The 53,129-nt window shown below is 25.2% G+C and overlaps 22 protein-coding genes across 22 annotated transcripts; 10 read left to right on the forward strand and 12 right to left on the reverse strand.

Annotated features, from left to right (window-relative positions):
* Positions 1-9: 9 nt before the first annotated feature.
* Positions 10-1,434, reverse strand: DICPUDRAFT_81060 (uncharacterized protein; the record flags this gene model as incomplete). The annotated part of the gene is made up of 3 exons (XM_003290286.1): positions 10-174; positions 252-1,265; positions 1,330-1,434. Coding segments are annotated over 3 exons (1,284 nt in total), but the record flags the coding sequence as incomplete, so codon positions are not given.
* A 915-nt stretch (positions 1,435-2,349) lies between these two features.
* Positions 2,350-3,652, reverse strand: DICPUDRAFT_49129 (proteasome subunit alpha type 5; the record flags this gene model as incomplete). The annotated part of the gene is made up of 3 exons (XM_003290287.1): positions 2,350-3,036; positions 3,159-3,339; positions 3,552-3,652. 3 exons carry the CDS (start codon positions 3,650-3,652, stop codon positions 2,590-2,592), a joined length of 729 nt encoding a protein of 242 aa, XP_003290335.1. The 3' UTR covers positions 2,350-2,589.
* Positions 3,653-3,956: 304 nt separating this feature from the next.
* DICPUDRAFT_37207 (uncharacterized protein) lies at positions 3,957-6,002 on the reverse strand (the record flags this gene model as incomplete). The annotated part of the gene is made up of 3 exons (XM_003290288.1): positions 3,957-4,964; positions 5,205-5,521; positions 5,576-6,002. 3 exons carry the CDS (start codon positions 6,000-6,002, stop codon positions 3,957-3,959), a joined length of 1,752 nt encoding a protein of 583 aa, XP_003290336.1.
* Positions 6,003-7,469: 1,467 nt separating this feature from the next.
* On the reverse strand, positions 7,470-8,828 carry DICPUDRAFT_81063 (uncharacterized protein; the record flags this gene model as incomplete). The annotated part of the gene is made up of 4 exons (XM_003290289.1): positions 7,470-7,744; positions 7,814-7,939; positions 8,017-8,426; positions 8,506-8,828. The coding sequence occupies 4 exons, from the start codon at positions 8,826-8,828 to the stop codon at positions 7,470-7,472; spliced, it is 1,134 nt and encodes a 377-aa protein (XP_003290337.1).
* Positions 8,829-9,854: 1,026 nt separating this feature from the next.
* On the forward strand, positions 9,855-11,079 carry DICPUDRAFT_49131 (uncharacterized protein). The gene is made up of 2 exons (XM_003290276.1): positions 9,855-10,594; positions 10,686-11,079. The coding sequence occupies exons 1-2, from the start codon at positions 9,907-9,909 to the stop codon at positions 11,072-11,074; spliced, it is 1,077 nt and encodes a 358-aa protein (XP_003290324.1). The 5' UTR covers positions 9,855-9,906; the 3' UTR covers positions 11,075-11,079.
* Positions 11,080-11,316: 237 nt separating this feature from the next.
* On the forward strand, positions 11,317-11,880 carry DICPUDRAFT_81065 (uncharacterized protein; the record flags this gene model as incomplete). Its single annotated transcript, XM_003290277.1, has 1 exon — positions 11,317-11,880. The coding sequence occupies one exon, from the start codon at positions 11,317-11,319 to the stop codon at positions 11,878-11,880; it is 564 nt and encodes a 187-aa protein (XP_003290325.1).
* A 318-nt stretch (positions 11,881-12,198) lies between these two features.
* Positions 12,199-13,827, forward strand: DICPUDRAFT_6820 (uncharacterized protein; the record flags this gene model as incomplete). Its single annotated transcript, XM_003290278.1, has 2 exons — positions 12,199-13,191; positions 13,492-13,827. Coding segments are annotated over 2 exons (1,329 nt in total), but the record flags the coding sequence as incomplete, so codon positions are not given.
* An 887-nt stretch (positions 13,828-14,714) lies between these two features.
* On the forward strand, positions 14,715-18,792 carry DICPUDRAFT_154831 (NAPRTase; the record flags this gene model as incomplete). Its single annotated transcript, XM_003290279.1, has 2 exons — positions 14,715-14,825; positions 17,080-18,792. The coding sequence occupies 2 exons, from the start codon at positions 14,715-14,717 to the stop codon at positions 18,790-18,792; spliced, it is 1,824 nt and encodes a 607-aa protein (XP_003290327.1).
* Positions 18,793-19,353: 561 nt separating this feature from the next.
* On the forward strand, positions 19,354-20,021 carry DICPUDRAFT_20813 (uncharacterized protein; the record flags this gene model as incomplete). The annotated part of the gene is made up of 2 exons (XM_003290280.1): positions 19,354-19,716; positions 19,800-20,021. Coding segments are annotated over 2 exons (585 nt in total), but the record flags the coding sequence as incomplete, so codon positions are not given.
* Positions 20,022-20,243: 222 nt separating this feature from the next.
* On the reverse strand, positions 20,244-21,010 carry DICPUDRAFT_154833 (uncharacterized protein; the record flags this gene model as incomplete). Its single annotated transcript, XM_003290290.1, has 2 exons — positions 20,244-20,654; positions 20,714-21,010. 2 exons carry the CDS (start codon positions 21,008-21,010, stop codon positions 20,244-20,246), a joined length of 708 nt encoding a protein of 235 aa, XP_003290338.1.
* A 1,015-nt stretch (positions 21,011-22,025) lies between these two features.
* DICPUDRAFT_98658 (uncharacterized protein) lies at positions 22,026-25,642 on the forward strand (the record flags this gene model as incomplete). The annotated part of the gene is made up of 4 exons (XM_003290281.1): positions 22,026-22,327; positions 22,396-22,645; positions 22,722-22,807; positions 22,841-25,642. The coding sequence occupies 4 exons, from the start codon at positions 22,026-22,028 to the stop codon at positions 25,521-25,523; spliced, it is 3,321 nt and encodes a 1,106-aa protein (XP_003290329.1). The 3' UTR covers positions 25,524-25,642.
* Positions 25,643-25,872: 230 nt separating this feature from the next.
* Positions 25,873-26,599, forward strand: DICPUDRAFT_88906 (uncharacterized protein; the record flags this gene model as incomplete). The annotated part of the gene is made up of 2 exons (XM_003290282.1): positions 25,873-26,019; positions 26,090-26,599. The coding sequence occupies 2 exons, from the start codon at positions 25,873-25,875 to the stop codon at positions 26,597-26,599; spliced, it is 657 nt and encodes a 218-aa protein (XP_003290330.1).
* A 416-nt stretch (positions 26,600-27,015) lies between these two features.
* Positions 27,016-27,654, reverse strand: DICPUDRAFT_37235 (uncharacterized protein; the record flags this gene model as incomplete). Its single annotated transcript, XM_003290291.1, has 1 exon — positions 27,016-27,654. The coding sequence occupies one exon, from the start codon at positions 27,652-27,654 to the stop codon at positions 27,016-27,018; it is 639 nt and encodes a 212-aa protein (XP_003290339.1).
* Positions 27,655-28,565: 911 nt separating this feature from the next.
* Positions 28,566-29,243, forward strand: DICPUDRAFT_49138 (uncharacterized protein; the record flags this gene model as incomplete). The annotated part of the gene is made up of 2 exons (XM_003290283.1): positions 28,566-28,968; positions 29,063-29,243. 2 exons carry the CDS (start codon positions 28,566-28,568, stop codon positions 29,104-29,106), a joined length of 447 nt encoding a protein of 148 aa, XP_003290331.1. The 3' UTR covers positions 29,107-29,243.
* Positions 29,244-29,507: 264 nt separating this feature from the next.
* Positions 29,508-31,285, forward strand: DICPUDRAFT_154838 (uncharacterized protein; the record flags this gene model as incomplete). The annotated part of the gene is made up of 4 exons (XM_003290284.1): positions 29,508-30,055; positions 30,426-30,588; positions 30,656-30,836; positions 30,903-31,285. The coding sequence occupies 4 exons, from the start codon at positions 29,508-29,510 to the stop codon at positions 31,283-31,285; spliced, it is 1,275 nt and encodes a 424-aa protein (XP_003290332.1).
* Positions 31,286-31,377: 92 nt separating this feature from the next.
* On the reverse strand, positions 31,378-31,743 carry DICPUDRAFT_154839 (uncharacterized protein; the record flags this gene model as incomplete). Its single annotated transcript, XM_003290292.1, has 1 exon — positions 31,378-31,743. One exon carries the CDS (start codon positions 31,741-31,743, stop codon positions 31,378-31,380), a length of 366 nt encoding a protein of 121 aa, XP_003290340.1.
* An 86-nt stretch (positions 31,744-31,829) lies between these two features.
* Positions 31,830-34,300, reverse strand: DICPUDRAFT_154840 (uncharacterized protein; the record flags this gene model as incomplete). The annotated part of the gene is made up of 5 exons (XM_003290293.1): positions 31,830-31,835; positions 31,891-32,340; positions 32,404-33,729; positions 33,802-33,945; positions 34,013-34,300. 5 exons carry the CDS (start codon positions 34,298-34,300, stop codon positions 31,830-31,832), a joined length of 2,214 nt encoding a protein of 737 aa, XP_003290341.1.
* A 1,007-nt stretch (positions 34,301-35,307) lies between these two features.
* DICPUDRAFT_95120 (uncharacterized protein) lies at positions 35,308-36,615 on the reverse strand. The gene is made up of 3 exons (XM_003290294.1): positions 36,317-36,615; positions 35,736-36,233; positions 35,308-35,645 (listed from the first exon to the last, which is right to left on the reverse strand). The coding sequence occupies exons 1-3, from the start codon at positions 36,454-36,456 to the stop codon at positions 35,465-35,467; spliced, it is 819 nt and encodes a 272-aa protein (XP_003290342.1). The 5' UTR covers positions 36,457-36,615; the 3' UTR covers positions 35,308-35,464.
* Positions 36,616-37,068: 453 nt separating this feature from the next.
* Positions 37,069-38,146, reverse strand: DICPUDRAFT_154842 (uncharacterized protein; the record flags this gene model as incomplete). Its single annotated transcript, XM_003290295.1, has 3 exons — positions 37,069-37,664; positions 37,737-37,899; positions 37,985-38,146. The coding sequence occupies 3 exons, from the start codon at positions 38,144-38,146 to the stop codon at positions 37,069-37,071; spliced, it is 921 nt and encodes a 306-aa protein (XP_003290343.1).
* A 902-nt stretch (positions 38,147-39,048) lies between these two features.
* DICPUDRAFT_92467 (uncharacterized protein) lies at positions 39,049-41,084 on the forward strand. Its single transcript, XM_003290285.1, has 3 exons — positions 39,049-39,294; positions 39,378-40,505; positions 40,769-41,084. Exons 1-3 carry the CDS (start codon positions 39,201-39,203, stop codon positions 40,963-40,965), a joined length of 1,419 nt encoding a protein of 472 aa, XP_003290333.1. The 5' UTR covers positions 39,049-39,200; the 3' UTR covers positions 40,966-41,084.
* A 36-nt stretch (positions 41,085-41,120) lies between these two features.
* On the reverse strand, positions 41,121-47,365 carry DICPUDRAFT_81080 (uncharacterized protein; the record flags this gene model as incomplete). Its single annotated transcript, XM_003290296.1, has 4 exons — positions 41,121-43,508; positions 43,583-43,660; positions 43,901-45,165; positions 47,248-47,365. The coding sequence occupies 4 exons, from the start codon at positions 47,363-47,365 to the stop codon at positions 41,121-41,123; spliced, it is 3,849 nt and encodes a 1,282-aa protein (XP_003290344.1).
* A 1,146-nt stretch (positions 47,366-48,511) lies between these two features.
* On the reverse strand, positions 48,512-50,992 carry DICPUDRAFT_81081 (uncharacterized protein; the record flags this gene model as incomplete). Its single annotated transcript, XM_003290297.1, has 1 exon — positions 48,512-50,992. The coding sequence occupies one exon, from the start codon at positions 50,990-50,992 to the stop codon at positions 48,512-48,514; it is 2,481 nt and encodes an 826-aa protein (XP_003290345.1).
* Positions 50,993-53,129: the final 2,137 nt, after the last annotated feature.

The following is a 53,129-nucleotide window of genomic DNA, read 5'->3' on the forward strand; positions in this document are numbered from 1 at the left end:
TTTCCCAACAAAAATTGAATTATAGTAATTTAAAGTATTGGCATAGGCTTTTTTTTTGAATGTTGGTCCTTTAGAGTATAATCCTGGATCATGGTGAATTTGCATTTTAAAAACTTGACACCATTCCTGATATTTGTTTGTGTCCAATAAATGTAGTTTCCAAAAACTTTCAATCTGTATATTATAAATATAAATATCTGTTAGTATATAATTGTATATAAATTTATTATAAAAAAGAAATGAATACTTACCATCGGAGGTGGTAATATTACCGAATTTGAATTTTTATCATATATAAATTTTAAAATTATAAACCTAATGTATTCTATTATAATATCGTTTTCAAGTCTTGATCTGTTGATGGTTGGATGGTTCCTAAAGAATCTTTTTAAAATTGCATTAAAATCATGTTTCATTAATTTCTGTTCGAAATCTGAAATGCTGTTTATGGTATTATCTATGATTTTAACTTTGGATAAAATAATCTGCAGTTCCCTATTAATTTGGTTGTTTTGAGTGCTATTTACATTGTCGTGCGGATTCATATCAATATTGTCAATATCGATAGTATCGATGTCAATAATATCGTCAATATTATTATTATTATTATTATTATTATTAAAATTATTATTGTTGTTATTGATGTTCAGTTTTTTATTATTACTATTTGAAGCTAAATTATCAATGTCATCAAGAGATCTTTTTTTCGAATCTAAAAAATTGTCAAAGTTTTCTTTTTCCTCTTCTTCTGTTTCATCTTTAAGATCTAAATTAAGTGTAGAAAAAAAGTTATCAATCGGGCCTGATTCGCAATGAAAGTTTTGTAAATGCTCAAATGCTTGATCCTTTGAAGATGTTGAAAAAGAACAGTCTAGGTCACCAAATTCACATAGAAAAATCATTGTAGGAACGTTATCTTTAAAATGGGAAGCTAGATGTTGTTTTAGTTTAGGAATGTTTGATATAGAAATGGAGCAATCTGGGAATCTACAGGGGTATAAATTTCTTTTTGTTTTTGGAGATGATATTGCTAAAATTTGAATTATATTATTTATAAATTCCTCACTTCTTAATGACCGAGGGTTAGGTTGTGTATTGTTTGGTGGTGATTGTGCTTTTGGTATTTTTATATTTGAATTTGTTGTTGTAGTTGTAGTTGTAGTTGTGGTGGTTGTTGTTGTAGCAGGAGGAGGAGATGGAGGAGGAGATGAAGTAATTGGTGTTGGTAATGATGGAAAATATGTATTTGATGTTAAAGAGACTCTCTTTACGACCGGCAGATTTGCGGGTAATAATGTAGATGAGGGTCTTTCTGGTATACAGATACACTAAATTAGGTGGTGGGGATTTTATAGTGATGATGTGATACTGGTTTAGATTTGATGCATTTTTAATACCATGGTTATTTATGGAATTTGTATCCCCGTTGTTCATTTTATACTATAAATGTTTAAAAACTAATAAAAAATAAAAAAATGATAAAAAAATTAAAAATTAAAAAATTAAAAAAAAAATTATAATTTTATAATGATTTTTTTTTTTATTGAAAATAAATTCAAAAAATTTATATTCCCACACAAAAATTTCAATGTCATTTTTTTAATTAAATAAATAATAAAAATATATTTTTTTTTGGAGCAATTTGGTTTTTTTTAACAAATAAATAAATTTTATTATTTGTAAGGTGTGGTGCATTTGGAAAGTTCGGAAATGTATTTATATTGGTAATTGAGTTTATGAAGGATAAATATTGATTATGTTGGTGAATGGTGTTGATTTTGATGCGATGAGCTGTGGTGATTATTATTGTTCATGTTGTTATTGGTGTGTAAATTGCAGTGTATGATTAGGATTACCATTATAGTGGTGAATATGATCATTGGCCCCATTTATAGATTGAAGTAGTGGTTGGAATAAAATAGAATTGATTGGTAAAGGGAATATTATTATTATTTTTGTTTTAAGTAGTTGTAGTTGAGGTTGTAGTGGTTGTTATTGCGGAATTAACCTAGCCTGAATATGGGTTAATAAATCATTGGAACCAAATAGTTGGCTGGGAGATAACCCAATTCCAGGTATAATTTGACAGTTTGAAAATATTTTTGCAAACACTCCAAAAAATAGGTATAATATAATAATCGAAAATACAAATAATTCTCAAAAAATACTTCCAAATTCACTCAAAGCGACAACCACAACAACCACAAGCGATTTAAAATGAAATGTTTGAGTGGGGGAGTATAGTAAATATAGAAAAAGAAAAAAAATAATTTTAAAAAAAATACAGGTATTTTTGGTTTAGTTTTAAAAAAAAAATAAATAAAAAAATAAAAGATAAAATAAAAGATAAAATAAATAATGAAAACAAATTTTTCGTTGTTATATTTTTATTTTTAAATGTAAACATAATTTTTGGTTGGATTTGGTTTGATTGATGTGTGTGGTTTTTTAAAAAATTTATTTTTGAAAAAAAAAAAAAGGGTGTGTGAATATAAATAATAAAAATAAAAAAAAAGGGGTTGATGTTATTGTTACTGTTATTGTTATTGTTGTGTCTTTTGTTTTTGTTTTAAAAATGATTAATATTATTTATTCAGTTAAAGTTGCAATAACAGCAGCAAGTTCTTCTTTATCATAAATTTTAAATTTGCCTTCTGCTTTAGTAATAACTGCAATTTCAACATTTGTGGTGGTGATGGCTTCCTCCATGACTTGTTTTAAAGTTGTTAATGCAAGTTTTTGGCATTCTTGTAAAGTAAGAGTTTTTGAATATTTTTCTTGGAGTGTTGTTTGAGCACCTTCTGAACCGGCGCCAATTGCTTTAGCATTAAATTGTGTAAATGTACCTGATGGATCTGAATAATATAATGATGGTCCTTTTTCGTCAACACCTGCTATTAATAATGCAACACCAAATGGTCTACTCATTCTTTCTTCACCTGATGATCTATTTTCACCAAATCTTAAAGCTAAATCACAAATTGATTGTACACATGATTCTACACCCATTGGTTCATCATAATTAAATCTATGGTTCTATAATTATAATTAAAAAAATAAAAATAAAAATAAAAATAAAAATTAGTATAAATGAATTATGGTTTACATGTAAACCATTTCTAATTTTGCTATATAATATAATATATATATATATTTACTTGAGTTTCAATTCTAGCATGATCTATAATAGTTCTTGAATCAGCTGTTAAACCTGAAAGAGCACAAATTAAATGATAATCAATTTCTACAACTTTTTGAATTGATGATGGTTCTAAAAGTGGTGATGTAAGACGCTTTTCTACTGCTAAAACAACACCTTCTTCACATTGAACACCAATACTATAATTATATTTATTGATTAATAAAAAAAATATTATTTGATTTAGATAAAATAAATTAAAAAAAAATATTTATATTGTGATTATGATTAAACATACGCGGTTGAGCTATATAGGAATAAAACAAAAAAAAAAAAAAGATAAATAATTAGTAATCAATCTTTATATTATTGTTGCAACCACCATCATTTTGAAAATATTATAATAACATACCCAAGCTTAATAGCTTCAAGTGCATACTCTACTTGAAATAATCTACCTTCTGGTGAAAAAGTGTTAACACCTCTATCGTATTCTGATCTTGTTAAAAACATTATATTATATTATATGTATAAAAATGATGAAAAAAATTATATGTACAGAAAAATTATTTAATTTATAAAAAAAAAATTAAAAAAAAATTAAAAAAAAAAATAATTTATGTTCAAAAAAAAAATTAAAAAAAAACAAATTGCAAAAAAAAAAAAAATTAAAAAAAAAATAAATAAAAAAAAAATAAAAAAGAAAAAAAAGTTAATATTTAATTATGATCATCACAAAATAGATAAAAAGAATTTTTTTTTTTTTTTTTTTTATAATGAAAAATTAATAAATTAATTGTTTTATTTAAAAATAATATTAATCATCTTCATTATTATTTGATTTATCTTTTTCATAAGATTTTGTTAAAGATTGTAAAATTGATAAAAGTGAAGTTGAAATATTTCTACATGAAGAAAAATTGACAATCATATTTGATAATCTTTCAGTTCCTAAATTGAGTGTTGATTTAATTGAGGTATCGGTTAAATTTGAGCAGTGAACGGAATAAAGAATTTCTAAATGATTTAAATTGTCAATGATCGATACGATACAATCATCATCGACCATGGTTTTACTTATGAATAAGATACGGAGAAGTTTACAGTTTTGAGATACCCTTTTCAATGAAGCAGAGGTGATTTTCGAATTTCTAGATATATTTAATTGGAAAAGTTGATGACATCGGATCGATATAGAGTCCAATACGGAATCATCGGCATTTATGCAACCACTTAAATCGATTGAACCCAACATTGCACAGTTTAAAAATATTTTTGAAAGAGTGTCGGATGTGAGTTGTGTCAAATTGCAAACACTAAAAATATTTAAATTTTTAGAGTTCATACCCAACTCTAATATAGAGTCGTCACTGAGATGAGATAGATGGTTGAGTCCAATTACCCTAAGACGATTAGTGAATGATTCACTACGAGCCATCAATAAAATGGATTGATCGGTAATTTGTTGACAACGACCTATTCCCAATGCTTCTAATTGTGTGCAGTTTTTAACAACGTTTTCGATAGTGTGGTCTCCTATAGATGTCATTTCACCCAATGATAATGTCGTTAATTTTCTACAATAAACAAATATCTCTGAGAAGCTTTCATCTGTAATAGTTGGTGATTTGCATCTACGAGTAACCAATTTCTTTAAAGTTTGTGAAAAAGTTTTGACTAGCAACATCAATGAGTCCATCTTTAATTCTGTGCATCCTGATAAATCCAAAACTTCAATTCTTTGGAATCTTATGCATAATCCCTTGAAAAACAATTCCATTCTTTTTTCAATTCTAATTTCAATTTCTTTTTCTAATTTTAATGCCTTATTGATTTTAATTGGTTCATTTTGCTGTTGTTGCTGCTGTTGCTGTTTTTGTTGTTTTTTTAATTGCTTTAATTGTTGCTTTGTTAAATGTTGAGTTGGTTGTAATGAATTTTCTTCTAATACAACATTTTCATTATTATTATTTATACTATTTATATTATTAATATTGCCTGTATTGTTATCAATAAAACTAATTTCTAAATTATTTATATTATTATAATTATTATTTTCATATACTTGGTTATTTTGTGTTTTATCTGCGCTGTTATTATTATTACTATCAAAGTGTTCATCTAAAAATGTTGTTTCCTTATATATACAATTACTATTGTTATTGTTATTGTTGTTATTATTATTATTATTATTATTATTATTATTATTATTATTATTATTATTATTATTATTATTATTATTATTATTATTATTATTATTAATATTATTATTATTATTACTAATGTTATTATTATTGTTAATATTAGTACTACTATTATTTAAACTATTACTATTGTTACTTTGGCTACTGATACTATTATTATTTACGTTTGAGATTAATTCTAAACTACCTCTTCTACTATTATTATTAGAATTACATCCACTACCACTACCACTGCTACTACTATTACTATTATAATTCTTTTTGAATATTATATTTTTATTTGATAAAGGTGGTACTAAAAAACCATTATTTAAAATTAAATTATTACATATACTTTCTAAAATTCTTATTTTATTTTTTTTTACATTGCTTAGTTTTTTAATTTTTTGTGGCAAGTGTGTAAAGTGATGAGAGGATTTTGATAAGTCGATGGTGTGCCATACTATATTTACTTTTTTATAAAATTTTTTATTTACAAGTGATGCTGAACATAAAGTCTTTTGATCTAAAAATTTAAATATCTTTTCTAATAACTCCAATGGTAATAACAATATGTTCATATAACGTTTATTATTACTATTGTTATAATTATGTATTGAAGATGATGATATTGAAGATGATAAAGAAGTGGATATAATTGAAGATGATGGAGATGACATATCTATATCTTTTTCTTTTTTTCTTTTTTTTTTTTTAAATTAAAATTTTTCCTATATTTATAAAATATATAAATAGTAAATAATAGTTTTGGGAAGGAAAAGAAACTATTAATAATTACAATAAAAAAATTATGAATAATTATGGATTAGAATTTTATTTAATAATTTTTAATTTTAAAGTTTTATTTAATTTTGATTTAAATTTTAATTTAAATAAAATAAAAAATTAAAAAAGTTTGAAACTATTATTTATTTTATTATTATTATAAAATTTAAAATAGATATTTACAATTTTTTTATTTTTTTGTATGCAAGAAATAAGTTTTTTGTTTTATTTGTTTTTTGGGTGTATATTGTTTGATTTAAAAATATTGTAAAAAAAAAAATAATAAAATAAAAATAAAATTATTTAAAATCAAAGTATATAGGTTGGTGTGTGTGTGAATAAAATGATATAAATATATAAATTTATATATGTGTATAACTTTTGGTGGATAATGTTACGTGGTGTGAAAAATGAGTGTGTGTGTGGATGTGTGTGAGAGTTTTTATATAAATAATAAAATAAATAAAAATAATGAATTTAATGAATAAATAAATTATAATGTGATAATTTTGATATTTTATTATATTTTATATTTATGCAACATACAAAAAATAAAATGATAAAAAAATAAAATAATAAAAAATGAAAAAAAAATAAAACAAAATAAATTTTTAAAAAAAAATAATTTTTTTTTTTTTTTTCTTTATTTTATTTTATTTTTTTTGGGATAATCCATCCAAAATTCCCTTTTTTTCTTATAATGATTTTTAATTAATTAATTAAATATAATAAAATATAGTTAATGAATTATTAATTTTAGTTTGTTGATTTATGTTAAACCACTAAAAATGATATATGGTTGGTGGTTTATTTTGAATCTTAAAAAAAAAAGAAAACAAAAAGACAAAAAAAAAATTTTATGTGCTATTTTATCTTGATTAATGTATGATCATCGAGGTTTGATTTGATTTTTAGGAAATAAACAAAAAATAATAAAAGGAGATAACAATGAATTTTAAAAAAAAAAATCGGTGGGGTTAAATTACAAACTGTTTAATTAATTTATAAATTAATTAATTAATTAAATTATTATCCGAGATATAACCCCCACCCAAGTATTTTTTTTTTTTGTTTTTTTTTTAACTTATTTTTATTATAACAATATGAATTAGGAACGTTTTTTCCTAATCAAATTAAATGAATAAATAATTAAAAATACAATTTTATGGTTTTATTTTTATTTTTTTTAAATTTACCCACTACCACGAAATATATACTGTATATAGGTATTGTATTTCCTAATTTTTATTGTAATAACCCATTACAATTAATAGGAGGTAAAAGAAATCTGAATAAATAAATTTGGTTTGATTTTATAAATAAAATGAGATATATGAATGTAAATATATAGTTATTGGTGATTATTGTTCTGTAGTAACATTAATTGTAACCTCACTGCTGCTACTATTTACTGAACTTGTGGGTGTATCATTTTCATCGTTACTAACTACAACACTTGTAAATGTCCTATTGCTACTATTATTGTTATTGAGGTTACTACCACTATTATTATTTTTCATTGTAAGAGATGAGGGTTGGAATGTGTCCATATCTAAAGAATACTCTACAGACATCGATGCTCTACCACTGACATCGTATGATGGTTGTGTTTTTTTGGTACCTCTTGACCCAGATTCTTAATTTAATTGATAAAAAAATTAGTTAAACTATTCAAAAAAAAGTTATGAACTAATTTAATACATACCATGACTTGTTTTATCAGCTGAGCTGTAAGATGTAGTTTTGACTCTTTTAAATAATATATAATGTGAAAAGTGGCCATTTGCTAAAACTGCCATTACTATAATCATCTGTGTTGTATCTACCACACCTATTTTTTTTATCAAAAAAAAAATTAAAATTTTAATAAAATTATAATAATTTTAAAATACTACTGAAAATAATTACCTGTTACAAATAAATATGCGACATGATTGCCGAATGTGTCTGGAACTACAAGTTGAAATACGACTTCTTCGATGATGGTAAAAGAGAAAACACAAATTAAAGTTCCCAATAAAACTTTAGTTTTAAAAATCATTTGATTATAGTGTTCGAATGGACTGTTTTTTTTATGTTTTTTTAAGCTCTTTAATAAAATCGAACCATTTACAATAATTAAAGTACAATAAATCAATAATAAAACTACAAAACAAACAGCTTCGGCAAATTGAAGATCCACCAATAATGAAAGTGTTGCAATGGTGATTTGATATATAACCAAAACTGTAACAAATATAAATGTTGAGTAATTGATAGGCTTCAATTTGTCCAATTTTACTTCGTCTGATACAAAAAATGAATACATTATTAATAACCTAAAATATAAATTTAAATTTAAAAAAGTTAATATGAATTATTTTAAAATAATTATTTTTTTAAATTTGAAAAATTTACCAAAAATGTAAAATGAAAACCCAGGTAATAAAAATACATGTGGTTCCAAATGTAAAAAAGAAAAAGCTTAATGTTCCTGATTTATATTCGTCTTTTTCTGGATAAAAAAATGCAGTTGATAAAATTCTAAACATTGTAAAACCCGCCATACTTAAAAATATATAAAATCTTGTGGTGGTTTTTTGTTTTTTTCTCCATAATGTTCGACCTTCTAGAAACGTTTGAAACGAATTCAATATAAAAAATACAATATACACCAATATCCTTATTCCCATGTAGGAATACAGCAATTTGTCTGTAGCTTCACCAGTTGTTATAACCATTTTTTAATCTATTTTTATTTCTATTTTTAATTTAAATTAATAGTTTTGTTGTTGCTGTTGTTTATAATAAAAAATTAATTTTATTATTATACGTGTTTTATTTATAATGTTTCAAATAATAAAAACTAAAACCACAACCAACAAATGTATGGTAAGTATTGGAAAAAATTAATTGAAAAAAAAAAAAATAAAAAATAAAAATAAAAATAAAAATAAAAAATAATGGTAAAAATTTCACCTTATGTTTATCTTAACAGAAATGAGAGTTTTCCCACCCCACATAATGTTAACCTCTTAGTAAACCAAAAATAAAAAAAATAAAAATAAAAAAAAAAAAAAAATAACAATCATAAAAAATATCTAATTTAGATTGGTTGGTTTTAAAAAAAAACTTTTATTTTTTTTCATCAATTTTTTTTGTATGTCATATGGATTTAGCCGAAAAAAATAAAAAAAAAATTAAAAAAAAGAGGTTGAGCGAACAATTTATTATATTTTAAATGATAAATAATATTTTCTCAACGACGTTGAAAAAAAAAAAAGTTTTTTTTTATTTTTAATTATTTTTTTTTAATTTTTTTGTTTCACATTTTCAACCAAATCTTTCAACCAGATCTACTTTTTTTTTTTTTTTTTTTTTTTTTTTGAATAAATGAAAACTTTGAATTTTATGAAATGCACAGACTCGACCAATATCTAATTTTAGATTGTGTGGTATTGGCCAGTTAAATTTTCACATTTAGTATCATTTTATATTACTTTATTATTATGAATAGTTTTCAAAGGTTTGGTTGGAACCCACAAAATTAATTTTGGTGAAATTGGATACCAATTTATGCAATTCCAAAATAGAAATTTTTTTTTCATTATTTTTAAAAAAAAAATTAATTTTTTTAAAATTTTTTTAAATTTTTTAGTTTATTTAAATATAAATTACGCGCAATCCAAAAATAATATTATAATTATGTTATTTGAAACCAATAATAATAATAGCAAAAAACAAAAAACTGAAAATAATGTAAATCTATTTCAACAACAACAACAACATGATAAATACTATTTTAAAGGATATTCATCAATGGGTATTCATGAACAAATGATATCAGATAAAATTAGAACCGATACATATAGAAAGGCAATTTTTCAAAATAAAGAAGAGCATTTTAAAGATAAGGTTGTTTTAGATGTGGGTGCTGGTACAGGTATATTGTCATTTTTTTGTGTTCAAGCAGGTGCCAAAAGAGTGTATAGTGTAGAAGCAAGCGATACTGCGTTAATAGCAAAACAATTAATTAGGGACAATGGATTTGAAGAAAAGATAACATTATTTCACTCAAGGGTTGAAGATATAGAATTGCCTGAAAAAGTAGATGTTATTATTTCAGAGTGGATGGGATACAGTTTATTATATGAAAATATGCTTCCTTCAGTATTATATGCAAGAGATAAATGGTTAAAAGAATCAGGTCAAATGTATCCAAGTAATTCTAAAATATACCTATGCCCATTTACAGATAGCGAAATCATTGATCAAAAAATTGAATTATGGCAAAACAATTCCTACAGTCTGGACCTATCATCATTAATTCACAAATCTATAGAAAATGAATTTTCATTACCAATCATTGATATCATACCCCCACAACTACTATTATCATCAACTCCATTAATTACAAATCAATTTAATTCAAAGCTAGTCCAAAACAACCCGTTGGAAATATTTAACAATAAGAACCTTGAATATATTTTCAAATCGAATCAATATGGTAACTATTTAATTTTAATTTTAAAATTTTTTTTTTGATTTTAAATGATATTAATTTTCTTTATAATTTTTTTTAAAAAAAAAACAAATAGCGACATTAAATGGGTTTGTTGTGTGGTTTGATGTAACTTTTCCAAAAGCAAATGAAAACGATAAAGAGATTGTATTATCCACATCCCCATTCTCAGATGAAACTCATTGGAAACAAAGTTTATATTATTTTGATACATCAATACCAATAGAACCAAACCAAATAATCAAAACCAATTTTAAAATGGACCAACTTTCTCAAGACAACCCAAGATTTTTAAAAGTTGAATTTAGTGCCACCATAGAGAACAAAAATGATAATAGCGAATTTTTCAAAAAATATTTAAAAGTAGTTAAAGAAGAAACAAGTTATATAAAACATTTAAAATATCCTCCAAACATTATAGATAATAATACAATAAATATTTCAAAGGAATTTGACTTTGTTTAAATATTAATTTTTTTTTTATTTTTCGTTTTTCACCTTTATTTTTTTTTTATTTTTTTTTTTCATTTTTTTTTTTAAAAAATTTTTATTTTTTTTAAATTTTATTTTTTTTATTTTTTTTCTTTTGTGTGTTGTAAATAAAATAATAATAATCAAAATTCATATTCATAAAATTATAATTTAAATTAACCTATTAAGCAATTTAAATAATAATAATATATTATTAAATATTTTATATACAAAAAATGTTAACATCAATAAATAAGATTAATAAATCAATCATTATAAATAGCATTAGCAAAAATGTTAACAATATAGCATCTTACTCAACAGCACCAAAACAACAAAAAAAATCAAGAAGAAACAAGGGCGAAGAAGAAGAAGGTGGTAATGACAATATTTCAAAATACGATATTAAAGTATCAAAAGGTTCATATCAAAAAATTATTTCAGGTTTTACACAAAAATTTAGACGTCCAGATCAAATCAACACTAAAAGATCAGAAGAAGAAGTTAAATTAAGAAAAATCATTTACGAATATGAAAAATACTCTAAAGATATTTCAAAAAGAAGAGATCAAGAAGAAGTTGAAAAATTAAGATACCAATTTGATGCTGTTATGGAATTACCAGAAGATCTTAGAAAAATCGCTTTATTAGTCGATACCCGTGACGAACAACCTGAATTAATCCAATTTTTAACTGATACTCCACCAACCAAAACAAATCCAAAAGAAAACATACAATTAAAGAAAAAAGACCCAACCATCAAATCTTCAAAGAAATTATTTTTAAATAATTCAAATTAAAATAAATAATAGTAATAATAATAAAACTTTTTTAATAAAATATATAAATATAAAAAAAAAACAAAACTATAATCATAGTTTTTTTTTTTTTTTTTTTAAAAAAACTAAATTTATCAATAATTTAATTTTAGTAATTATATAAAATATTATTACCAAAAAAATCATATTATTACTTTTAAAAAATTTTAAATTTTAAAAAAAAAATTAAAAAAAAAAAAACGAAAAAAAAAAAGATTATAATTTTTAATTATTATTTATTTTTCATTTTTATTTTTCATTTTTATTTTTATATTATATATTAGAAGGATGTGTGATTTTTATCAACAGGCATCGGAGGTTATAGAAAAGTTAATTTTAAAAAAGGGTTCAATTAAAGGGTTGACTTATAATAGGAACATTAATGTTAAAACTTCAAAAACATGTTATGCATTAGTGTGCGAGACATTAAAGTATAAAAGTGTTGTGGATCAGGTAATAGAGATGACACCCAATTTAGATAAAGAGTATAAAAAGAATAAAACTATGAAGTATAGCTTAATGATTGTAATGATATACGAATTACTATTTAGTGCACATCAATCGATCAAGGGTGGCGGTCATGCAAAGAAGACTTTATTACAATATCAAACCCAAATAAATTCAGCATTGGCCCGTTTAAAGATTCAAAAGAGGTGCAAGGAGAATATAGATCTATTACCAGACCATATCAGATATCCAATTACATTGCCACGTTATGTCAGAGTCAATACATTGCAAGGAGTAAATGCTGTTCAAGAGGCAATTGATCAATTTAAAAGTGAAGGCTATGAAATGTTGGCTCAGCAACCACCATTAACAAAAAAATTAATTAAAAAAGAAGATGGCACAGTCGAAGAGCAATCAAATATTATATTGGGTGAAAAGGAGTTTTATCAAGATCCAGATTTCAAAGAGATACTTGTGTTCCACCACTCTATAGATTTACATGACCACAAAATGCTCGAAAATGGTCATATTATCCTTCAAGATAAAGCAAGTTGTTTACCATCCTTTATTTTATCACCACCAAAAGGCTCAGTTTGTATCGATAGTTGCTCTGCTCCAGGTAATAAAACAAGTTTACTTTCTGCTCAAATGGGTAATACTGGTAAAGTTTATGCTATTGAAAAAGATCAAAAACGTTGTGGTACCTTAATAAAGCTTACAAAAAGATCTCTCTGTAAAAATATTGAAGCAATCAACGATAGTTTTTTAAATTTAAAACATGACGATCCAAAATTCAAAGACGTAGAATATATCCTTTGTGACCCTTCGTGCTCAGGTTCTGGTATTGTTAATCGTTTAGACTATTTATTACCAACAAAATATTCAGGTGGCGACCATATCGAATCAATTGATGAAAATGATGAGGATTTAAATGATATTTTTAATCAAATGGAGACTCGTAATAGTAGTAATACTAGCAAAGGTAGTGATAAGTCAGCACAATCAAATCCATTGGGATTAAGCAAAAGGGATTTAAAAAAAGAAAAAAAGAAATTATTAAAACAGCAAGGTGGTGGGCCAAATAAAAAACTAAAAACCAATGCAGCAAACACAAATTCTAAAGTACCCATCAAATCAAAAGAAGAGTTGGATTCAGAGGAAAAATTAGAGGAAGAAAAACGTGTAAAGTTATTAGCAGATTTCCAATTATCTATTATTCAGCATGCCTTTGCATTCCCAAACGTTAAAAAGGTAATATATTCAACATGTTCAGTTCATCAAGTAGAAAATGAGGATGTAGTAGAACGTGCTATTAAAGAGTTAAATAAAGATGGTGAAAAATGGAGAGTAGTAAATATTTTACCTCATTGGAATCATAGTAGAGGTTTACCAATTTATAAAAATTCAGAATACTCAATCAGAATGACCCCATCAAAAGATTTTACAATTGGTTTTTTCGTTGCTTTATTTGAAAAAATTGATTATACAAATGGTGATAAAATTAATAATAGTAATAATAAAATCAATATTGAAAATGTAAATAATAAAAATAATAACCACAACAGCAATAATAATAATAAAAATAATAAGGAAATACAAGCCAAAAAAGATAAAAAAAGAAAAATTGATGAAATAAATTAATTTAAATTTAAAAAAAGAACCATTTATTTAACTTAGTTTTAACACATAAAAATATATTTATTTTCATTTCATTTTTTTTTTTTTTAAATTATCATTGAAAGTTTGAAATAAGAAATTCTTTGTTTTCCTTGAAATAAAATACTCGGTTAGAAATATTTATATAAATTATTTTTTTAATTTAACTTTTTGACTTGTAATTTATTTATTCTAAATTCAAATAATTTTATCATAAACTTTACAACTGTAACCATTTTTAAAAAGTCAATATTTATTTTAAAAAAGGATGAGTATTTTGTATTAATTTCTAACCACTTACCCTTTCAATAAGAATGGTGCAAAGGTTAACACGACTTTTATTAATTTATTTTTAAAAGAATTTTTAGCAATTTAATTTTGATTTTTTAAATTTTATTTTGACCAGGAGGGCTGGATTTATATTTTTATTCAAAAAAGCCTGGATGGCTCAGTAGGCAGAGCGAGCGGCTGTTAACCGCTAGGTCCATGGTTCGATCCCATGTCTAGGCGATTTTTATTATGCAGGTATCTTCCCGAAGATTTCATAATCTTACTATTACCAAAATTGTAATGTATTCATATTCATTTTGGAATTAAATGAATATAACAGTTATAATTATACCTAAACTAAATAATATATTTATATTTTTTCCTTTATTTTAAATAATTAGTTATTTTGATACTAAAAATTATGATTAGTTTTACCAATTATCATGGAAATATTTATTATAGATGAAGAACTAACCTACTTTTTCAAACAATCTAAACTTAGGTCAAAAGTTAATGAGAAATTAGGTTTATTTTGTTTAGAATTATTGATAATGGTAAATAATTTCCCTTTTTAAATATATAATATATTTTTTTTATAAATTTCACCCATTTTCCACTGCATATAATAATGTATTTCACTCATTTAAAGAAAAAATATATATTTTAATAAAAAAATTTAAATAACACATTTTTCACCTTTTAATAATAAACATCAATCTATATATTTTATTCTAAAAAAAATAATTTAATTTTTTTTTTAATATTTTTTATTTTATTTTTTTTTATAAATTTTATTTTTTTTTATTTATTTATTCATTAAAAATCAAAGCTTTCAGTAGTAGTCTTTTGCATACAATACAACCCAAAGGTCCACACCAGTTCAATTATATATATAATTATTTTATACTCAATTTAATTAATTTTTTTTTTATATAGTTCTATTTTATTTTTTTCTTCCCTTTTTTATTTAAAATATTTTTATAAATAAAATTACATTGCATGTTTTTATACATCCTTATATTTCATCCCATATAACTATCTATATTCATTTTATTATAATTTTACCATACGACGACAACAAATTATTAAAATATTGGTACAAGTTAGTCCTGACTTTTTATTCAAGAGGTGAAAATAAATCTTTATTTAATGAAGCAATCTGAAAGGCAAAAAATGATAAAGGAATTACCAATCCAAATAAATAATAAATTATTATGTAACTATAATGATAATATTTACATAGTTATATTTAAATATAAACTAATATTCTAATATTTATTTAGTTTAAGAATTACTTTAATTTTCAGAACAAGATTTTTGTTTCAAGCCAAATTTATATATAATTTCATGTTTTTTCAACTTTTGTTTTTACTTTTCGATTTTGATTTTAAATTTGTCTATACAAAGAGAAGTTCTGTTAATCTTTAGACCCATATATTTAGTAAATTTTTATAGTTATAATAATTATTTTTTTGAATATAATCACCAATTACAACAAACAATATTAATAATTAAAACAAATATTCAATTTAATTAGTCAAACTAATAAATTCAACACAATGAGGCTATTCTTTACAAGCTATCTTAATCAAAAAGTCATTTGTATACAGTCAAGCTTAAATTTTATTGAACTCATTTCCTGTCTGGCCCTATCAACTAAATTTTTTCAAGTTTTTCATTTTTATTTGTTTTTTTATAAACTTTCACACACTCATTTCATTGCAATGTTTTGTAGATATTTTTATATATTATACCTGCACATACATTTCACCATGATAGAGCTCATTTTCAGTTATATACAAACTAGTTTTAGAGAAACATCCTGAATAGTTTTTTCAAATATATTTAATATGGCTTCCCAAAGAAAATAGTATCTGATGGGTTCAAGTTTAAGAAGTTGCTATTGAAAAACTAAGTACTTAAAGCTCCAACTTCAGAATTGTCATACTCAAACATATAATTTAAAAAAAAAATTTAATTCAACACCCTGTCCGGGTTCTTCCATCGTTGTTTAAAATAATGCAGATTGCTACTTTTGTTGGGAGCTCACTTTTATTTTACCAAAATATACAATATTTTTAATTTAGACGGCTCCATAAATAGTATACTGTCAAATTTTAAACCCAGGGGTAGAGTATGTAATGTTCTACCCATGAATACAGAATGCATAGTCACAATCGAATCTATAATAATAATATTAATAATTTTACTATTCAAATAATCATAACGATCAATTATACTTAAAATAACAATCACCCAAAAAACAAAAAGAATCATCAAAATACTTAAAAAGTATAAGTGCCAAGTTCTTTTAAAACTTTCGAATAAATGACAAAAAAAAAATAATTAATAATTTATTTGGAAAAAAATTAATTTTTTTTTAATTTAATAAAATTTTTTTTTTTTTTTTTTTTTTTTTTAATTTTTTGAAAATTAAATTGTTTTTTAATTTTTTTTTAATATTTTTACCATTGCAATATTAATAATCATAGTTATACAAATAAAAGATAATATTATTATTTAATTTTATCATCAAAATTTTTTTTTTTTTTCCACTTTTATAATTTATATATATTTTTTAAATTAAAATTTTAATTGAAAAGATAAAAATAACTTTTCTTTTTTATAAAAATATTGTGCACCAAAAAACAGTTTTAATTTAAAAATAATAAATTCAAAATGTCAAATCAATCTAGCACCCCACTTAAAAGAAAGGTATTAATTTTTTTCATTTTAATAAAATTATAATTACATAATTAATAAATTTATAAACTAATAAATATTTTATTTTTTTATTTTATTTTTTAGAAAATCGACGAATCAAATGGAACTACAAACAGTAATATTGTTAGAGAATTAAAAAGAGCAACTACAGTAAATTATGTTTATGAAGATGAAGAGTCAAAGGGTAAAATGAAACCATTAAATGGATTTGTTGGTCCAATGTTAACAGATTTATATCAAATTACGATGGCATATTCACTTTGGAAGAATAATAGACACGAAATCCCATCAGTATTTGATTTGTATTTTAGAAAATCACCATTTGGTGGCGAATTTACAGTTTTTGCAGGTTTAGAAGAGGTAATCAGATTTGTAAATGATTTTCACTATACCAAAGAAAATTTAAATCATATTCGTGAAATGATCCCAGAATGTGACGAAGAGTTTTTAGAATATCTTGGCAAGTTAGATTCATCAAAAGTTACCTTATATGCCATTAAGGAGGGTAGTGTTGTGTTCCCAAGAATTCCCTTGCTTCGTGTCGAAGGTCCAATGATTTTATGTCAACTGTTTGAAACTACACTTTTATGTTTAATTAATTTTGCTAGTTTGGTAGCCACTAATGCCGCACGTCATCGTATTGCTGTTGGTAAAGATAAAGTAATGCTAGAGTTTGGTTTAAGAAGAGCCCAAGGACCTGATGGGGCAATGTCTGCTTCACGTTACTCTTATTTAGGGGGTGCTGATGGTACTTCAAATGTGTTAGCCTATTGTTTCTTTGGTATTCCAATCCGTGGTACTCATGCTCATTCATTTGTAACTAGCTACAGTAAATCAGAAGAATTACACGATCCTACAATAAAAGATAAAAATGGTAAAGTTCATAATCTCTTGGAATTAGCAATGCAATTTCGTGATGAGTTGGGCTACACCACAACTATTGTAAGCGAATTAGTTGCTTTTGTTGCCTATGCTCGTACATTCCCAAATGGTTTAGTTGCTTTGGTAGATACATACGATACTCTTGCTTCTGGTGTTCCAAATTTCCTTTGTGTAGCTTTGGCATTAAATAAAATTGGTTATAAAGCAGTTGGTATTCGTTTGGATAGTGGTGATTTATCATATCTTTCAAAAGCCACAAGAAAAATGTTTAAAGAAGTCGGTGAAAAGTACCATTTAGATTATTTTGCTAAATTCCAAATTGTTGCCTCAAATGATCTCAACGAACCAACTATCATAGCACTAAATAGACAAGGCCATGAAATCGATGTCTTTGCCATTGGTACTAACCTCGTTACCTGCCAAGCCCAACCAGCTTTAGGATGTGTTTATAAATTGGTCGAAATCAATGGCTCACCTCGTATTAAGCTTTCACATGAAGCAAATAAAATCACTTTACCAGGTAGAAAAGAAGCTTATCGTTTATATGGCGGTGAAGGACATCCACTTGTTGATATTTTAATTAGCCAAAATGCCGCTGATCATGAAAAACAAATCCCAGAGGTTGGTAAACGTGTTTTATGCCTTCATCCATTCGAGGAACAAAAAAGAGTTATTGTTACCCCTCAAAAAGTTGAAAAGCTTCACCATATAGTGTTCCAAAATGGTAAACCAACCATCGACCTCCCATCTTTAGAAGAAATCAGAAACTATTGCTTTGATCAAATTTCAAAAATTAGAGAAGATCACCTTCGTAATAGTAATCCAACTCCTTATAAAGTTAGTATAACAAAAGAACTTTATGATACACTTCATAATTTATGGTTACAATCAGTGCCAATCAAAGAAATGAAATAATAAAATAATAAAATGCGATTTATTTTAAATAATTAATAATACTGTTTATTATTGTTTTTTTGGGGCGGAGTTTATTATTATTAAAAATAATAAAATGATTATTACAGGGATATTATTGTTTTAGCTCCTATTTTACAATTTTACAAATATTATTAAAATTCTTTTTTTTTTTTTTTAGAAACCAAAGGAAAAAAAAAAAGTTTCTGCACGATCACAGAATAAAACAAAGGATTAAAGAAATTTTTTTTTTTTCTTTACAACCTAAACTAAATCTGTCATCAAGATGGCTTTGAAAATATTTTTAAAAAAATGGTTTAATTTTTCCTAAAAAATAAGAAAAAGTTTTTTTATTCCTCAAATTTTAATGTGTTACTGTTTGCTTTTCTTGAGATTGCCAGAATGGAAATAAAAAAAAAATAAAAAAAAAATAAAAAATTTCGTAAATGAAAAAATGCGAAAAATATAAATTTAAAAACTGATTGCTTTATTTTTTAAATTTTTTATCAATACACAATTAATTAAATAAATAAATAAATAAATAAATAAATAAATAAATAAAGAATGAATTCTGCTAAAGTTAAAGCAAAAAGAGATGAAGGTTGTTGTAGTGGTTTCGGTACTTTCCAAGAAATATACCCACAAAATTTATATGGTGTTATGGAACCAAACGAATTTGAAACTACTATTAGAACTTTAAATTCAAAAACTGAAACTAAAATGCCAAAGAAATTGTTTTTTTGCTTTATTCCTGTCCTTATTGGTGTTATTTTATGCATTGCTGGTTTTGCCAAGTTTGCATCAGCAGACCCAAGTAATCAAGATACTTATGATTCAAATGGCCCAGTTTTTATTGGTATCGGTATAGCCTTTACTTTCGTTGGTTGCATTGCTTTTGGTATTGGCATGTGTATTTTCCAAAAAGGAGTATGTATATTATTTTAAAAAAAAATTAATATTTTAATTTTCATATTTTAACCCCGTTATTTCATTTTTTATTAATACTTTAGGTTACAAATAAAATTAAAAAAGAATTAACAGTCATTAATAAGCATTATGCTTCAAGAAGAATTAAATGGACTTTAGAAACTGAAATTGTTGAAGAATATGTTGATCCACATGAATACGAAGTACATAAAAATAACAAAGCTTACCGAAATGGTATTGTCTATGATAAAAACGGTCGTCCAATGAAACGTACTACTGTTTACTTTATTTTAATTGTATTCCCAGCATCTAACCAAAATTTCCAAGTCAATAACTTCAATAATCCAAATGTTTCAATTTCAATGGATTTCTAAAAGAAACAATTTGAAAAATTCCTGTACAAAATAAAAACTTTATAAACAAATAACTTTTTTTTTTTTTCGTTATTATAATCGATATATTCAATAGTTATTTTTTATTTACAAGATTTTTTTTAAACTAAAAACAAGTATATATTAAACATGAGTTTAATGGTAATTATTATTAAAATTATTATTATTATTATTTGTAAAGTTCATATTATTAAAATTATTATTATTAAAATTATTATTATAATCCATATTATTTATATTGCTATCATATATATTATTCATATTACCGCTATCTGGTATAAAAGTAAATTGTGGTAAATCCTGTTGGGTTTGTTGGGTTTGTGCTGGAAAAGTAATCAATAGGTATTTTCTTGTTTTTTTTTTCATTGGTTTTCCTTTGTGGTCAAATGAAAGTGAGTTTCTGTATGCTTTATTGCTTTTATGGAATTCATATTCATCAATATCCACCTCCTCATAAATTGTTTCTGATTTTACTGACCATGAAATTCTTCTTTCTGAAAAATGTTCGTTTATAGTTTTTATTTCGCCATTTAATCTGGAATTTACCTATTGAATAAATGATTAGTAAATTGATATTTAGTTATTTTCAAACTATCGTCACTTACGGCGACTGCATGTTGAATTGAAAAAAAAGCACCACCCACTAAACCAATTGACATGATGATACCACCTATCACAGTTTTTGTTTGGTTTTCATTCATGTACATAAATAGCATAATGATTCCAACCAAAAGTGGTATAACAAAAATATATGATATTTTGGGAATTTTAATTTCTCCTACTTTTGAATTTAAAGTACGAATAGTAGTTTCAAATTCAGTTGGTTCTATTGCCCCTTTAAATGATGATGGATATGTTAATTCGAATCCATCCAAACCATAATTAACTCTAACTGTGTCCATCTATTTAATATTTATTTATTTATTTATTTTATTAATTTATCTATTTTTTGTTATATTTGTTATTATTTAAAGAAACAAAAAATGTTTAATTTTGTTTTAAAACGCAAAAATAAAAACTGGGTAAATTTTTTTTTTAAAATTAAATTTTCATTATTTTATTTAATTTTTTTTTTAAAAGAAAAAAAAAAAAAATTATTTATTAAAACACACAATATAAATATATATTTATATAAATTTAAAAATATTAATCAATAACTTTAATGCAATCATTTTTATTTTTATATTAATTTTCTTAAGAAAATTCAAATAAATTATAAAATTATTTTTTTTAATATTCATTTATCAATGGTCTGAAAATTTCGAATTGAAAAAAAAAACCATTTGATTCTCTAAATAATCGAAACTAATATTTCAGATTTACATGGTTGGTTGCCCCCATTAAGGGTAAAAAAATAACAATTTATTAAAATACTAAAATTCGAATAATAAAAAAAAAAAATTCAATTTTTCTATTTTTCTATTTTTATTTTTAAATTTTATGAAACGGCTTTACATCGATTGATTCTAAAAGAATATTCTTTTTATTAATTATACAATTAATATATTTTTTTAATATAATTATTTCTATATTTATCTCAAAAACACTAAACACCCAACACATAAACACACACTTTTTTAAAAAAAAAAAAATAGATATGTTTTTTTTTAAAAAATTAATTTTTTTTTTATATTTTTTATAAATTTTTTTTAACTTTTTTTTATTCTTTATTTCGAAACAATAATTAACTTTTTTTTTTTTTTTTCCATTAAAATAATAAAAAACAAATGATAAACAAATAGTTTTTTTAAATTGTATAGTTCCCAGCTAAAAAACAAAATAATAAAATAAAATAAAATAAAAGTTTTTAAAATAATTCAATTTTACACACTTTTTTTTATTTTATTTTATACACCACCAATTGCTTTTTTTTCTTTACTATTTTTTTAAAATATTCTAACAAAATAGCTATAAAAAATGGAAGAGAATATAGAAATAAACCAATATGATATAAATTTAGATTTAAATAAAACAATATCATTTTTTTTATCAAATACAATACCGGTGGGTGGAGGTAACAGCGATAATAACAATAGTAACAGCAACAGTAACAGTAATAGTAACAATAATGATCAAATTATAGAAAAACAGAGATATATGTATTTAAAATATAAACAATTTATAGAATATTTATTTGAAAATGCCTATGCAAATAATTTTAATTTTAAACTATACAAAACAATACCACCCACTAATCAACAATTTGTAAATATAAAAAAGTATGTATTAGTTTTTATAAAAAATCAATTACTTTTTATTAAAACTAATAATAACATCTCTTTTAAAGAATTATTGAAAATTTTAAAGATCAAAACAAAGAAATGTATATAGCGTGTAGATATGATAATTATGTAGCATCAAATTATAAGAACAAAGAAGAGCAAGAGGAATTTATATATAGTTTGGTTGTAAATCAATTAGAATGTTCAATATCTTTAGGCAATGAAAAAGATAACCCTGAAGAAAGACCTCCATCATTTGATAATTATTTAATAGTGTATGGTCTAATTAAACATAACTCGCATTTATTGTGTAAAGTAAATATAACCACCTAACTACTACTCATTGAACCCAATCATAATATTAATAATTTCTTCATTTTATAATAATTAGGAACCTATGGTTAAAATTTTAAATAAAATAAAAGAATTTTGTAAAAATGAAGAGTTCAAAAAACTACCTTTTGATTTGGGTCATATGTATATTTTTTTTTCTATTTTACATTTATATAGCCAACTAAATAGAATCAATAATAGTATAAACCACCCCATTAGCAGTTGTGAAAAACAAGAGAATTTAAATTTGTTTAATCAGTTATTAGGTTTTAGTCAAGGATCATCAGATAGTTTCTTTTCATTTCAAAAAATAATGTGCGACTATAAAAGCAGTGATATGGCATTCACTTTTAGATATAAAGTACCAGATTATAAAATCATAATATCAGATCACTTTTTAAAATCATACATAGACACATTGCTAATAATAATACCAATATATAATAGTATTGATAATAGTTTAGCAACATCGGTAGTAGATAATAGTTTTATACTGTTGGATATTGTGAATGTAATAAAGCAGCTACAGAATCACTATAAAAAATATCTAATAGAACCTTTACGTGACTATATGTTTAGGGTAGAAATCCTAAAGCCATGGGACAGAGACGATGATATCAATGATGATGAAGAGGTCCAAACAAATTTACCAGAAAAAAAACAAGATAGTACAAACTATTTAGAAGAATCAGACTCTGATGATGAGGAACAAGAACATGAAGAGGGAGAATCTGAATATATAGAGGATTACACATTTACTATAAAAGACAATACTAAAGAGACTAGTAAAGAATTCACCATAGTACAGAAAACAATAAACCCAAAAACCAGTCCAAATAAAAAGGAACCAACAATAGATTTAATCAAATTAAAATATAATTTTTTAATCTGCTCATTTTTAGAAAATGGAATAATGGATTTAAAATTAGTTGAAAAACTTATTAGAGACATTCAGCTAAAACGAGTAACAAAATCACTCTCAACACTAGGTAGAATTTGTGTTCCGTTGGGGCTAAAAGAATTTATAAATATTTGTATCAAACTTTGTTCAAGCCTAAAATTACAATTTTCATTCTTTAGGTTCCTAGATATGTTTGTTGAGGGTTGTCAAATACTAGATCCATACTGTAGATTGGGAATATTGCAAGAAATCTACAGAGCTGAAGAGTATATTGAAAATGAATGGGATCCTGACGTACTAAACATTGAAGACTCGGAACTACTATTGGACTATTTCGAGACCGCTTTCACCTGCCTATACAAAGATAAAATGGTTGATAGAGAACCAATATTAGAAGTAATGCTTTCAAGTATTGATAAAGGCATTGCACCAGTTAAAAAAATGTTTATAGAAAGAAAACTCCATCATTTTTTATCACTTTTACCAATGGATTACATAAACAAATATCTAATGCACCAATTTTATTCAAAAATTCAACAATCAAAAGTTTATCACATAAAATATCAACAATATAATGATATAAATTTTAATAATTTACAGCTAAATATAAATCACACACATTATAGCCAACAAAATCAAGATAAAGGTACCATTATACTATCAAGTTATTTACATCAATATATTTTAATTTTATTATTAAATGATAAACACACCAAAACCAAAGAAAAGTTATCAATAGCGTTAGTATCAAAGAGATTTTATCAAAATACAATTGACATTATGAATAACTCAACATGTGTACCAATCAAAATACTATTACATATCTACAATGTAAAGAATATAATAGGGAACTATTCACTACTAAAGCCATCACAAGTAAAATATATTAAAATTCACCAAATTACTACACCAGGCGGTGTCTATAGCAAATGTTTAGATTTTTCAAAACTAAAATACCTATTTACTTCAGTCGAAATATTAAAGATCAAAGGTAGAGGTAGTCTGGGCTTTTCACCAAAGGATATTCAGCATTTAATCGAAATGAAATCACTAAAAAAGATTAATATGAGGCCATTGTTTTGCCAAATCATTTCAAATTGGTCAGATTTCATAAAACTATCAAATGAAAAACAATTAAAATTTAGAATTCACGCCTATGCCGGTCAGTCTGATAGCTTCAAGCATGGAATTTTAAAAGATCTAAACCAACAAAACACACTAGTTAAAAAGGTGGCCACAGATTCATTAAACTTTTTAAAATATTACCATTCAAGCTATATGCAAAATATCAATTCATTCGCTCTTCATACTATGGCAGATCATTTAGTAGAGAAACAAATGAAAGCATTCAAAGAGAACCCACATAGTAAAGAAAGATTAAAGTCAATTAAATATATTCAGTTTATGTTGGATTATAAAACAAATGCAGTATTATATTTCTTAAATATTTTCGAGGGTTTAGCAGTAAATCTAGAAACCATTAAAATGGAAATACGTACTTTCGATTCACATGAAGAATATGTTTTCTCTGAAATTTTCAAGACCATATCTTTCAAGCATCCATCAGTTAAAAGGTTAATCATTAGAGGTTTCAAAATCAATGATCAATATATAACAAAATATCCGATAATAATAAACTGGAACCTTGTCAAGCTATACAATTTTAAGCCATCAAATAATTTAAATTATATAGAATTCGAAAGAAAATCAATTAACAATGACAAATCATTATATTATAATAGCATAAATTTAAATAATAATAACAAAAGAAATTTTGACCAATATATTAAAAATAATAACGGCGATAATAACGATAGCGAGGAATCTGAAGAGGTATTCGAACTTGATGAAATTGATAGTTCGATAGCCCATGATATAGATTTCTTCCACACCTACTCACCAAATGAACTTCAAAACCCATTCAAATATGGTGATATAGAATATTCAATAAAACTTTAGCATTCTAGCGCTCGAATAAAATAAATAACATAACTCAGTTTTTTTGCAAAACGATTTGCTTGTAATTCAAAATAAAAATAAAAATAAAAATAATATGTATTATTTTATTGAATGTTAATAAAAAAAGGTGAGAAAAAAATATTATTTGATATTTCGTATTAAAAAAAAATTTTGGTGGAAACTATATAAAAAAGATATTAAAGCGGGATTTTGGAAAATATTAAAATTCTAAACGAATATAATAATAACTACACTTTTTATATATTAATTGTGCTTTTTTTTTAATTTTTAAAAATAAAAAAAAAAATTAAAATTTTTTATTTTTTTTATTTTTTTATTCTCTATAAAAATGAAAATATCGATTATTGTAGCAGTTTCTAAAAATTTTGTTATAGGCTCCAACCCAAAAGGATCAAAGCTTGGTGAGTTACCATGGCATTTACCAAAAGACCTTAAACATTTTAAAGAAACAACTCATGGCTTTCCTTGTATTATTGTATATATCTATTAATCTAATTAAAAAAAAAAAAAATTTGTAATAATTAATATACATTTTATATTTATAGGGTAGATTAACACTTGAAGCATTTGGTGATTTATTACCTAATAGATTTAACATTATAGTATCAAAGAAAGAGGAGTTTATGAACCTTAGAGAGAACAAAAAGATTGATTTACCAGAATATGAAAAAGGTGTAACAGAAAAAGGTGCAAGTTATGTAGTAGTACCAACAGTTGAAGACGGTATTCATTATGCTGACAATACATTAAAAACCGATTTAGTATACATTGTTGGTGGTAAAGGTATCTATGAAACCTCACAACCATATACCCATGAATTAATTATTACAGATATAGATACACATATCGATGATACAGATGTTGTAGTTTATAACCCATTCCCAAGCGAAGAAGAGAAATCTAAATGGATTCAAGTTTCACAACATCACCACCCAAAAGACGATCAAAATAACTTTGATTTTTCAATTACATATTATAAGAAAAAAGAAGAAATTTTAATTAATCTACCACCACCATCACCATCATTTTTAAAAAAACACCCAATTTTAAAATAAAAATACAAGAAATAAAAACTAAAGTTTAAAGTAATAATTTTTTTTTAAAATGTATATATAAATATTTAAATGTTAAACTGTATTATATAACACATATAATTAATTTTTAATAATATTAAATTTTATTTTAATAAAAAAAAAAAACTATAATTAAATATTTTTTCTTTTTTTGGTTTTTTGATTTTTTTTTTTTTTTTTTATATTATCTATATTAACACATAATAATAATAACTATATTTATTTAATAAAAGTTGGGAGAATTCTTGAAAGTTCTGTAAATTATTTTTAAAAAAAAATATTGTGAATGTAAAAAAAACGATTTTTTTAAAAAAAAATTTTGTGCAAAAAAAATAATATAAAAAATAAAAAAAGATTAGTAAATATTTTTAGAATGTAATATATTTGATATAATTTGGTTACTTACGATCAAAAGTAAAAGTGTCAGCTTTTTTCTGTTTAGAAGTATCAGATTGTAATGATACAGTTGAATCGTTTATTTTCCAGGTTGTTTGTTTTGTTTTAATATATTCGACTAATTGTTCTTGTGATGGTAAATTTAAAAGTTCACCCAACATGCTTAATGAGATATTTTGATAAGTGATTGATAAGACACCAGAAATAAAGTTTCTAATATTATTTGTGAATGCTGGGATTTCAGAGAAGAAGGAGTGGGCGTTGATGTGGGTCCAAGCTTCTTTGAATCTGCATGTTTCTAAATAGTTATTTAAAACGAAAAGTTTTAATAATGGTTCTTCCTTTTGAATGGTTGATGGAATCATATAAGAGAGGAATAAAAAGTCATTGCATGGGAAATTCATAAGGGCCTTGGCTAACATCTTAGCAATTGCGTCTTTATTTAAATGAGTTGGGTTAAATTGATATAATTTAAGGAGGGTGCTGTTTGCTTGGAATAAATATACATCTTCATTAATTTGAATATCTAAAAATTCTTCGAGTTTTTTTGCGATGGCAATATTATAACTGTCTGCAATTAATGTGCTAATATATTCGATTCTGTCTGATGATGATAATGATTGTAAATCAACATCAATCATATTGACTTGTTGTTCTTCTTCTTGTGGTTGAGATTGTTCGTTATATTGTTGTTCGTTTTCCATTTTTATATATACGCTCTTTTTTTTTAATAAAGATTAACTAAATTATAAAATTCTTGATAATCGATTGAAAAGAGATAATGGATATAATCTATATGTATAAAAATTATATGACAAAAAGGCACACACAAAAATTTCAAAAAAAAAAAATTTTAAAAAAAATTTTTAATTTTTTTAATTTTTTTTTTTTTTAATTTTTTTTTTTTTTTTAAATTCAAACAAATAAATTAATTATCTTCACACATATCTATATTTATATATTACTTTTAATATAAATTTTTAATATATTAAAAATTTATATAAAAAATTTAATTATAGAATTTTATATAAAAAATAATATAAGTTTATATATATTTATATTTCAAATAAATTTTTTTTATTTGTTTGAATTTAAACTATGTTCCGATTATAAATTTGGGATAATAAAAAAATACATTATTCAAGTTCTATAAATAATTTATGAATAAATAATTAATAATTAATAATTAATAATTTTTTTTTTTTTTTTTTTTTTTTTTTTTTCCTAAAAAAAATTATTTAAACAAATAAAGTAATTTTATTATGAGTTGATGTAAGTTATTACATTAATTAATGTCTTTTTTATTTTTTTTTATCTATTTATTATCCTCAAAAAATACTCATAATTAGATTATTTGAAAAAAAAATCCCATTTAAATTATTTTTTTTGATATAAACCCATTTTTTTTTTTTTCATTTTTTTTTTTTCATTTTATTTATTTTTTTTAATTTTTAAGAGATACACCACCTTTATTTTTTTATTTTTTTCTTTTCTTTTTTATACATACATTTATATATTTTTATATTATAATTTTAAAATCAACAAGCAGAAAATGGATGATGATCAATATTTTATCAATCAAAGATTAGTTAACGCAGCTAAAAGAGGTGAAGATGAATCTGTAGAAGAATTCATTTTAGATGCAGAAAATAAAGTAGATATCAATTGTGTTGATTCAATTGGTGAAACTTCAGCTCATTGGGCCGCAAAGAATAACCATGCCGATGTTTTAAAGGTTTTAATCAAATACAAAGCTAATGTCAATGCTGTTACTGCTTCATCAAATGAAACTCCACTCCACAAAGCTGCTTATAAAAATAATTTAGATGCCATTCGTGTTTTAGTAATTGATGGTAAAGCAGATGTTTCAATTAAAGATAAAGATGGCAATACTCCATTACAAATTGCCAAAGATGTCGAATGCCGTAAATTATTAGTACCAAGAGTTGACACAAGTAGGTTTTTAATATATAATCAACTATTATAATATTAATCATCATCAAATGTTTAATAATTATCATTTACTAATTATTTATTTTTTTAATCCAGGTGTTGATGATCCAGTTGATGCAGATGACAGCGATAATGAATAAACAATTTAAAAAATTATTTATATTATTTAATTTATTTTGTAACAATAAGAAAAATAAAAAAATAAAAAATAAAAAATAAAAGAAGATAAAAATAAAATAAAAATCATCATCCAAGATTTAAAATTATTTTTTCCCACACCTTTTTAAAATTTTATTTATTTATTTATTTGTATTATTTATTTTATGACCAAATATATATTTGTTTTTCACACACATAATCAAAAACACCACAACAGGTTCATTTTTGGGAAATATGTGGATCATATAATTAAAAAAAATAAAAAAAATAAAAAAATAAAATTTTAATTTTTTTTTTAATTTTTTTTTTTTCTTTAATTTTTTTTTTATAATCTTTTTTTTTTTTTTATTACACAAATATTATAATATTAATGTAAAAAAAAATGGAAAAAAATAATAATACAACTGATCCAGTTGAAATTAATGAAGACTTGGATAATACAGAAAAAAAAGAAAATAATAAAATAGATGATGAAGAAAATAGTTTAGATACAGAAAATAAAAATACAGGCAGTAATGAGCCATCCGAAATAAATACAGGCGACAATAACAACCATAATGATGATAGTAGTAATAACACTGGGGAAACAAAAGAAAACGTTTTCAATACAGATGTTAATATTGTTGCAGAAAATAATAATCCTTGCGATATAGATAAAAATACCAGCGAAAATATTAATAGTGAGAATAATAGTAATAATATTAATAATGGTACTAGTAATACTAATAATATAGAAAATAAAAATAATAATATTGTAAATAATAATTCAAATAATAGTAGTCCAAATAATAGTAGTCCAAATAATAGCCCAAATAACATTAAAATTCAACAACAAATACAACAAAATGAAATATTAAAAATTCAACAACAACAAAGACAACAAAGAAGTATTAAAAAGAATTTAAAAAAGAGACAAGAGCACGAGACAACGTTTGATTTTATATTACAGTGGGGTTCATTGGCATGCAGCAAACTATTATTTTTCCCGCTTGAATTCCCAGTTCATGCCTTAACAACATTTATACAATCACACCCAACTCGTCAACCATTATCAGTCATACAATAGCACAACCGGCAGCAGTTTCGACAGGGTTGTTTAGAACAATTACCAACACCAATTTCACGTTGCTTAGTTAAACTTTAAATATAAGGGGTGCCATATCTATGATGGGGGTTTGGTTATATAGCCAAAAATATGCTTACTGTACTTATAAATTTTTCGCAAAGATCGTTTAATAGTATCCCAAAATTCACCAAAACACCCAAGCAACTTTGGCCCAAATACAATTAAAGGTATCAGTGGTGGCTTATCATTATTAAAATATGGTCTCACTCTTCCATTGGATGTAATTATGACTCGTCTAATTGTACATAGATTTTATAGAAGGGATAGTCAACACTATATTAACGAGTGTACTTTTACTGGTGTTTGTAGGAACGAGGGTATTAGGGGTTTATATTCTGTAGGTTATATTAATGCTAAAATTTTTTTATTATCTGTACAATTTATTAACCCTTTTTTTTTTTTAGGGTTGGGAAACAATTGTATTAAAATCATTATTAGATCTTATTTATTCAAAATTGGATGATCAATTAAAAAGTAAAAGAAAACAGAATGTATTTAATCAATCACAGCAACAGCAATCAGAAAAATCTCCAAGTCAAATTATTTTAATGGGTGTCAAAATTTTATTGGACTATATTTTAACAGGTAAATAACAATAGTATCTTTCAATTTGGAGTAACTTAAAACTAATTAATATTTTTTTTTTTAAAGTTATTAAGGTTAGAATGAATATTAGAAATGTTGGATTATTTAAAACCCTAAGAAATATTGTAAGCAGAGAGGGATTAAAGGGATTATTTTCAGGATTAAACATATACTTTTTATTATTCCCACTATGGATGATATCAATTTTAGTATCAAATATTATTTTTAGAAAAGTTAAAAATACATTAAATAGATCAGAAATTCCAAACCCATCAAGTACATCATCACCAAAATCCTCCAGTGATTCAGTTACATACTATGATAAAGATGTAGCTGATTCAGGTTTAGGGGTTGCCATGGTATCCGATATTTCTACCCAAGTTTTGGAGGAAGATGATGATAACGAAGAGGATGGTCACGAATTACAAAATCATAAAATATATAAATAAAATAAAATAAATGTTTACACTTTTTTATTTATTTCTTTTAAAAACAAATAATATTTATTAAATTATTGTTTTTTTTAAATCTTTGTTTATTTTTAATATATTGTTGTTGGTTTGGTTAAAAATTTAAATAGTTTTTGATTTGTTTGTGGTAAAATATTTGGTGGTATTTTCAAATCTATGATACTTTTGCTTGGTTCGGGTGATTCTGTCAATTCTAAAACTTGATCAACATTGGTTGTAATGTTTTGAATATCGTGTTTTCTGATACCCTCATCTTGTAAATATTTAATAATACTTGGATCGACTTCTTCATCATCACTCTCTGGATTAAATCTACATAATGCTATAGCTAATTGAGTGGTTGTTAATGATGGGCAAACGTTCTTTCTAATGGCTTCATCTTTGAGTGATACTTTATCGATAATTAAAACATCTAATAATTGGATAAGAGTATTCATTTCTAACCTAAAAATTTAAAATAGATTAGTATTAAGTTTTAGGATTAAAAAAATATTAAATACTTGCTTGAAATAATAAAAATAATTTAGATCTTTGTTTTCAAGGAACCATTGTTGTGTTGATGAAATAAAGAGTTTGGTATTAACTGCATTGTTTGTATTTGATATCGAGTTGTCAGTTAAATATTTGTTTACTAAATATCCATTTGTATAAAAGAAAATTTGTTTGAATAAATTTGGCCATAATGATTGGAATGGTAATCTTTTTTCAAAGAAATCTAGCATTGATAAAAGGAAATTCATATAAATTGGACTTTGTTCATATTCTTTTGCCTTGATTTGCTCGACTACTCTGCCCATAACTTTATCTAGTTCGATTTTGATATTATCCCAATACAATGACCAAAATGCTTTTTGATATTGATGTGATAGATTTATAAATAATTTCAAATTCTGTGTTTCACTATTATTTGAAAGTGTAAAGCTTGGTGACTTTTCAGTTCCTTTACCCTTTTCATATGATTTTTCTAATAAAAATCCTAGTGTATATAAAGATGATAACCAATAAAATGATTTTTCTTTACCCATGTTCTTTTTCTGTTTGGAAAAAAAAAAATTAGTTTAATAAAATTATTTTAAAATATAAAATAATTAACATACCTGGGTCATAGAGTCAAATGTTTCGATAACATGAGTTAGGCATTTGTTATTATGTGGCGATAGTTCTTTCCATTCAAATAGGCATTTATATATTATAATACCAGAGAGTGGGACATTGCCGACATATTCGGGTCTTTTATTAACAATCATATCGTCAACAATGAATTTAATCTTTTCATCCAGATTTCTAGAGACTAATGAGGATTGTAAAGCATCTTTTGAGTCGGATGAGTTAATGGCACTATTTGATGAAAGTGTTGAGGATATTTTACCCAAAAGGTTTTTTTCTTTTGAATTCTTTCTTGATTTATCTTTACCTGGTGGAGAGCTGGATGAGTTTGAATCGACTGAGCCTTTCTTTTTGTGACTTTTGCTCTTTTTTTCTTTTTTTGAAACATCATGGTCTTTTCCCAGTGAGCTGTTTTTATTTAAATCGTTGTTTTCATTAATAAAGTTGTTTTCATCGGTTTCATTAATTGTTAAATTACCAAAATCGGTTGATGGGGTGTTGGCAAATTCCTTTTCTTTTTCTTTTAATTTTTCTTTTTCTTTAAATGATTTGATTGAAAAGAACCCAACATTTGGTGTAGAATGTCTTCTTTTCCAAATTCTACCTGATTTTTCCTTACCATTGGACCCAACACTTTCGGTATCACTACCACTCCCAGATGATAAATCATCAAAACCTGATGTTTCTTTTAGTTTTGAAATTGATTGGTTTTCTGGTTTTCCTTTTCTTTGGTTTGAGTCTGGGCTTTCATTCTTTCCTTTCTTTGATTTGAATAAAGAGAATTTTTTAGACTTTGAGGGTGTTTGGGGAATAGATGGAGAGACCTCTGGATTGTCCAAGTTATTAAAAGACTCTGATCTGGAGGAGTAGGTTGGTGAAATAACATTTGGACTTTGTGGTGTTTGCAATGTTGGTGAGTTTTTTTTACGATCTTCGTCAGATGAAAAAATTGGAGTTTCGTGGGGGCTTTGAAGAGGATCACTTTCTTCTAATGTAACGGAGTTTCTAAGACTCTTTCTTGAAAATTCTGCAGGTTGTGATGAATTGAAACTAAAATCAAATGGATCGCTATTATCTTCATCCTCTTTTGGGGTTGGATTTTTTTCAATATGGTTAATTTCTGAAGTAGTTTCTTGTATATTGGAATACTCGGATACCTCGCTAGAAACACTTGATATGGAGCCTCTTCTATCTGAATATAATGAATGGGTTACTGAATTATCTTCATGCGGTATTTCGTTATTTAAAAATACTTTGCTATCTTCAAAGTCATCTGGGGTTAAATGTCCTTTGTATACAGATGCTGTAAATTCGATCTATATATCAAAAATATTATTAATATGCACGAACCTATCATTAGTTTAAAAGCTATATATAAATCTACCTACATATGGTTTGAAATCTTGGTCTATAACACCCTTCATTGTTGATGAGTATTGTTTTTCTTTTTCTGGATCAGGTTTATTTGCCATGTGTGATAAATCTATTTGAAGTGTTGATATTTTGGTTGACCCTTTCTTTTTACCCTCGACCTGTAAAAAAAATAAAATAATTAATACCAAAATTTAAAAAAAAGAAAATAATATAATAATAACTTACCTTTCTTAAATTTATAATTAAGCTTTTTGAAGCAAATTCGGAATCACCAGAGTCTGATTTTTGTTTTATTAATTGACACGGAATAAGAAATTGAGTTTGTGGTTTAATATCGCCATCATTTAACATATAAACATTTGGTAAAACTCCTCTGTGTGCACCTCTTTTCCATTCTATTTCGAATTCTGTACCTTTATCAAATGCATATGAAACATTTGAGATTAAATCGATTTTTAGTTTTACTGTATGCTGATTACCACCTCCTTTTTTATTGAATAATTTTAAAGGCATTATTTTGTTAATATTAAAATATAATAAATAAAAGTTTTATTTATTATAATTATTATAGTTTTTTTTATGAATTTTTTTTTTTTAAAAGGAAATATATTGTTATATGGAATATATAATAAAGGAAATAGGGAGAAAATAATTAGATATTATCTTTTAAAGTATAGTTATTTATAGATAATATATTATAGAAAAATATAAACAAAAATAAGGGAAAATGAAATCAAACAATTATTTTTTTTAAAATAATACTAATTATTATAATATAGATTTCAAGATAAATAATTTTTTTTTTAATAATAAATAAATAAATAAATAATTAAATAAATAAATAAATAGGAAGGTTTTTTTAAAAAATTTATTTTATATTTTTTTTTATTTTTTATTATTATTAAAATATTTGCGCTATATGATTTTAAACTATTGCAATGACTAATTTTTTATTATTGTTATTATTGTTATTTTTTTTTTGAAAAGATTTATTTTATTTTAGCCTACGTGTTGTGTTTAAAATAAATAAGTTTAAGTTATAATGGTTGTGTCTATGTGTGTGTGAGTGGTTTACATATTAAATTGATAAATAGTTTGTGGAAAAAAAAAAAAAAAAGATAATGAGAGATTTTTTTATTTAATAAAATTTAATAAATTCCTTTTTAATTAGTAATGCTTCAATTTCTTTAAAATGACACGATCAATAAAAAAAATTTAAAAAAAAATAATATAAAATCAATGGTTCTTTGGTGTCATGGTTATGTCATTACTACACTTCCTTATTTAATTTAAAAAAAATTAAAAAATTAAAAATTTTAAAAACAAAATTAAAAGAAAAAAATAAAAAATAATAAAAAAAATATAAAATATAAAAAAATAAAAAAATAAAAAATAATTTAAAGTAAAATTAAAGTTAAATAAATAAATTTATAAAATGTAAAATAACATAAATAAAAAATAAAATTAAAATTTTAAATTATAAAAAAATAAAATTAAACCAAAAAAATGATTATAAATTTAGTTTTAAATTTTATAATTATATTTTTATTTATTATAATTTTATTTTATGTTTTATATTTTAATTATTTTTTTAAAAACATAATAAAATTTAAAATATAAATTTAAATAATAAAAAATAAAATTTTTTTTTTTTCTTTTATAAATTTAACTATGGCTCTAAAAATTATATAGAGTCACAGTAAATTTGGTACCATCTTTCAAATAGTCATAAACATTGACACTTTCCAAATTTCCATTTTCATCTTTGAAAGGAACAAAGGCAACGAAATAGCTTGGACCATTAGCACAACTTTCAATTTTTTTACAGAAAAATTGTTTTTCTTTTTCGTCTACATCTCTGTGTGGGTGGGGGAAAAAAAATTAAAAAAAAATTATTAATGTTTTTTATAATAAAAAAAATTTAACGAGATTAATTTCATATATTTACAATAAAAAGATTGGGATATTTTTTTCTATATATTCTGTAAGTTTTTCTTCATCAGCGGCCAATGATTTACTTCCAAATATAGTTCCAGTTCTATCATTGGTAATACTTACCATTTTGACAGTTTCTTTTTGGATCTTTTCAAGTTTTTCACCATTAATCCATTCACTTATTTTTCTTTTTCTATCTTGGTCTTTTTCAACTTTATATTCCCCAAATAAACTTTCTTTTTCAATGATTTTGGCTAATTCTTCAAATGGGTTTTCTGCTTTGAGGATATATGTATTGTCAATATTGGCATTATTAATGATTTTTTTGGATGTTTCTGAGGATGATGATGCAATGGTTGGTGCTTCAGTTTTCTTATTTTTGTACAAACTAAAACTAAATTCATAATTATCTTTATTTGATGGTAGCCATATATAGAAATAGTCATCGGTGTTCTTACTGCAATCAAAAACCAATGGGCATAAATCCTTTTTATCTTCAGAGTTTATATTGCTTTTTGTGGGGGAAAAATTTAAAAAAATAAAAAAAAAGAAATTAATAACCAAATTTTTTTAGGATATTTATAATATAATTACATTAATATTAATGCTATTTTATGATCTATGCATTCTTGAAGTAGGCTTTTGTTTAAAAAAAAATCTTTCTCGCCCAATACTGCAAGTATTTTTCCATCTTCAGCTTTTGTGTCGTTTTTAATTTGATGGTATACATCCATTTTAAAAGTATCGATTTTATTGTTTAGTTGACCAATAATTAATGAACGTAATAAATTGCTTTCCACATCACTAAAAAGAGTTGATGTATCTACATCACCTGCATTTGATTTGAAACAATTAATTGAAAAAAATAAAATAAAAAAAATAAGGAATAATTTCATTTTTAAAAATATACAAAACAATATTAAAAAAAAAAAAATTTTATCTTTTTAAGTCAAAAAAATAAATAAAAAAAAATAAAACAAATAAAAAAATAAAAATATTCATAATTAAAATAATACAATATTTAATTTCTACAACTATCTATTTATAGAAAAATGTTCAGAGAAACACTGTGGGTGTGTTTTTATTAATTTTACAAAATTATTTATCTTATTTGAAATAAAATAATAAAAATAATGGTGGGTGGGGTAAGCTGTATTGTTTTATTTATATAGTAAATCCAAGCTTTGCTAGTAAATTTATTTGAAAACAGCATTCAGTGATAGTGGTATTTTAAAATAAACTCTATCTATTGTTTTGATTATAAACCCGCCGCAAATATCCAGCATTTACAAACTAAAATAACTTTTTAAATTTAATTTTATAATTTTTTTATATTATTTTATTTTTTAACATAAATCTTTACTGATTCCAAAATAAGCAAGATGTTCAAATACATTAAGAGCTACTTTTAAAGAATCGGAGCAGGATGGGTCCTCACCAGTTGGATTGCATACGATATGTTGTGAAGGATCTGAGGCATTATTAAACCAAACTTCAGTTGGTAAATGGTAGAAGTTTAATTGCATTGGTGGTAAATGTGGTACTAAATCGTGATCATAAACGATTCTCCAATAGTTTGTAATTACAGTTGATTCGAAATACTCGGCAAATGCAACATCACCAACTCTTGGTGAACCGAATGTGTACATTTCTAATGGTAATGTTGTTAATTGGCTTTCATAAATATCTGTTGCTGCCATAATTGCTAATGCTCCACCTAAAGAATGTCCTGTTATTATTAACTTTTCGCATGTTGGGCATACACCTAATGTGAAATTTAAACCTGAATGAACAATATTTCTAACATTTCTATATGCTCTATTAAATCCACTGTGGACCAATGCACCTGGGAAACCTGGATATGGTTCTGATTTTGGGAAATTTAAATTTGTAATCCAATTATCCAAAGACTCCATCTCTGTACCCCTAAATGATATAACAACTAAAAAAAAAAAAAAAAAAAAAAAAAAATTAGTGATCCTATATTATTAAATTTAATACAAAAATAACATACTTGATTTTTTATCGGTGGTAATACCTATGAACCCAAAAGTATTTGTTGAATCATTATCAATTAATTGGGTAACCAATAATGGTGTAACAGAGCTATTATAAATACAATATGGACATGTCCAATTAACAATTTGTTCAGGAATGCAATATGCAGTGTATGAATACTAAATTTTTATTTTTTTTTGAAAAAAATATATATTTAAAACCATTATTCTTTACAATATATTCTAAATAGTATAAAAAACCTACCATTAATTGAAGGAACATAGAATCCATAGAAAATGGAATTTCGGATGGAACATTTTTATATTTGATAGTTGGTTGGTCGTTAACTTTAGTTGATATAACAGTGTTTACTGTTATTATCATAAAGATAATGGACACAAGGGTCCATACCTTTTTATTAAACATTTATTGTTATTTTATTATTAAAAAAAAGTGATTATAGGAAATAAACAATATTGTAAAAAAAATCATTTTTTTTTGTAAAAAAAAATTTAAAAAAATTTAAAAAAATATTTTTAAAATAAATTTAAAAAAAAAAAAAAAAAAAATACAAATGATTCATAGCGGTATTTTTGGGATAAAACGCTTCGTGTTTGTAAAAAATAAATATTTTCATACTTTTTTTAGCCCAAAAGTCAAAAAAAAAAAAAAAAATATTTTAATCAGTTTATTATCTCTAAATATTTAATTTAAATAAACTTATGAAAAATTCAAATAATAAGATCAAATAAAGTTAAACAAGTTCTATAAAATTTTTTTTTTTTTTTTTGGAAAATTATTTTCAAACCCACACAATAAAATTTAAATTATTTTAAATAATTATGTTCGGTGTGTGTTTAAAAAATAAATTTATTATTAAAAAATTTAAAGTGTGGTGTGGTTTTTTTAAATAATTTATATTTAAATAATTATTTTATAATTAAGGAAATTTATTAACCATGGAATTAACCTCACCACTTCCCACATTACCATGTTGGTGAATAAAACACACCACAATATTTTATATAATACCACCATTCAAACTAAATATATCTAGTATAGAAATTTTAAGTAAATTAAAATTGACATTTTTATTACCAAATCATGTTTTTATACAAAAAAATTTAAAGTATAATTTCCAATGTGGTATTAAGTTTAGCAAAAATTTAATTTCTTTTTTAGGGTGGTTAGTAAAGAGGAATAGAATTAAACTTTTTAAGTAATTTTATTAATTTTTAATAATGTTTTTATTTTTTTTTAAAATTTTTTTTAAAATTAAAAATCCTATAAATACTAATAATAATTATTTTTCTTATCATTCAAACAACAAACAACTACAAGTTAATAAAAAAAAACTTGTTATTATTTATTTATTTATTTATTATTTATTTATTTATTTATTTAAAAAACCTATAAATATTATTAATTTATTACAAAACATTATAGTTTAATATTAAGTTATTAAAATTATAATTTCAAAATGAAAAGATTACTTTCATTATTATTACTCGCCTTTTTGGTTGGGTCAATTGGTGCTCAAGATTGCCAAACCGAAGTTAATACCAATGTTCAAGGTAAAATTTTTTTAAAAAAAAAAAATAAAAAAATTTTTTTTTAAAAAAAATATACTAATTATTATTATTTCAATTTTTTATAGCTGCAACTGCTGCATTAAGCGATCAATTTGGTCCAGGGGCATCACAATCAGGCCAAGCAATCACATTAAATAGGGTTTCAGTTCCAAACACTGCTAATAACTATAACTTTGTTAGAAATGGTATCGTTTCATCCAATGGTGGATCAAATCTTTTCATCTCAGGTTCAATCCAACCAGTTTCTGGTGAAACTGGTGCAAGCTATGGTGTCCGTTTAGCTTTTACTAAGACAGGAACTCCATCAGATGTCAAAAAGGAATTAACAGACGCTGCTTATACAACCGGAGGTGTTGACCCAAATACTTGGAACTTTTATCAAATTGATCCAGCCAACTCAGAATTAATTGGTTATGGTGATGCACAAGGTACTACCATTTCTTTATTAGAACATCCAACTACAGCCCTTCAAGTTGGTAAAGGTGCTTCAGGTAAAAATGTTAACAATGGTCTCTCAGGTTGGTTCTTAATGAATATTACCAGTGCTAATAATCCAAATGCTAACTTAATTACTCAAGGTGATCAAGTCCTTGATATCAATGTTAATCTTGGTTGCGAGGGTGGTTTCAACTGTGTTGATTACACTCTCACCACTGCCCATGTCAATACAACAGAAACCGCTCAAACTGTTGATAATGATCAAGCCCTTTTTGTCTCTGATTCAAATACTAACCCATTCTTTGGAAATAACCATCAATGGGAATTTGTTCCAAACACTCAAGGTTCATTACATTTTGATACTACCAATGGTCATGCTTCAATTTTCTTCCATCTCCTTCCAAAAGGTGTCACTCAAGTTACATCAAACAATGTATTAACCTGTTCCTTAAATTACGTCCCAACTGTTGCTCCATCAATGCCAAAACAAGAATTAAAACCAGAATTATACGTTTCAAATGGTGGTTCAGTTGATCCATTTGCCTGGGCTTTTTATGCTCTTGATCCAAGTAACTCAAGCTGTACTTTAGGTAACGCCACCCTCTCTGGTTTCTCTGAACAAGATAGTATGCCAATGCAATTAGGTGCTGGTGCCTCAGGTAAAAACTCTAACTTTGGTCTTTCATCATGGATTGCTTATGATGGTGGTTTCTTTGATATCAATTTAGATGCCAACTGTGGTGGTGCCAATACTAGTAAGTTTTCTTTTTCCACATTATTTTCATCTTTCTTTAATTCAGAATCAAAAATAACAACAATAATATATCCCTGTCCACTTAATTCATCATTATCAGTTTCATTTCCTACCTCTTTCTCTTCTTCATCTATCTCTAATTCTATTTCGACTTCATCATCCTCCTCTCATTCTTCCTCATCAAAAATTTCAGGTTTGATGATTTAATATATAAATTCTCCAATATTTTTTATATTTAGTTACTAATTACTTTTTTATTATTAGACTTACCAGGTACTAGTGCTCCAACTACTCCACCAACTGCTCCACCAGCTGAAACTTGTCCAGCAGGTTGTCAACCAATCCCACTCCCAACCAATAACCCAACTGAAACTCCAGCTGGTAATGATGCCACCAACGTTGGTATCTCTAAATTATTTGTTGCTATTCTTTCACTCTTTGTTTTAGCTTTCTTCCATTAGATAGTTTAGTCTAATATAGATATTAAAACAAATTAATTTAAAATATATTCAATAAATTTTAGTTTAAAATATAAAATATTTTTTTTTTTTTTTTTTTTTAAGAGAATAATAAAATAATTAAAAATAGATTTACATTTACAAAATTATAATATAATTTAATGTTTATTATAAATTGATTTTAGTAATAACTCTTGAATTTGGTTTGATAAAGAGTCTAAATTTTTTGATCTATAGCTTTGGGTCAGTGGGAGACCATTAATAGTTGAGATTAAATTACCAATTGTAGTATTTAATTTGACAGTGGTGTTTTCTGGGAGATCCTTTAAAAGGGAAACTCTATTGATGAGATCCTCTGACATGAATGAAAGTGAGTGTTTATAGTCGGGTGTAGTATTTTTGACATCGGATGATTGAGATAATTTTGAAATATCACTTAAGAGATTGTTGATTCTAGAGGAAATAACTCTAAGGTTATAATAGTATTTACTACGTTCAAGTTCTTCATTAACCATTGAAAGTTTTGATATAGTTTCTGTATATTCGATACCAATATTTATAAATTCTAAAAATATTTGGCCTCCATATCTCCAAGTTGAAACAGCATTAGAATGTGGTTCAAGTTTGATGAGTAAATCTTTGAGGAGTTGATATCTCTTATGAATGATAAGGTTTGGACCAAGTGAAGTAAGGATGATATTATGAATTTTAGAGTATTGGAACGATTTTAAGAGTGATTCGATTTGTTCATAAAGATCAGCATTTGGTTCATATCCAGTGTACCATGCTAAGGCTTCGTCAATCCAAACTTCTGGTACATGGAGTTGGGTCGAAAGGAATAACTTACTTTGGTTATTAATATTTGGTGCATTTCTAGCAATGATGGCCTTTACAGCATCTTCTCTAATAAAATTTGAATGATCTGGCATATGAAGTAAAACATAGATGGACCATTGCCAAAGACCCAATCTTTCTAATTGAGCAGAGAATGAACTATGAATAATACATTGATTGGAAATATCAGGTTGTTTTGCAAGTTGAGGAATTGCTTTTAATACAGTGTAAAGGTTCCAAGACAATTGATAATCTAAAAGATCCTTTCCAACATTCTCTGGGTAAAATATATTTTTGAAACCTTCAAAAGTATTTGTAGAGAACAACTTTAATAAAAGGAAACAGATATCATGATTACGCTTAATTTGCTCCTTTGGGTCTTTTTGGTATGGTGGAAATGGGAATTTTGAAATTCTTTTGATGAAGCCTTCTTCGAAACTATTAACACTTTCTTCAATACTTGAGTTTGGTGAATATTTATACCAAAAGTTAATAGCAAAACATCTGATCCAATCGTTGATATTTTTGTAAACTTGATCAATATTACCAGATACAAGTTCGAGAATTTCAATTCTTTTGCTGTTAATAAATTCATCGGCACCTGTTTCTTTATATAAATTTAATTGACTAGTAATTAATTCTTTTGGAGTAGAACTACTTGACCAAACTTGAGAAATCATTGTAGCCAATCTGAAATCTTTATTTTCGATTGCAATGGCTGATGCTTCTTTAATTTGTTTTGCGGAGAGAAGAGAGAAAATCTTTTCTAAATAACTTGAATTTGTTTTCTTTTTAAGTTGTTCAATTTCATCTCTGATGATTGGAGCTATTGCTTCTTTGAGCCATTGATTTAAATTTAATTTTCTAATTGTATCTTCTGAATAATCTGTGCCATATTTATTAGCCTGTTCAATACCCCAAAGATTTAAAACCAAACTCCAAATTCTCTTATAGTATACACTTTGATTTGCTGGGACACCTAATTGTAATTGTGTTTCGATTTGATTTTGAACTTTGGCCAATGAGAACCAACCAATTGATTTACTTTGCTCTGGTACTAATGAACTATTAGAATGGTGACATCTAATAAAGTTGAGTATTGATTCCTTTTTATCATCTTTGGTATCAGTTGGAATTTTTTTAATTGATAATGTTTGAATTGAACTCTTTGAGACAGTAACAAAACCACCACCTGGTGCCCAACCAACTCTAAACGATCTTCTCATATAAATTGAGCTATCTTGAGTGCTATGTAATGTATTTGATTTTGCTTTTAATTTTAATTGTTCAATAATTGACTCTTCTCTTGGTACAATACGGTCCAATGACGATGGATCAATTTTAATTTTTGAAAAATAATTTTTATTTGATACAGTATTGATTGTTGATATATTCATTGGTTCATTGATTGGGGTTTTCTTGGTTAAAATTGGTTGTGGTTTTTTAAATGTAGTTTCGGCTTTATCAATTAAACTATTTTGTGGTTGGTATATTGATTTTTGTTGTTGTTGTTGTTGTTGTTGTTGCTGTTGCTGTTGTTGGAGTCTTTGTGGATTTTGTGATTGTGAAAAAGGTGAAATTAATGTTGATTCACCAAAAGTAACACTCTTTTTATTTGATACAAAGGTTGGAACTTCAGATACTCTTTGGATTTTTGGTGCAATACCTTCGCTTCTATCATATGGCTCAAATGATGATGTTTCGAATAATCCCTTTTATAAAAAAATAAAATTTGGTAAATAAAAAAAAATTTAATAAAAAATTTAATAAAAATTAAAAAACCTACACTTTCTTCTTTGTTGACTCTTCTAACGAAAGGAGCTTTATTATAGCTTTTCTTTTGTGGAACTGTCATATCTTCTTCCTAAATAATATTATAAAAAAAATAAAAAAGATTTTAAAAAAAATTTTAAAAAATAAAATTACAAAAGAAATATTAGAAAAGTTGTATTATAAAAAAAAATATTTTATTTATTTATTATGATAGATTTGTGATTTATGTAAGAGTGAATGAAAAAACTTGATTTTTTATATAGTGACAATGATTATAATAATATATTTTTAAAATAATAAAATTTTAAAATAATTTTAAAATTTTACTTACGGCTGATGCACTTTCAGAATCTGAGTCAAAACTACCAATATCAGCACTAAATCTAGATGTTGACTTCTTTGGAACTGTCAAAGGTTTTTGATATGTAACATTCATTTGGCTTGGATTTTGTTGAGATTGCTGTTGTTGTTGTTTTGAATCAACATCCATTGAAACATCGTCATATACAACTTCTTCTACCGAATATTTACTAAAATGTTTAGCTCGGAAATCCCAATCACCATTTGATCTATTATATGACATAAATGTACAATTATTTTCTATACAATTATTTTTAAGAGCAATTTCATATTTGTCAAGTGGAGCACCTTCTTTAATTCTTTCACCAGATTTATTCTTTGGATAACAATTTTCTAATGTAACAAAAGCAGGACGGTTGAGACCTTGGCCAATTTCTGGTTTGGTATCTTCATCTTTGTAAATTGTGACCTCTCTAAGTTCAATTTCTACTATTTGATCTAAATCAAGACCGAAAACATTAACTTCACCAGGGAATACTACACGACCAAAACCTGGTCTTTTAATTGTAAAGTATCTAACACGTTTCAAATCTTGATCTGAATATTTTTGTAATTGTTCGATTGGTGGATCAGTGACATAACCAGCTTTTGTAAGTTTTGGTGCATTTGGATTTTTAAATTCTTTCTTTTCAATTTCTTTTTGTTTTTCAATTTCTTTTTTCTTCTCTGTTTCTTTTTCAATTTCTTGTTGCTTACTTTCAAATGAATCATAGGTAGAAGTTGATTTTGGAATTGATGTTGATGAAGATGAAGCTTGATAGGATGAAGCTGGTGGTTGATTATAAATTGATGATAAAGTATTTGGACTATCGGTATAGTTTGTTGATGTTGATGCTGAGTTTTTACCAAAGTTTGGTTTTAATGATTCTTCGGTTTCATTTGAAGTATTAATATTTAATGATTTTGATTGGTTTGAAACAAATTTATCGATTGGGAATAAACCTTTTGGATTTGGTAAAACTGAGAAACCTAAATCTTCATTTGTACCTGGACCTAATCTTTTTGGAATAAGCTTTGTGGTTGATCTTGGTATATAACCATGATGTGAGAGTGGTCTTTGTGAATAGGATGGTGGTGAAATAACTTTGGTTGGCTGTTGTTTAACTAAAGATGCAAATTGTGGTGCAGCTGGGATTGGGTAATATGGGTTGGCTGAGTTAATACTATTATTAAGTGGGAGCTGTGATTGTTGTAATTGAGGTTGTTGTTGAAGTGGATTTTGTAGCTGGGGTTGAACTTGTTGGGTTTGTTGTAATGAACCCATAAATGTTGAGCCAAGTGTATTTGAGGTTGTTTGTGCACCACCAAGATTGAGTGTTGGTGTATTACCAAATAAACCTGTGCCACCTGTTGATAATCCTGAGGTTGTATTTTGACCCAATCCACCAAATAAACTTGTAGATGGTTGAGCAGTTCCTAAACCTAAACCTAAACCTTGAGTGGTTGTGCCACCTAATCCACCCAATGATGATGTTGCTCCTAAGCCTCCTAATGTTGGTGTGTTTGTTGCACCTCCAAATAATGAAGTGGATTGTTGGGCTCCTAACCCAGTAGATCCTAATGTTGGGGTTGTACCTCCAAATAATGAGGTGGATTGTTGAGTTTGACCCAAACCACCAAGTCCTGGTGTACCTCCAAATAATGATGGTGTTTGTGTGGCTGGTTGTGTAGCGCCAAATGGTGAGGTTGATGTAGCTGTATTAGAACCAAAGAGACCAGTTGATGATGGTTGGTTTTGGGTTTGGGTTTGACCAAGACCACCAAATAATGATGGTGTTTGTGTAGCTGGCTGTGTAGCGCCAAATGGTGAAGCTGACGAAGCTGTATTAGAACCAAAGAGACCAGTTGATGATGGTTGTGTTTGGGTTTGGCCAAGACCACCGAATAATGATGGTGTTTGTGTAGCTGGTTGTGCAGTGCCAAATGGTGAAGCTGATGAAGCTGTATTGGAACCAAAGAGACCAGTTGATGGTTGAGTAGCGGCTGTTTGACCAAGACCACCGAATAATGATGGTGTTTGTGTAGCTGATTGTGTGGAACCAAATGGTGATCCTGTAGTTGATGGAGTTGTTGTATTAGAACCAAAGAGACCAGTATTTACAGTTGTTGTTGAGCCACCAAATGGAGAAGTGGTTTGAGTTGCTGGTTGTGAACCAAAAAGACCAGTACTAGTTGCAGAGGTACCAAATGGAGAAGTGGTTTGGGCTGTTGGTTGTGAACCAAATAATGAACTTGTTTGTTGAGCTGGCTGTGTTGAACCAAATAAACCGCCTGTTGATGGTGTTGAACCAAACAAACCACCTTGAGTTGGTTGTGAGGTTGCAGAGGTACCAAATGGTGATGTTGTTGTAGTTGAGGTACCAAATGGTGATGTTGTTGGACTATTACCAAATAATGAACTACCAGAGGTTCCAAATGGTGATGATGTTTGAGTGGTAGTAGTTTGTTGGCCAAATGGTGATGATGTGTTGGCTTGTTGGCCAAATGGTGAAGTTGAGGCTGCTGAGCCACCAAATGGTGATGATGTATTGGTTTGTTGACCAAAAGGTGAAGTTGTTGAAGATCCAGCAGCTCCACCAGTTTTGTAAACAGCATCTTTTCTGTGAGTAATATCCTCAAATCTTAATTCTTCGAATGATTTGTCACTATAACATGGCATACCAGTAATTGAAACTAAAGTGCAACCGTCTGCTGATGTATTTTGGTGTGGGGTTGGGGTACCTAGAGGTTTTTGTCCTTGATTAAATGAACCAAAACCACCAGTTGCACCACCACCACCACCACCAAAACCACCAAATGGTGATGATGTTTGAGCCTGTGGTTGTGGTGTGGCGCCTCCTAATGAAAATGGTGATGCAGAAGCAGTTGAACCTCCTCCAAAACCGCCAAATGGAGATGATGATTGAGTTTGTGTTTGTGTGGTGGTTGGTCCATTACCAAAACTACCAAATGGTGATGTTGTTTGAGGTTGGCTTGTTGCTGGTCCGAATAATGAACTACTTGAAGAACCAAATGGTGATGTTGTTTGAGTTTGATTTGAACCTGATCCACCGCCAAATCCACCAAATGGTGATGATGTAGATTGTGTTGCTTGAGTTGCTTGGGTTGCTCCAAATCCCCCAAAAGGTGATGCTTGGGTGCTTGGTTGTGTTGCTCCAAATCCACCAAATGGTGATGTTGTTGTTTGGGCTGGTTGTGCTGGTTGGGTTGCTCCAAATCCACCAAATCCACCAAATCCTAAATTAATTAAAATTTATTATTAGTATTATGATTATTTTGTGAAAAAATTTAAAATTTAAAAAAATTTTATTTACTTACCTGTTGAAGGTGTATTACCGAACAATGAACTTGTTTGACCTGTTGTATTTGAACCAAATGGACTTGTATTAGCGGCTGGTTTAGCACCAAAAGAACCAAATGGACTACTATTAAACATTTTTATTTATTTATATATTTGTATTTGTAAAATATGTATTATCTATTTGGTTTATATTTTCTATAATAAATACTATTCTATATCGTGTTGATGTTTTTATTTCTTTCTTTCTTCCCGCTGATTTGATTTTATTTCTTTCCTTTCTTTTCTTTTTTTTTTTTCTATACCTAAAAAAAATGATTTATGATTTTGTTTGTTTTGCTTTTATTTTTAAATTTTTATATGTAAATTTTAACTAAAATTAATCCCAATCTATTTAAATTTTGAGAATTAAATGATTATTATAATAAAATAATAAAAAAAAGGTACGAGTTGAAGATGAAATGAAAATAATAAAAATAAAAATTGAAAAAAAAAATAAAAAAAAATACACTTTTTTTTTTTAAAAATTTTTTAAAAAAATTAAAAAAAAAAAAAAATAAAAAAATAAAATAAAAAAATAATTTAAATTCTTTTTTTTTATCAATATAAATAAACTATATCTTTTTTTATTCAATATTTAATAATATATATAATTAAGTTTCAAACTAAAAAAATTATAAAATAATGAAGAAAAAAAAAAAACTATAAATAAACAAAATTTTGATACTCGAAAATAAATAAAAAAAAAAATTTTATTTAAAAAAAAAAAAAACTCAATTATAGAAATTTTTTCAATATGAAGCAATTTGCGAAACAGTGTGGAAATATTTTAGAAATTTCTTTAAAATTCTATGGAACAAAGAATAAACATAAAAGAATGGTTCCTTAAAGGAGTAAAATAAATAAAACATGATTAAAAAATTTTCGATTAAAAAAATAATAAAAACTTTTTTTAAGTAAATAAAAAAATAAATAAAAATAAAAGTAATAAAAAAGTATTTATTTTTTGAGGTTTTTTTTTTTTATAATTTATAAAAAGAAAAAAAAGAAAATATTTTATTATATTTTTTTAAATAAAAAAAAAAAAAAGAAAAAGTTTTGATAAATAATAATTCTTTTTAAATAAATATATATAAAAACTATTTAAAAATTAATAAAAGAAATTAAGATTCTTTTTTTTTTTTTTTTTTTTTTTTCTTTTTGAAAGGATATTTAAAAAATTGAAGATTGACATTATAAAAATACAAATTATATTATTGTTTCTATAGAAAAAAATATTATAAATTATGAATTTGGTGTTAAAAGGAATAATAATTTTGATTTTTGAGGTTTGTTGGTTTCGTGCACTACTCTTGGAGTTTGAGAATTTGGAGTTGTAGAGGGCGAATTGATGTTAAGATTATCAAGTAGATCTTTAACTGAAGGTAATTTTTCGCAACCATCTTTGGGTGAAGATATCATTTCATTACAACATCCACTGGTATTAGAAAGGTTTATAGATGTCACAAATTTCTTTCCATTACATACTGGTGAGGAAGGTGATGATGATGCCGATATAATGCATGGTGATGGCATCGATTTTATATTATTATTGTTGCTATTATTATTATATATTATTTGAGGTGTTGAAATTTGTCTTGGTGATGATAACATTTCACTTGTAATGTAGTGTGGCGTTCTTGGAGTGTTTGAGCTGGAACGAGGAGATGGTTGTACCATAGATTTGTGAGGAGAAAATGGTGTTGGGGGAGGTGACATTGATTGATATGATGAGGGACAATTTGAATTATATTCGATAACGCTATTATTTTGTTGTGATGAAATTGATTGATGCATTATTTCAGGTATTGGTTGGAGGTAAGCATTGTTTTTAGCACTGTGTAAACCTGGTGATGAAATATAATGTGGCGACATTGGGATATGATGAGGTGATTGAGGATGTGGAGATAAATGAGGTGACATTGGGACTTGAATTTGTGGTGAGTGTGGTGGATGTGGAGATAAATGGGGTGACATTGGAATATGATGTGGTGATAAGTGTGGAGATAAATGAGGTGATAATTGCATTTGAGAATGACGATGAATATTTTGCAACTGAATATGAAATTGTGGAGTTGTTGAGTGGTGTACTGGCTGAGATGGTGTTTGTTGTTGTTGTTGTATAGTTGGTGATGGTGATGATGGTGGTGATGGTTGTTGTAATGATTGTTGCTGAATTGAAACATGTTGCTGTTGTTGATACTGCAATGGAGCCTCTTGATATCCACCATATGGAGTTGGTTGATATGATGGCACACTGCCAAGTGAGTGTCTTCTTTCAGTTGGTCTTGGGGTATGGAATGGTGAATGGTCAGAATAAGTTGGTACTCTTGGCGAGCTCGAGATACGTGGGGATACAGTAACTCTAGGTGAGCTTGATGGTGAACTAACAAATGTTTTAATTGTTCCGCAAGGTATTTTATTATATGGGTGATATTTTGGGTAAGCTCCATTCATGTCGACACCATTGTTAAATTCATCAGAAGGCATTCTCGAGATATAGTTTGGATTTTGTTGGTATTGTTGCTGGTGGTCTTGATATTGTTGGAATTGATGATGAGATGGCATTTGATATTGTGCTTGTTGATAATAATGTGGATCTTGGAATTGTGGTGATTGTTGGCAACATTGTTGATCGTTAGGGTAAAAGTTTTGTTGATTACATGCCTCTTGTGGTTGTTGTTGAACTTGGTCTTGTTGTAATTTTTGTTGATCTTGTTTTTGTTTTGATGGAATTTTAGAATCGAGTTTCCAATGTGAAACATAGCTATGAATTGATGGGGTTGAGCTTCTTCTCCTCTTCTTTTTACCATCGGTGGCATCATCTTTTGGCTTTTGATCTTGGAGATCCTTGATAGAGTTTGTATTGGGTATTGTTTGTTCTTTATCATCATGTTCCGATGATAATGTTTCAACTTCTTGCTCTTTAAGTTTAATTTCTGGTTTACTGTTGTCGATTACTTCAATTTTTTCATCATCTTTTATTTTTGGTTGGTCAATAATTTCAATATCATTTAAATTTTTATTATTATAATTATTGCTATTATTATTACTATTGTTATTAATATTACTATTATTGATTTTGATATTATCATTATTACCTCTATTATTATTAGTACTATTATAATTGGGTGTAATGGTATTTTCTTCATTTTCTTCATATTCATCATATGGTAAATCATCAAAGTTGCTATTTTGGTTATAACCATTTATTGGGGTATTATTACAATTATTAATATTTTGAATATTATTGGTATTAGTTTGAGAGTTACTACTATTATTATTACTATTATTATTATTGTATGTTGGTTTGAATCTCCAATGCATCATACATGATTTTCTCTTTCTATCATTTTCGATTTCTTTAACTCTTTCGGAAACATCTTTACCATCAAACTTCTTTTTACGTCTTTGAACAGTTTTATTAACTTTTTTTGAATCTATTGTGGCGGTGTTTGCTGTATTTTGTGTTTGAGATGATACATCAACTGCTCCCTCTTCTTTGGAGATTTCTCTATTTTTTAAACCTAAAATTGTTGGTGATAATGAGTTATCGGAATCTTTATTTAATTCAACACTAATATCATCATTTAATTTTTCATTAACTTCTGTTTCATTATCGCTACCGTTGTCTATATTGTTGTTTTTATCGTCGAGTATAATTACACTATCTCCATTTAACTTTTTTTCACTAATTGCACTTGATAAAATTAAAAGTGCTTCCATTTTGTTATTTAATAATAATTATTACTATTACTATTATTTTATATTTATTACTATTATATGTTTTTATTATTTTATACAATTTGTATATTATAATTTGTTGTTGTTTATTATACAAAAAATATTATGATTATTATTTTTTTTTTATTAAAAATAATTTGAAATCCTATATTGTTAAAAAAAATTTATAAGTAATCTTCAAAAATATAAAATAAAAAAAAAAAAAACATACATAAAATTTTATTTTTTCGTTGTAAATCTATTTAAATGTTGTGCGGGGGGGTGTTCTATGTAAAATAAAAAAATTTATTCATTAATTTATGATTTTAATGTTTATATATGATATATAAGCTATTTATTTTATTTATATATTATTACTTTATTTATTATAACAACTATTAGTATTTTATTTTTATTTCCAAGATAAAATTAAAAAAAATTTTAAAAAGAAAAAAGAAAAAAAAAAAAAAAAAAATATAATAGTCTAATTTACATAATTATAAAAAAAAAAAAAACAACGCGCTCCTATAACACACAATTAAAATCAATGTTAAAAAAAACCATTGATTGTCGCTCTAATTTTAAAATTAACAATACAACTAAATATAGTCTCCTTTTCTTTTTTTGGTCTCTGATCAATTTCTTTTTTTTTTAAAATGCATTTTTTTTATTTTTTTTATTTTTTTTTATTTTTTTTTTTCAAATTGAGTTATACATGAGATATTTTATTTTTAAAAAAAAAAAAAAAAACATACAACCATTAAAAAAAAAAAAAAGTATTATGTATGTTTTGAATTGAGTGTGTATTAATTTTGGGGCGCCCGAAAGAAAATCTTGTAATCTTGCACTAGACCTCTCTCCTTAAAATTTGAAAATAACACAAACAAACAACAAAAAAACATAAATGGGTGATATGAAAAAAAAAAAACTCTTTTGAGAAAAAAAAAAAATATTGAAAAAAAAAAAATAAAAAATTTGCGAAAGTTTTTTAGAAAAAATATAAAATCACAAAAAAAAATAAATAAAAAACACAAATTTGTTTCTTTTAAGAGAGTTATGATTGTTAAGGTTTTAAAAAAACTGATTCGATGATATTTTTATTTGAGAAAAAAAAACAATGTGATACAATATTATAATAATTAAAAAAAAAAGTACTAAAAGTTTGAAAAAATTTTAAAAAAAATAGATTTATATTTTCCCCATTTTACAAATATACTAAAATATTATAGATTAAAAATATAAAATTATAAACTAAACCAAAAATATAGGAAAAATGATTAATGAATTATAAAAACCGTATTTTTATAAAATATATAGGGGGGGTGATTAATGTTATTTTAAAGAGGTGTAAAATAATTTGGGTTTTTTTATTATTTTTTGGATTTTAATAACAAAATTTTTATAAAAAAATAAATAAAATTATTTGAATATATATAGTAATTTTAATAAATACAGTGATTATAATAATTGATACTTGAATTTAAGTTAATTTGAAAAATAAATAAATAAATAAATAAATAAATAAATAAATAAATAAATAAATAATATATAAAAATAATATATAAAAATAAATAAATAAATAAATAAATTAAAAAATCCCGCGAAATTAAAAAAAAAAAAAAAAAAAAAAATATTGTAAAAAAATAGTAATTATAGTATTGATTATGAAACTTGAGTTTTTAAATATTATGTATTTGTATAAAGAAAGAAAAAGAGAAAAAGAAAAAAAAATTGTGCATAGATTTAGGTTAATCATACCATTATTTTGAAAAAAAAAAAAAATTTAATTCAAAAAATATTAATTTAAAAAGCACTCCATTTGATATATATCGTTTTTTTAATTTATTGTGTAAATATATATAAATAAAGAGTAGTAGTACATATTTATATATTAAATATAGAATTTATTATTGTTTTTATAATTTTTTTTTCTGAATTTATTAAAAAAACCCACTCTAACCCACCCACCCACACTACTCATAACCTATCACAGAAAAAAAACAACACAAATTTTTTTTTATTATAATTAAGAATGGGGTTTGTTTTGAGTGTTTTCATTATAATAATTAATGATGATGATATAAAATTACCATTACAAGTAATTTGAATATTTTATTGAGTGAGTGATTATGTTTGCTTT

The sequence above is a fragment of the Dictyostelium purpureum genome (assembly GCF_000190715.1).
Source record: "Dictyostelium purpureum unplaced genomic scaffold DICPUscaffold_217, whole genome shotgun sequence".
In the NCBI taxonomy this organism is placed as follows: Eukaryota; Evosea; class Eumycetozoa; order Dictyosteliales; family Dictyosteliaceae; genus Dictyostelium; species Dictyostelium purpureum.

Coding starts and splice junctions, on each gene's coding strand:
- DICPUDRAFT_49131 (XM_003290276.1), top strand. CDS start 9,907: ATGGGTATTCATGAACAAATGATATCAGATAAAATTAGAACCGATACA. Junction 10,595..10,685: donor TTTCAAATCGAATCAATATG/GTAACTATTTAA, acceptor AAAAACAAATAG/CGACATTAAATGGGTTTGTT.
- DICPUDRAFT_95120 (XM_003290294.1), bottom strand. CDS start 36,456: ATGGATGTATACCATCAAATTAAAAACGACACAAAAGCTGAAGATGGA. Junction 36,234..36,316: donor AAAATAGCATTAATATTAAT/GTAATTATATTA, acceptor CCCCACAAAAAG/CAATATAAACTCTGAAGATA. Junction 35,646..35,735: donor AATATCCCAATCTTTTTATT/GTAAATATATGA, acceptor CCACCCACACAG/AGATGTAGACGAAAAAGAAA.
- DICPUDRAFT_92467 (XM_003290285.1), top strand. CDS start 39,201: ATGAAAAGATTACTTTCATTATTATTACTCGCCTTTTTGGTTGGGTCA. Junction 39,295..39,377: donor AGTTAATACCAATGTTCAAG/GTAAAATTTTTT, acceptor AATTTTTTATAG/CTGCAACTGCTGCATTAAGC. Junction 40,506..40,768: donor CTGTGGTGGTGCCAATACTA/GTAAGTTTTCTT, acceptor TTTTATTATTAG/ACTTACCAGGTACTAGTGCT.